The following is a 72,089-nucleotide window of genomic DNA, read 5'->3' on the forward strand; positions in this document are numbered from 1 at the left end:
ATTCAATTTCCCAGGTTCACTTACCTACGAGTAGGTGGTTTTGAGGGTCAACCATTCAAGCTACCTAGGTATGCCTTCAAAAGCAATGTACTTATAGAGGTGAGCAAGCTGCTAGCTTACATTGATAAGAGATTGGAGGCAATGGGTAAGTTTGGAGTTGTATTCCCTATTGAACTTGGATACTATAGCTGCAAATCCATATCTGACACTCTGAACTTAGAATTGGAATTCAAGAGGATGAACCTGCAGCCATATGTGGCAAGACGTAAGTTTGATAGCAGAGGTTATGCCATTGAAAATTTAAATGTGGACAACCATTTTTGTCATGAACCTCAGTTGGAGGATTACTGGGAGAATTGCAGTGATGAATATGAGGTAAGAAGAATACTATGGTCAAGGATCACTTTGCAACAAATAATCACCATGAAGCTTCCAATCAATATATCTGGAGTACAGGAGGATATAGGGGAAGATATTTTAGACCCTAAGTTTGACACAGAGGTTCAAGGAAAGCCAATTCCAGATATTGATTTGAATAAAAAGGAGGATGACAATTTTCAAGCTAGAACTTTCAATATTGTGAGAAGAACAGAGATATGGTTGAGAAATCAAAAGTTTAAGAAGGGATCACTCATATCCTCACAAGAACTAAGAGTTGATTCACATATTGTGACTCAATCTCCCATTTCTTCCACTAACGAAATTGTTAATGTTGCAGCTGTTTCAAGGCTTATTGTTGAGAAAATCCAACCTAAGAGATTAAAGAGGTCACCATCAGGTTCCACAACAGCTCGAGTAATTTGATTAAGGAGTAAGAAAAAGAGTAGAGAGCCCATTTTGAAACAGACTATTGTGGACCTAGACCCTAGTGAAGAGATAGAGGCAACAATAGATCAACAGGATTTGGATGAACCTGTGATGTAGGAAATGAACATGGGTAAAGAAGTGGAGAGAAAGCAAGACCCCATGAACACCCTGGTTATTGTCAATTCATCGGATATACATACAAATCCTCCACCTAAAGAGCCTGCGAACACACCATGATGGTTGGAAGTTGTTGTTGGAAAGAAATGAAGTGTAGTGTTGATTACAATCCCTATGGAAGACATGGTCAACAAATGTTTGGGAAAGGCATCAAAGCCAAAAATACTCAAGATGCAAACAATGATTGAAGTGGATGAAGCAACATATCACTGGACGACTAAGATAGACAAACCAATTCGAGAGAGAGATGCAAACAAAGCTACTGAAGAGGACTTTACAGTTGAAAAGATAGACCTGGGAGTTGCTTTGTGTGCTATGGATGTTCAGCATTTGGAGTCACCCACAAAAAGGATAATTTATAGAACATGAAAAGATGAGAAAGATACAAGGGAATTGAAGCAAGGTCACTCAGATGGCTGAGTATATCAATGCCATCCATAATCCAAATCCCCAATCTTTATCGCAGATACCAGTATCATTTCATCCCAAATCTCTAGCCAATCAGAAAATGTTAGACCAGGTTCAGAGGAACCAAATAGTCATGGAGATGTTCAATTAATAGTTGGATCTTATAATGCAACAAGGATTAGACTACATCATCAATCTGGTGAAGTTTTATAAGGATGATGAGATTGTGAACAAGGAATTGGAGCTAGAGAATGTGGCTTGGGAGAAAGAAAGGATCAAATGGGTGGCAATTCTTGCACAAATGAACGACATACAAAAATATGGAGTGATGAAGTTCTTAGCCGAAAAGTCAATAGAAAATCTGTATGATAATGTATTGTATGTATCAAAGAAGAATGTGAAGTGGTGTAACTCAATCATTAAACAGGGCCACGAAGAGTCCACTAAACTGCTTAGAGGATTGACAAACTTAATTGATACAATGCAGAAGGATCTCAAGTGCATTGACATCCAGCTCACGAAACATGATGCTAAGACAATTGAAGTAGCCATAGATATGACCAAAATCTTTTAGGAAAGAAGACAATTCATCCAGATTATAAAATCCTTGATCACGGATGGCTTCTCAAAGGTGGCTAGGATCAAATCAATGTTCACGGTCTATTCTGATCATTTGGAGGCACACAAGGCAAGGGTGGAACAAGTGAACATGGGCAAGGAGGTGTGGAAGAAAAGAATTCAACACATCGGACTTCCTTATTTTCAGGTCATCCTAAACTTCTTAGCGACAAAGCAGGACAGATCAGTAACTTCTTCTGCCATAGTGGAATCATGATTAATCCAAGAATGAGATGTCAACCTCACAGTGGCTGTTGTTTTAGTTTTTCTTTCCTGTTTTAGAAAACAGTTTCTTTAACCTTTGTTAAAGTAAAGTTTAAATTTGTTATGTAAAAACTATGAGCCTAGAGGCTACTTAAGCTGGAAAGCTTGTTTATGTAAGGCCCGAAAAATTGTAATTTTTTGGAGTAGCAGACAATATCCATTTTTTCTATGAATTTGTTTAAGACTAGAATGACTGATTTATCAATAAAATGTTATGATGCGTAGTCTTTGAATCTGTGTGTTTAATGATTAGCAATCTTTCTTGAGAAATCTACTATGGGTATGACATAATTTTATGATCAATTATTTCTATGTTTTTCTGAATTCATGGTTACCATTAATTGTTAGTAGATTCATTGTGGATTGAGTTGTACTGATCCCCCTTGTCCTGTGAGGAATGAGAGAGCATCGATTAGACATCAATACTATTGTGAATTTTCTAAGCTCTGAATTTATAAAGTGAACATGTGTGTGAATCAGAGTCTATGAGCTCTTATTTAATCTTCAGAATATTTTTTTTGTTTCAATTTGAAGACATTCTTTTGTGTTGATGGACGAATGCTAAAGCCTTTCCATGCTTTTCTGGTAAAAAGTGTCAACATTTCATTTGTGTATTAAATTCTTCGCAATTCATATGAGGATCTCTCTTTAATCTAGAGGATGGATTTTAATTAGTTCATCCAACTGTTGGTAATTTGTTTCCTTTCATAAAGGGGCATACAAGAGTTATATTTGTTCAAAGAGAACAAATATTACAATTTCAAGAAAGGGACAAATTTGTTTACCAACAAACATGTTGACCCGGATTGAGCTATGATACCTTATAAGGAGTGAGATGAGGCAATATTTTTAGTTTGACTTTATCCACCATTTCAACTGAGACAATGTTCTTAGTGGAACCTGAATCCACAATCACCTTACAAATTTTTCCATGTGACCTACAAGTGGTCCTAAATAAACTTTCCTTTGTGGTGGCTCTTGAGCTTAGGGTATCTTTAGCATTGTTTTTCTCATCATTAGATTTTCTCCATCTGTCACTGGCCTTGCCTTTCTGATTGGAGAAGTCACACTCTGAGTATCCTCCTCTTGCACTAACTGAGTCCTTCTTTCACCCATGTATGAGATTGATGAACTTGAGGCTTTTCTCAGGCACCTACTCATATTATGTCCAACTTGGTTGCAGTGATAACACCTACCAATGAAGACTATATTTCCTTTCCCTAAGCTTCCAAAACTACCCCTAAAATTATTTCTCCCTCTAAAGGATCCCTTATATGTTCCTCTTTGTGAGTCCCCACTTCCTTCTTGGTTTTTTTGTTCTTCATTTCTTGAATCATTTTGCCCTCTGCCAAAGGTTCCTCTACCTCTGAAGTTCTTACCACCTCCATTCTTCTGATTTTTGTCACTTCTTCTTCTAATCTTTTCCTCTTCCCTTAATGCCAAATGGAAATACTTATGAGTAGTGTCTGGTGTAAGGATGCTTATTTCATCTTGTATTTTTTGCCTAAGTCCATTCATGTATCTTGCCAATTTCTCTACTTCATTCTCATGCTTCCTAGCCCTCAAACTTAGTTTGTGTAATTCCTCAATGTATACATTGACATCTAGTTCCCTCTACTTCAAATTTTGTAGTCTCTTATGGATTTGAACTTCATAATCCTCTGGTAGGAATTGAGCTTTCATCCTTATCTTCATACGCTCCCATGAAGTTATCTTTTTCTTACCTACTTATACTCTTTCTTCTTTCATCATGTTCCACCAAACCAATGTTGATCCACTCAATCTTGATTTGGCCACATTTACTCTTTTCTCCTTTGCTACCTCCATATAATCAAAATTATTATTAAAATGCTTCTATCCAATCTAGTAATTCCTCTCCATTGAGATTTCCTCCATAGGTGGGTAACCCATCCAAATTATCCTTGGAGATATAATTGACTGCATCCAAGAATAGTTTTTAGTCTTGAGGCATTGTTGTTGCTGTCTAATGCTCCTCATTTTCCACTTCTTCATCTGTCTCATCTCCCCATTCTGTCTTAACCTTCCCCTTCTCCTTCTTAACATCTAGGCTCCCTTTATTTTCTTCCTGAGCCTTTAATCCTTCTAGCATCTCTGCCACCATCTGTCAGATGGCTTCTGGAGTCATTGCATTTAGAGGCATTGAAATTTCTTATGATTCCTCACATTCTAACATACACCAATGTTTCAAAGGGTGGCTCTGATACCACTCTGATGCAGAGAGTCTTGGAGTAGATAAAAATCACCAACTTGTCTTCCTTGTTCTCACTCCAACCTACTAACCACTCAAGCCCTTCCAAAGGTACTTGGTATAGGTTCTGATAGTTAGACCTCCAAGGCCTAATGCACCTTATCTTTCCTCCAAGGTATATCCACAAGTGCTTTACTCAACTCTTCCTATTGAGGATTCCACCTCAATCCCTATCACACCTTCCTAGTACTCCAACAATCTCTGTTAATGATCTTTATCCACCATTCTTTTTTGTGTGTTCAAAATGAATTTACATAGTGTCTTTGTTATCTTTTAAGGGTTTGATCACCTTCTAGTCCATCACCAAGCCTTTTCAACCTTCCTATGTCTTTACTGGGCTCCAAGTAGACCTAATACAATTAGCCCTCCTACTGTGGTTTTCAGGCCTTAGTTGAAAATTATCCCACTCAAGGATACAAATAAATTATAGATTTTAATACCCTTTTCAAAGTTACAAACAATATTTCCAATGTGCATCTAGGTTCGCTGTACACATAGGGGAACCAAAACTGTGTTATTTTCAAGGGTTTAGGCCTACCCGGGTGGCTTACAAATTTGGTCTTAAGAACCTTCACCAACCAACTCATCCACACAAATCAATTAAGGTTTCTTTAAGGGAATTCAAAGGTCTTTCAAACCATGCATCATTTTCCCCCCTACCAATCCATATGTGCTCTTAAATCACACATCTTCTGTTGTCCTAAACTCACCAGCTCCTAGTTGTGAGCCTAGGGCATCATTGCACAATCACCACAAAGGACTGAAAAGACACAAAACATACTCTATACATATTTATATACCCTAACCAAGCATTCCACTTGATTAAAACTAGTGCCATCAATGGATGTTCAGGTTAGAGCCGTTTCTTGCTTAAACCCTAGTTGTCAAGGGTTTTACACCTAGTCACAGAGAATGGATCTAATCTCTACAACCAATCACCACCAAACTTGTTAATCTGCCTTATTTGGAACTATATTCAACAATCTTCCATCCCTTGCAAGTAAATTCCTCTATCAAGTCCGTACTGGATCATACAATGCAACAAAAACAAAGAAACAGTCAAAAACGTTATCAAACAAGATTTTCCTTAACTCAAAAACTTGCTTTTGCATTCTAGATTTTCTAACTCGTACAATGATGATGTCTTGGGCTTTAAACTACTTGGTTCAGTTGACTGAACCAACTTCACTGCAAACATCCAAAAATGCAACTTTTGCAAATGTTGCAAAATGTTGCTTAACAACTTTTACATTTTTTGAGCCTTAAGATACAACTTTGCACTTGTGTGTACTTGAAGGCTCGAAAAGATCCTTAGTACATTCTAGGAAACCTAAAACAATGCCTTGCATCCTATGACATGATGACTCTATGACAACATCAACATTACACTTTCCTAGGATATCAACATCTGGAACATATCAAAGCTTGGACAACTCAACCATGGCTCCACTGAGTTCCAAATGGTTGGTCCAATATTACAACTTGAAAGACAACACAAAAACTTAGAACAAACCAAAATTTCTTGCTTGGAGTGATGTGTGCCCTATGTTAGGATTCCCACAGATACTGAGAGGGGGGGGGGGGGGTGAATCCGTATCTAACCAGTGTGTTAATTTTCTTAACTTAAAATATGCAGAAAATATTATAACAGTGTACTGGTATGCAAGAAATAATGTAGTAAATAGAAAGAAAAGAAACCACATAAAAATCACACCATAACACAATGATTTTAACGAAGAAACCCGGTGTGGGAAAAACCTTGGTGGGATTTGTGACCCACAATATTCACTTACTGGCCAATAAAAGAATATTACTTACAACAGGGGCCTACACATGCAGGAAGGCCAAGTGCCTAGAGCTCACTGCTCAAAATGGGAAGTCTCACTGACATACAATGTGGATTATAAAAATCCAATAACATGTATTGCTTTACAATATCATCTTCAATGCTAGATTCAGTACCGGTTTCTGCTTTGTTCTTTTCATAAACCCCTTCACCTATTTTCACATAATAGGTCTGCCTTATTATTTTTCCTTCACACCTTACTGCCTTACTTCTACTTACAAAATGTCTACAATGATCTCTTTTATATATAAGAGTCATTTTACAATGATATCAAGTCGGCTTACACATTTTTACAATAATAAAAACAAAATACAATATAACAAAAATACTGTTAGCCTCTGTGCCGGTATGCTTCCTTTTTCTGTCGGTGCCAGTATAGAATGTGATCTACTGATGTCGGTGTAATGCCTTGCCAGTGTAATGCCTTGCTGGTGCCATAGGATTGTAAGGTTGCCATCAATGACAAAACCTTCAGTCACATACAATGTCTCATTGGAGTGTCCATATGCCAACAATCTCCCCCTTTGGCATTAATGGCAACACTCATGAGAAATTTCAAAAGTGTATCCAAAAAGTGAAATCCAAAAATAATGTTACTAAAATTGTGTGCTCCCCCTGAGCATATGATTCCTATGATATTTTGAATTTTCTCATACCACTACTCCCCCTTTGGCATCAATGACAAAGGTTGTCAAGATGTCAGTAGAGTTTGTAGTTTCAACCTTGTACCTGTGCTCTCAGTATTTGAAATATGTCAGTCAAAATTGAGTTTATACTTTCCTTAAACTTCTTGCTATCTCTAATAGCTGTCACTATTCTTTGAACTATACCAGTGAGATGTTGCATGTGCTCTGCCAGTGTCTTCTTTCCCTGTACAAGTGCCTCAAATATTTTTGTCCGCATGAATGCTAGATAGTCCAATCTTGGACTCAGTTTTAACCTTAAACTCTTTGCCTTATTCTCAATCTTCTCCTTTTCTTTTCCCAACTTAAATATCTCATCCTCAAAATTTGTTATCTTCTTTTCAAAATCTGATAGGGTATCCGGTGAGTTAACAAAATCATCTGCAAGTTTATTTATCTCATCATTTGTCTTGCTTAATTGCTTATCAATATCAACTATTAGTAGATTTGTCTTACATAGGTCTCTGTACAAAATTTTGAACTCATTCAACAAATTACATATTTCTGGTAGAAGCGTGTCAAAATCTTTTGTACACTCCTTTATCTAATCCGCAAAGAGTTTTTGCTTTTCAATTTCCATTTTATCCTTCAGTTCTTTTTCCTTTGCTTGCTCAATTGTCACTGTGTTTTCAGTGATATATTTACACAAGGCATCCAGTTGTCCTAAAGAATCTTTATTGTCAGTGTTACAGTTAGGAGCAATTACCTTCAAAATTGGGATTGTGTCATCTATTGCTTTATAAGCTTGAGAGCTGCAATTAGTTAACCTCTTTATTGAATCTAGGAGTACCTCAGTTACATTAGTTGGTTTGAACCCTGATGTAGTACCAACATTCTGAGTACCACCGGTGGAAGTAACCAAGTTTGTATTGACCTCTGGTAGGTCTGTTTGTGTTTGAATTTCCTTAAGCAATAGTTTTCCTACTTCTCCAGTTGCCAGTTGCTCCATTTCCTTATTGATCTGTTCCTATGCCGGAGCTTGTTGCTCTGTTGGTTTTTCTGTTTGTTGCTCTGTCTTAGTCTGAGTCTGAGTTTCTACTTGTTGCCCTTTTTCATCAGTCGGTTTCTCTTTAGTATTATCAGTTTGCTCAGCTACCGGTGGCTCACTAGCCATTTCAGTTTTATCAGTTGTTTCTCTGTCTACCACAATGTTGATCTTTTGTGTATCAATATCCACAATATATAAAACTTCAAGATTAGGATTAACATCCTCTACATCCATACTTTCAACTACCGGTTGATCTTTTGCTATTGCCAGTGGAGTAATCAAAGGAGGTGGGGTTAATTTGTCTTTAACCTTGATACTAGGTGGTCCACCAATTTTACCTTTACCCTTGACCCTGTCCTTCTGATAAACCTTTATAGGTTTGCAGCTCATGTATTCTTCTTGTTTTTCTTTTTCCACTAGGAAAATGTCCCATGCATTTTCTATTTCCTCAGTCACCTCTTTAACTCTTCCAACCATTAAAGCAATGTGTCGGTGTGCAGTAGTGTAAAGCGGAAAATCGAACCCTAGGTGTTCTCCCCCACTCCAAGGAGAAGGGGGGTCACTAGGATTGATGGTTTTCACTTAGGAGGGGCTTTACATTCAAAAGAGGGGTTGAAACCCACAAGATCCAATCCCACACAATGCAAGATTGGATTCTAAATGAGTTTCAAGGGCTGAGACATCAAGGATACCCTCTTTTGTAAAGAATGTAGATAGAAAGATTGAACTAGGAGTGCATGTAGAAGCAAGAAAGATTCACTTATAAACGGAGATAGGAATATAGGATGAAGCTGCGGACCTAGAATTAGCAGTAAAATGTCGAGATGATGCTGTTCTCCAAATTCGGGCCAAAGTTGATAAGACGATGGTGCTCGGCGTGCACACGGTCCTCCAAAAAATCCGCGAAACGAAGGGGGATCTGTTCGTCTCTGCACAAGGATTCCAGATCTTCAATTACAGCTGCATACCTGCAACCTTGTTGTAAGAATGTTTGTATTCTTACATGCGAAGGTGTAATGTTGTTGTATGTTGTATGTTGTATGTTGTATGTGATCTCCTCTTCAATGGTTGAATCCTTGTCTTGAATGCAACACTTAGCCTTGAATGGAGACTTAGAATGATGAATTGCTTGAAGGAATGCTTGAATGCTTGAATTTTTGAATATTGCTTTCACCCTTTTTTCCATCTTCCAAAATGGGAGAGGAAATGTAGTTTATATACTTGCCAATCAGGGTTGATAGACTAATTTTTCTGACCTTAGGCCGACCTAGGAAGATTATTTTCCAATTTGCAAATTTAAAGACCCGAAGCCCCAAAAGAGACCGGGCCCAAAATAGGGCCAGGGACTAGGGTGCTGAGCACCATGATCCCACCTCCAGGGACAGTATGGTGCAAGGAGGATTAGGCCAGGGTGCTGAAAAATGCAATTTTTGATGTCATGAACAAGTTTCGGGGTCTCCATTCAGGTTCAGTGTTGCGCTGCCATCGTGAAGACCCAAATGCAGTCGAAATTGCAAGTGTCGCAATTTTAGGACGCTACAAGTAGAAAATATTATCTGGTTGGCTTCAGCAATTAAGTCATCAATTTCTTTGGGTGAATTTACAGGATATACAACAAGTAGCTTTTCTATCTTGATTTTCTTGTCAAGTTCTTTTACTGCTTGTCTTCTTGCTTCCAATCTCCTAAACAGTTCATCTAGTACTTCATCTACCACTTCCATCAGAAATTTCTTATATATGTCCATATGCAGTATAACACTGTTTTCTACTTGTTCTTTTTCATCTGCAGTTAGAGTGTCATATAATTTTCCTTCCTTTGTAATCTCATTCAATAGTATATCAAGAGGGGTCATGTCCTTATTTGTTCTTTTCTTCTTTTTGGGTGTCAATTTCTTCTTTGGTGTAGCCTTTCTTACCGGAGATCTCATAGCTTGTTGTTTTGTCTTGTCCTCCTGGGAGAGGGTGTGGTTGCCGGTGAGGGATCTCTTTTCCTTACAACTCTTTTGAAAGTTGCAGGCATGTCATTTTCTGAGGATGTGCCTACCAGTGATAGGTGAGTTTCAGGTTGCAGAGCTGCTAACTCATCCTCTGTTATACTGGTTTGTTCCATGACTTTATCCTTGATTTCTTTTGCTTGTCTGGAACCTTTTCTCACAACTGCCTCTACCTTTTTCACTCTTTTCTTTGATTCAATTTGTTTCTCTATGGTTTTAGCACTACCAAATACTTGTTCAGCTCTTTGGGAGCTTCTAGAAGTGCTTTAGCATATGTCTCAATGATATTGTCATCTACCTCATAACCCATTTCTGTGACCCAAATTGTCCTTGGGATGACTGCTTCCATCCAAATTTCATCCTTTTTAATTACAAAACAAATGCTATCCTTGTATTTGTCAACAATTTTTTATGACAACTTGATTCTTTTCTTCATTTTCGCCTTAAATGCTTGAAAATAATCATGAATATTCTGATCCTTGTTTTCTCCTATGCTGTTGAATAGTTCGGTAAGCTGGTTTCCTACCGGTATGTCATAACCAAGTTCTTTGTGACCTATACTGGGAACCTGTTTGGTTATATGTAGCATTAAACATACTAGCAGATTTCCAAATCTGAAAGTACCTTTCTTGTCCATCTTAATCTTTCCTAACTTATCAACTAACTCATCCTTCAATCACTCACATACATCAATCTTTGCATTGTCTGTGACCATGTCATAAGCACTCTTGATGCATAAACTTGACACTGAATTGAGTCAGTTTGCATGAGTTGCCTTGTACCCTAAAATCATGCTGATGAATCTAACATTGGTGTCAGTTACATCATTGACTCTTAAGGACCTTTTATCAAATGTCACACTAGTTAGCTTAATGACTAGGTCATTTGAGATCTTCTTGGTTTTATCTGGTCTTTTACCAGTTGAGGGTAACCCTGTCATTGCTTTGATAGCTTCCTTGGTGATTTTGTGAATTGCTTCTAACCAGAAAAATTCTCCATGAACTCTGCTTAAGACTATCCTTATCACATCCTTGGGGAATTCAGGAATGCTAAGGATCTCTGTAAATCCTAGGGTTTCAATGATCTTATGTTTTGGTTTCACATTTCCAGATTCATCACATATGATAGATTTAAACATTGTTTTAACTTCTTCATCTCCAAGTTCCTCAATATTGCAATGAATGTAAATTCTGGGGTCTTCAGCATAAACAACTCCTTTAGGGGTTTGAGAAAAAGCACCTAAAGTATCATCTTTCTTCGCTATGTCGGGAACTAGTTGAAATATGGGCCTAGGTCTTTTTATAACTTCAACAATAGTAGGGTTTTCTACATATTCAAGTGCAGAGGAGGATGCCATGATAAAATACCTTTTACTGCCTTTAGGATGGATGATTGCTTGAAGCGTTCTTGCTTCTTGCTCGAAATGCGTTAGCTCGGAATCTTCACGCTCTTCGTAGGTTTGAAATCTTGGTGAAATGAAATGGAGCGAAAACCACAACTTTATAGGGTCTTTTCGCCACCTACCATATTAAATGCATGCCTGTTAAGTATTCACTTAACATTGTTTGCTGGTAATAAAGAAATTTTCAACTTCTCATCTCTAACTGAGGGAATAATAGCATATGTCACATTGATTGCCAAACCCTCAAAGAAGATTTTCTTTAGTTTGATGAAGAGCTTCCTGCCGGTGGAGTAATACTCTGTTCTACTGGTGAAGCACTACTCTATCCTGTCGGTGGGGTATTGATTGGTTCTGCCGGTGGAGGAGTATTCCCAACACTTAGGTAAGATTTTCTAATCCATTGTTTTGAGAAATCTTGCTTAACCTCTTCAACCTTTTCTTTACCTTTCAATCTAGAGCTTTTGTTATCTACCAGTGATCCTTTACTTCTACAGAATTTTGCAATATGCCCAATCTTGTTACATGCATAACAAGTTATATTATTATCCTGAATAGCTTTCCCATAACTTATGTCGGTTTGTGTTCTGCATTGATTAGATAAGTGTCCAAATCTTCCACAAACATAGTATCTCACATTCATTTTGCAATTTTCAGAATTGTGACCAGCTTTGTTGCATTTTGAACTTTGACCAGTGGGTGTGTTGATATTCTGATAATTTCTAGATCTACATTGATTTTCTCTATGCCCATACTTATTACAGTTAAAGCATTTTCCATTAAATTTGTAAGCATTAGGTTGTCTTACCGGTTTGCTGTGATTTTGAGTGTTTGTAGTACTGGAGCTTTCTCCAACTTCAAAGCCAATTCCAGAAGTCACTTTTAGGTTTTTGATTCTTCAGCAAGTTACCAAGTTCCTCTGAGCTTTTCTTGAATTTATCTTTATGTTGATTTTCAATATCTAGATCTCTTTCTAGGACTTCTTTCTGTCTCATTAGTTCTTTTGAGTTATTCTAAGTGTGCATCAAATCTATCTTCAACATATCATTTTCATGGCTAAGTCTAGTGTTCTCATTTGCTGCATCACATAGTCTTTTGGTCAATTCTTCTTCATTCTTCTTCCTATCTTCAATTTCTTTACAAAATCTCATAGTCACATCCTGCATCTCATTCTTCATTGTTATGTTCTCCAATTTCAACTTGCTTATCTCATCATTAAGTGATTCCTTCTCATCATTCTCATCTTCCATCTTTTCACATAATTCTCTTCTCTTGTTTCTTGCAGTGGTAAGATTCTCTTGAAGTGCCTGAATGATGTTCTGAGCTGCCTTTAGATCATCTTCAAGTTTGATGTTTTTCAATTTTTCTGTATCATAGTTTGAGAGATCTGCTTCTAGTTGCTTCATCAAATTTTCCATCTTTACCGGTGTCAAGATCTTCCTCAAGCTCTTAGGCTTCTGAAAATAGAGGACCAGGCTCTGATACCAATTGTTAGGATTCCCATAGATACTGAGAGGGGGGGGGGGGGCGGTGAATTAGTATCTAACCGGTGTGTTAATTTTCTTAACTTCAAATATGCAGAACATATTATAACAGTGTACCGATATGCAAGAAATAATGCAGTAAATAGAAAGAAAAGAAACCACATAAAAATCACACCATAACACAATGATTTTAACAAGGAAACCCGATGTGGGAAAAACCTCAATGGGATTTGTTACCCACAATATTCACTTACTGGCCAATAAGAGAATACTACTTACAACAGGGGCCTGCACATGCAGAAAGGCCAAGTGCCTAGAGCTCACTGCTCAAAATGGGAAGTATCACTGACTTACAATGTGGATTATAAAAATCCAATAACATGTACTACTTTACAATAGCATCTTCAATGCCAGATTCAGTACTGGTTTCTTCTATGTTCTTTTCATAAACCCCTTCACCTATTTTCGCATAATAGGTTTGCCTTATTATTTTTCCTTCACACCTTACTGCCTTACTTCTACTTACAAAATGTCTACAATGATCTCTTTTATATATAAGAGTTATTTTACAATGATATCATGTCGGCTTTCACATTTTTACAATAATAAAAACAAAATACAATATAACAAAAATCCTATCGGCCTCTATGCCGGTATGCTTCCTTTTTCTGCCGGTGCCGGTATAGAATGTGATCTGCTGATGCCAGTATAATGCCTTACCGGTGTAATGCCTTATCGATGCCATAGGATTGTAAGGTTTCCATCAATGACAAAACCTTCAATCACATACAATGTCTCATTGGAGTGTCCATATGCCAACACCCTACACCAGTAGGGTAGAGAGGACTATGCTAAAGCTAATCTAATCCTAAGAATAGGAGATGGGATCACTCATGCAAAATCAAACCACAATTCATTTTGCCAGCATAGCACAACTACACGAAGGCGGTGAAATCTTCAAAGGGTGCTTGGAGGTTTTAAAATAACCAATATGGACCATCGGATTGAATACTCTTTATTGATGATCAAAGTTAAGTGTACATACATCAAAAGGCTCAGGCTAACTTTGCACGGTATACAAGAATCAACTGCACACCAAAAGTATGAGCTCAGATTCTACAATAAGTACTCCTATCAAATCCAGCTCTCCTAACAACATATAAGAAAATCTAATCTAATTGAAGAGAGAAAGACCATGCAGATTGCCAAAAAATAGAACTAGAATACACCATCAAAATCAAACAATGTATTTAGTTGGCTACTTCAACAATCTCGATGCAACAATCTAAGATAATAATCTCTCCTCCCTTTATAAATGAGTGGGGTCACCCCTTTATATATGCCTGAGGCCATGCAAATCCTAATTAGGAAATCACCCCAAAAGATTCTCCATTGAAGATGCAACAAGGTAGGAATCAACAATTAATAACCCATCACACTGATGGTATGATGAAAGAATAAGTATCTGGTAGATTATTGGGGGGGGGGGTGTGAATCAGTAAACTGAAAAACTGATACAAACTTTCCTAATCTCAATCTCAATCACACAAAGTAAACTTATCAATAAAATATATCTATCAAGATAAAATCTCATAAGAATTACCAATATCAACTAGTTTACCGTTATACCAACTTAACAGTAAACAACATTAAACTTGTAAACATATAAATGTTTTATCATATGTCAACTAACTTCATTTCTTAATGCTTCTGGTTATCATGCCTTATTAAAATAGTTAATTAGTTAATCAAATCAACCATAAGATCACAACCACAAAAACATTCACCACATGACACAAATATTTTGACGTGGAAACCCAAATGGGAAAACCCATGGTGAGATGAGGCTCACAAGATAACCATCTGAACTCTTCTGAAGTTCACGCTATTAGTAGCCAAGACTGTTAAAGCTTTTACAAAATTCATGTTAAGAATTGGTCCTGTTAAGATTCACTCGGTTAAGGGATTGACTACAAATGCCTTGTTAGAAGCAAGTACCCTATTAGGAGTAACCTCGGTAGAGGATTTGAGAATCCAAGCTAATGGATCACCTTGTTAGAGGATTTAAGAAGTAACCAAGCTTGTTAGAGCTTACCCGGTTAGGGGATTTCTGTTCTACTATAATTGTTAGCAAACAATAGGGTTTTTCTTGATTTATTTGAATAGCACTACACTTGCTTGATGAGATCCTTTTTAAGTTCCTACCCACCTTTACTCAAACTGTAGATTCATTATCTTTTTCGACAACCACACACTCAACTGATTTCTGCCAACACCTTTACAAAACAACTTCATCGACCTTATAACAAATCAATTAGGTCGGTAACACAACCAAAACCTAATTCTCTCATAGAGATTACAAACAAATCTGTTCAAGTATGATTTTTGGATTTAAATTGAAATCTATACACATTAATCAAGAAAACTCCAACTGCTCCTTGATCACCACTTAATCAGACTCAGTAACTCATCACATGGTTTACAATATATGCAATACACTTTTCTCATTCCCTAGACAAAAAAGTGTCAAAATAATTTGAACTCATCTTCATACAACGATCAGATGTGTCATCATCATTACCGCTCATCATTAGATCATAAACCAACACAACAAATTCAACAACCTTTAATTGGTTTAGGGTTAAAAAACAACAACTGGTAGGGTTTAAACTCTTATACTGGTTACCGGTTCAACTCACAAACTTACATACCTATTTACAATATCTTCCACAAATCTCTTCCTACTGGTTACAAGATAATATCAATAATAACAAAAGTATCAACAATATCATTACTGGTTAATTGACATCAATGACAACATAACATATCATTAATGCAATCTTCATGCAAATGCCAACAATCTCCGCAGGGTCGTAAACCCATGAAGTGGCACAAGGACTAGGAGAGTAAACAAAACATAGCTGATGAAAGGCAACAAACTATTCAGGAATCCTGCTCCCAAGTTTCCAAATGAAGGTAATCTCCTGGAACATTCGAGGCCTAAATTATCTCAATAAACAAGATGTTTTACAGAATCTTACTAGAGATCATAAGCTGGATATCATCCTGGTTTAGGAAACCAAAATGAGAAAGGAAAAAGTTGAAAATTTAAAATTCTTTAAACATGGAGGAGTTTGTGGTAGTAGCTCGAATGGAGCATCAAGTGGGGTGGCTATATTCTAGAACAAGAAAACTATTTTAGGAGATCAGATTGATGAAGATGGTAATATTATATCAATGAAAGTCAAAAGTATCACTGAAGGAAAGGAATGGGTGGTTCCTAACATTTACGCTCCTAATTCAAAAGCTACTAGGAGTAAATTTTGGGATAAAATCCAGCAGAAAAGAAGGTTTTTTTCTTAGGATAGCTGGTTATTGATGGGAGACTTCAACACTTCGTTGCAAGGAATCGACAAATTTGTAGGAACTCAAGCCCAACTGGATAGTAGGACTGACTTGATGGATTTCATCAATGCCAATTCCTTGATTGATACTGATCTTACTAGAGCTTATTACACTTGGTCTAATTGAAGGGATGGAGAACACCTCATTCAGGTAAGGCTTTATAGATCCCTTATCACTCATGACTGGATCCTTTCACATAGATGTTCTTTGTCTGTTATCAATAGAATTAGCTTGGATCATTATCCCATTTCTTTTGTTGCTAAGTTTGTTAAGAGTAAATAGTGTTTTCCTTTCTAGTTTGAGAAAATGTGGATATCTCACCCATATTTAGAAAAATCCATTGCCAATTGGTGGAATATTGATGTGGATGGATCATCCATGTACAAAAATGCTAAAAAACTTAGAAACATCAAAGATAACATTAAGATATGGAATAAGAAGATTTTTGGTGATATTTTTGAATAAAAAAAAAGTTGAAGGAGGAATTAGAACAGATCCAAAACTCTATTAAGAAATATGGTTATAATAAGTATCCCAAGGCTAAGGAAGATGATATTTTAGTCAAACTTCACAACATTATATCTAGGGAGGAAATCTACTCGAGACAGAGATCTAGGGCTATTTGGTTGGAAGCTGGGGATAGAAACACTAAATTCTTTCACATGACCTCCATGAAACATAAAACTGCTAATATAATATCAAGATTAATTGCTGATGACAAAATTATTCTTAAAGATGATGACATTGGGGATGAAAATGTTAGGTTCTTCTCTTACCTCCTCACTGGTAGTAGGGAGATTGACATTGATAAGCAACAGGACCTGGTTGATAACATTCTCAAGATTATTGAGCCTCACCAGAATAAGGCTCTATCTGCTATCCCTTCTACTAAGGAAATTAAAAAAAATGTATTCTCTTTTTAAGGGGATAAGGCTTCGGGACCGGATGACTTTCCCATGTTCTTCTTTCAGGAATATTGGCATATTGTGGGGAAAGATACAGTCGATGCTTTTAAAGAATTTTTTGGATCCAGAAGAATCCTTAAGGAAATCAATTCTACTTTTATTGCCCTTATTCCTAAGGTGGTTGGGGCGGACTCCATGGGAAAATTCAGGCCAATAAGTCTTTGTAACTCCTTTTCTAAGATTATCTCTAAAGTTATGACTTCCAAACTTTTGGCTGTCCTGCCATTTATCATCTTTGAGGAGCAAAAAGGATTTGTCCCTGGTAGGCAGATTTTGGATTCTATCATTCTTGCATATGAGAATATTCATTCTCTTAATGCTACTAACAAGGAAGGTTTTATGATAAAATTGGATTTGGAAAAAGCCTATGACAAAATGGAATGGCAGGTTCTTTTTAGAATTATGGAGGCCTTTGGATTTGATGAGAAGATAATTAAAGTAATTAGAGAACTGATTTCCACCCCAATTTTTTCTATACTAATTAATGGGACTCTATCTAGATTTTTTAAATCTTCTAGGGGGCTTAGGCAAGGAGATCCTATTTCTCCTATTCTCTTTACTATCTTGGTGGAGAGTATGAGTAGACTGATTCAAAAAACAAAAGTGAATAAAACCATCCAAGGTCTTCAACCTTCCTTTGCTAATGTGTCTTGTACTCATCAACAATTTGTTGATGGCACTATTTTAATGTGATATTCCTCTGTTTGGGAGGCTGCTGCCTTCAAAGGTGCTCTTAGCTCATATTCTTTGGTGACAGGTCATCAAGTTAATTGGGAGAATTCCACTATCTATTTTATGAATACCCCTATTATAAGGCAATAGAGAATTGCTAACATTATTGGGTGCAAGGTGGAAATGCTTCCCTCCACTTATTTGGGTCTCCCTTTGGGTTTGGTCCCCCCAAAGTCCTTCTAGAACTTGTTAATTGACAAACTCAACAAGAAATTAGCTAGCTGGAAAGGATCTATGTTATCTCAAGCAAGAAAGCTTCACCTTCTTCAAGCAACCCTTCAGAATCTCCTTGTCTATGCTCTTAGTCTATTTGGTATTCTGGCTAAATTTGTTGAAGCCTTAGAGAGGATTCATAAAATATTTCTTTGGTCAAGCGTTGAAGAAAAAAAAAGGATTTCCTTGGTCGCGTGGGAAAAAGTGTGTAAGCCTAAGTGCAAGGGGGTTTTAGGTATTAAAGCTCTTAAAACTTTTAACAAAGCTCTTCTTTCTAAATAGATATGGAGGGCTTATGGTATTAAGAAAGATTGGAATCGGGTGTGGTTTGATAAATATATTCATGACCAACCTCTTTATTCTCTTCTCTACTCTGAAGACATCCATGATGTGTCTTTCATATGGAATAGTATAACCAAATCCATAAAAGTTTCCAAAGTTGGAGTTGGATGGGTCCTTGGTAAAGGTGACAAAATCAGATTCTGGGAGGATGTTTGGATTAAAAATAAACCTCTCTTTAATCAGGACTGTAGTCAATTCATTGATGAATGCAAAAGAAGGTATGGGCCTATGGTTTGTAATTACTAGAAGGCGAATAAATGGGTGAGGCTTGATGCTATTTATGCTGGGTTTTCGCAGCTTCAGCAAGATCTACTGTCCTTTTCTGTTAATAAAGATTTTGATGATGTTTTTCTTTGGAAGAGTAATCTTAGGGGTAACTTCACTATTGCTTTTGCCTATAAAATTTTGTTTACTCAGATCAACAACCCAATATGGACTAAGATCTGGAGTAGAGTTCTTATTCTTAAATTCAACATGTTTTTTTGGCTTGCAGTTCACAACAGGATTCTTACTATTGATAACTTGGCTCGTAGAGGTTTCATGCTTCCTAATAGGAGTGAGCTATGTCAGAAAGAGGAAGAATCAGTGGATCATTTGTTTATCCATTTCTCCCTTACCTGGGAAATCTGGAGTAAATTTTGGGTGCAATGGAAAGTTGAATGGGTTATGCATAACAATCTCAAAGAAGTTATTTGGCAATGGATCTTTCCAACCAAACATCCTCTCATCAAGACTCTCTGGTCCTTGATCCTCCCTATGACCTGTTGGTATATCTGGAAGGAGAGAAATAAAATTTTTTTTAGGGAGGCTAAGTGTGTTAGGATTCCCACAGATACTGAGAGGGGAGGGGGGGGGGGGGGTGAATCAGTATCTTACCGGTTGTTTGATTTCTTAACTTAAAACATGTAAAGCATATTAATACTGCATACCGGTGAACCAGAAATAATGCAATAAACAAATATAGTAGTAATAACATGAACAACACACCATAACACAATATTTTAATGAGGAAACCCAGTGTGGGAAAAACCTCAGTGGGATTTGTGACCCATAATATTCTCTTATTGGCCAATAAGAGAATATTACTTACAACAGGGGCCTGCACATGCAGGAAAGACAAGTGCCTAGAGCTCACTGCTCAAATGGATGTCTCACTGACTTACAAAATGGATTATATAAATCCAATGTCTTGTACTGCTTCAGAATAGCATCTATAATGGCAGATCCAGTACCATTTTATAGCTCTGCTTCATACATAAACCCTTAACCTATAATTCGCATAATAGGTCTGCCTTATTTCGCCTAATTACATTTTTCATGCTTACATCCATATCCTCTCTATCTCTCAAAATGTTGTACAATGATCTCTCTTATATAAGAGTCATTTTACAATAATTATAAAAATAAATTACAAACAAAATTCCTGTCGGCTTCTATGCCGGTATGCTTCCTTTTTCTGCCAGTGCCGGTGTCTGTCTTTGCCGGTGAAGAATTTGTCTTTGCTGGTGCCGGTGAATTCCCTTGTTGGTGTCATAGGATTGTAAGGTTTCCATCAATGAAAAAACCTTCAATCACTTACAATGTCTCATTGGAGTGCATTTGCCAACAATCTCCCCCTTTGGCATTGATGGCAACACTCATGAGAAAAATAAGTGTTATCAAAAAAATATTGTCCAAAAATGTGCTTGCTCCCCTTGAGTTGATGAGTCCATTTTACCATTACTCTCCATTCTGAAGATTTCTCACACTACTCCCCCTTTGGCATCGATGACAAAGGTTGTCGAAGTGTCAAAATGGTGTGGTCTCATGCTTCAGCCTTGTAACTGGTTGATCAAAATCTGAAAAAGGTCCGCCAAAACCAGATTCATACTCTCAAGAAATTTTTTACTATCATTTATTGCGGCCTCTGTCCTTTGAACTATACCAGTTAGATGTTGCAGTTGTTCTGCCAGTGTTTTCTATCCTTGAATCAGAGCATTAGATATTTCTTTCCTTAGAGTAGCAAGATAGTCCAATTTTGGACTTAGTTTCCATCTTAAATATTTAGCCTTACTTTTTATTCTTTCTTTCTCTCTTTCTAATTTCAATAGTTCTTCCTCAAAACCTATTATCTTTTGCTCAAAGACTGATAATGAATCAGATGAATTGATAAAGTTGTCAACTAGCTTATTAATTTCTTCCTGTATCTTGCTCATTTTCCTATCTATGTCAGTTGTCAACACGTTAGTCTTACAGGTGTCTTTGTACAAAGTTTTGAACTTCTTGACTATGTTGCATAGTTCCGGTAGAAGTGTGTCGAACTACCTTGTACACTTCTTTATTTGTTCCTCAAAGAGTTTTTCTTTTTCTTTTTCTAACCTCTCTGTTAATTCTTCTTCCTTTATCAATTCTTGTTCTAGAGTCTGTTGCTCTGTTTGATTATCTGTTTGTGTTTCAGTCTGTTGCCCTGAGTTATCAATTACCGGTGGCTCACTAGCCATATCTGTCTTACCGGTTGTGTCCTTATCTACCACAATGTTGACTTTTTGAGTATCAACACCAACTGTGTATAGTACCTTTGAATTAGGATTTGTATCCTCTTGTGATATACCCATACTCTCATCTGCCAGTTGATCTTCAGTTGTTGCTACGAGTGGAGTATCTTGAGGCAGTGGGGGTAGATTATCAGTTATCTTTAAGCTTGGAGGTTCAACAACCTTGCCTTTTCTTTTACCTTTGTCCTTTTGATAAAATTTGATTGGCTTGGGTTTACTACACTCTTCCTATTTTTCCTTCTCAACAAGGAATATATCCCATGCATTTTCAGTTTCCTCTGCAACCTCGTTCACTCTACCAGCCATAAGTGCTATATGCTAGTGAGCAGTTGAAAATACTGACTAGTTGGCTTCAGAGATCATATCATCTATTTCCTTAGGTGAGTTAGCTGGATAAACAACAAGTAGTTTTTCTACTTTTATTTTCTTGTCAAGCTCTATAACTGTTTCTCTTCTCTCTTCAAGTCTTCTAAACAGTTCAGCTGGTATTTCATCTACAATTTGTAATAAAAATTTCTTGTAAATATCCAAGTTTAGGATTACACTATTTTCAATCTTTTCTTTATCATCAGTTGACAATGAATCATAAAGTTTATTGATGTTATTCAGCCATCCATCCCCTGTAATTTCATCAAGTAACTTATCAATTGGAGCAATATCCTGTTGAATCCTTTTCTTAGGTGTTGTCTTTTTCTTCTTGGGAGTCAATTTTTTGGCCAGGGGCCTCACTGCCTGTTGTTTCTGTCTGGTTCTTCTAGGTGTAGCTACCGGTGAAAGTTTTCTTTTCCTTTCAACTCTTTTAAATGCTGTTGGCATATCACTCTCAGAAGAAGTTGCTACAGGTGAAAGGTGAGATTCTGGCTGTAGAGCTTTTAACTCACCTTCAGTGATGCCAGTTTTGTTGAGTACATCTTCTTTTATAGCTTCCACTTGCCTAGATCCTTTTCTTATTGTAGCTTCCACTTTCTTTACCCTTTTCTTTGATTGAATTTGTCCTTCAATAGTTTCTACACTACCAAATGCTTTTTCTTCAAGTTCCTTAGGGGCTTCCAGAAGGGCTTTTGCATAAGTTTCAATTATGTGATCATCAGTTTCATAACCCATCTCAGTAACCCAAATTGTTCTTGGGATAATTGCCTCCATCTAGATCTTGTCCTTCTTGATGACAAAACATATCTCATCTTTGTATTTATTTACAATTTTCTGTGACAGACTAACTCTAGTGTTCATCTAGGCCTTTAATGCTAGAAAGTACTCTTTGATATTCTTCTATTTGTTTTCACCCATATTGTTCAGTAAGTCAGATAACTATTTTCCTACCGGTATGTCAAAACCAAATTTCTTGTTACCAATATCGGGCACTTGTTCTATTATATGTAGCATTAAACATACAAGTAAATTGCCAAATCCAAATGTTCCTTTCTTATCCTTCTTGATCTTTCCCAAATTGTCAATAAGTTCATCTTTTAACCACTCACACACATCAATTTTTACATTATCATTAACCATATCATGAGCACTTTTTATGCATAAACTGGAGACTGAATTAAGTTTGTTAGCATGTGTTGTTTTGTAACCAAGAATCATGCTAATGAATCTCACATTTGCATCCTTAACATCATTTACTCTCAAGGATGTCTTGTCAAATGTTGCACCTGTTAGTTTTGTTACCAGGTCAGTTGAGACCTTCTTTGTCAGGTCTATTACAAGTGGAGGGTAACCCTGTTATAGCTCTCACAGCTTCTTTGGTAATTTTATGGACCGAATCTAGCCAGAAATATTCACCATGTACCCTGCTTAATACTATCCTTACCACTTCCTTGGGAAAATCTGGAATGCTAAGGATTTCAGTGAATCCTAGGGTTTTAACAATTTTATGTTCAGGTTTTACTTTATCGGAGTCATCACATATAATAGTTTTGTACATTTTTTTGATTTCCTCATCTCCTAATTCATCTATATGACAGTGAATGTATAACCTAGGGTCTTCTACAAAAACAACTCCTTTTGAAATTTGTGAAAAAGCACCAACATTATCATCCTTTTTAGCTATTTCAAGAACTAACTAAAATACGGGCCTAGGGTGCTTGATTACCTCCACTACAATAGGGTTTGCTATGAATTCAGGTACAGAAGAGGATGCCATGATTATAAATACCTTTTTCTGCCTTTGGAAAGATTGATTGCTGAATTACTTTGCTTCTTTGCTCAAAATGCCTTTGCTCTGGGATTTTCGCACTCTCGATGATTTGAATTCATGGTGAAATGAAAATGGAGCCAAAAAACTGATTTATAATACTAATTATGTCAACTACCCCATTTAATGCATGCCAGTTAAGTAGTCACTTAACTTATCTGTCGATATAGAAGTAATTCCGACTTCTATCCATCAACCGAGGGAATAATAGCATGTTTTGCATAGGATTTTCCTTCAGTTTGATGAGCAATCTCCTGTCGGTGGAGTGATACTCTGTTCTACCGGTGGAGGAGTATTCCTTCCAACATTTAGTTCTGATTTCCTAATCCATTATTTTGAGAATTCTTGTTTTACCTCTTCAACCTTTTCTTTACATTTCAAACTAGGATCTTTGTTGTCTACAGGTGATGTCTTACTTCTAAAAGTTTTTGCAATATGTCCAATCTTATTATAGGCATAACAAGTCACATTGTTCCTCTGAATTGCTTTCCCATAGCCTATGTTGGTATGTGTCCTGCATTGATTAGGTAGATGACCAAATCTTCCACATACATAACATTTCACATTCATTCTACAATTCTCTGAGTTATGACCAATTTTGTTGCATTTATAACATTGACCAGTGGGTGGATTGGTGTTCTGATAATTCCTGGATCTACATTGATTTGCTCTATGACCATACTGTTAGGTCCCGGGGACAACTGAGATGGGGGGGGGGGGTGAATTAGTTGTCTAAAACTTTAAACCAAAAACAACTAAATCAATTACTGCTTTAAAACCGGTGAGACAGTCTCTTATACCGGTGGATAGATTTAACAAATAAATGCAATATCGGTAAAGATTAATGCATGAAATCAAAACATAAAATCATCCACAACACATGACACCAATATTTGTATGTGGAAACCCTGTAAAGGGAAAAACCACGGTGGGAAACCTTACCCACAATCAGATGATACTACTGCATATAGTAAGTGTACATAAATGGGGTCTGCACATGCAGAAAGGCCAAGTGCCTAGAGCTCACTACTCAAACACAAATGGGAGTCACACTGACTACAGTAGGATGGTTAAATCCAATAAGAATGTACTACTTAAAATAGCATCTTCATATGCTGGATTCAGTACCGGTGTAATGCTAATATGCCTTCACAAAAACCTAGCTTCACCTTCAAATGATGTCTTTGTATATAGCTCTGCTTAATCTTGCATATCCCTTCACAATATACCTTCTTCGCATTCCACACATGATCTTATAATTAAGATCTTATATTTATACCATACCTAAGACCAATTTTAGTAGGTCAGCTCTACAAGAGATTACAATAAAAACATTTTACAAATAATATAATATTTGATGTAAAAACCGATTGAACATGTCGGCTTAATGCATTTACAACATTAATTAATCATCTCCATAGCATGCCATGCTGATCTGGAAAAGATAAGCCTGTCAGTGTAACCCTGGATAACCCTGGACCTATTTGCTAGTAAAAGCAAATATGCAAATATGAGTATACCAATGATCAAATCTCCAAGATAAGATGTCCACATGATGTCTTCGACATTATCAAGTGTCTTTCATGTCATTCCAAGTGCCGGTGGCCATTATATCCTACCGGTGTACCATATACCAGTAACTTGTGGAATAATTACTTGCTTGCCAGTGAATGTTTGCTGGATCTCCAAAGTGCTTTTAGTAGGTGTTGACATCAATGACAAAACCATACCAAAATACCAACAATCTCCCCCTTTGGCATTGATGGCAACACAAGATGGAAAAACCATCAAAGTGCCAAAACAGAAATGCCAAGTACCAAAAACCAACAATCTCTAAACAAATCATAACTAGAAATTAAAATCTCTCCCCCTGGGAGCAACATAACATGTAATTTCCAAAGTTTTCACATACCAATCTTTCCTCAAAAGATAATGTGTTTTTCCATAGATATCTCTCCCCCTTTGACATCAAATGCCAAAGTTACAACATACCAATTGTTACATACAAAATACCAACCTATTTTACTATACCAACTACTCCCCTTGAGAAGTAGCTTCCTTATCAAAGCTGGAGTAAGAATATATCTTTGTTAATTCTTTCAGTTGATGACAGACATCAACTCTCTAAGTGTCTACCAGTGGGGGTATGACCCCAAGCTATTCTCTAAGATACTCAAAAGTCTCCTTAGGCAAAGGTTTAGTGAAAATATCTGCAAGCTATTCTTTAGTATTCACATAAACCAGTTGTATTTCTTTTGCTTCAACTTTTTCCCTTAGATAATTCAATTTAATAGAAACATGTTTTGTTTTAGAATGTAATATTAGATTCTTAGATATATCAATTGCTGCAGTGTTGTCACAATAGATAGTTATAGGTTCCTTGCATTTTACCTTTAAATCTTTTAACATTTGTTTAAGCCAAAGTACCTATGTACAGTTAGTTGCTACTGCAACATATTCTGATTCTGCTGTTGATAAAGATGTACAACTCTGTTTCTTACTCAACCAAGAAACTAATCTGTTTCCAGGATAAAATGCTCCTCCGATGGTTCTTTTTCTATCATCAATGTCTCTTGGCCAATTTGCATCTATGTATGCACATAGATCAAAATTTTCATCTCCAGGATACCATAATCTAAGATTTAGGGTGCCTTGTAAGTACCGGAAAGTCCTTTTTACTAGTGATTCATGATTTTCTCTAGGATTACTCTGAAATCTTGAAACAATACATACTGCATTCATAATATCAGGTCTGGTTTGTGTCAAATATAGTAAACCTCCTATCATAGATTTGTACCTAGTTGGATTCACAAGTGTAGATTCATCCCTTTATGATAATTTGTCATTTGTTGTCATAGGTGTGCTTACCGGTTTAGAGTTCTCCATCCAAATTTCTTAAGCAACTCTTTTAAGTATTTTGATTGACTCAAAAGTATACCTTTTTCAGTTTGTGATATCTGCAATCCAAAAAAGAATCTTACTTCACCAATCATAGACATTTCAAATTCTTGCTGCATTTTGATAAAAAAGTCTTTACACAATCCATCTCCTCCTCCAAATACTATATCATCAACAAAAACTTTGATAGCCAAGATGTCATCATTAGTCACTTTATAGTATAAGTTACTATCAGCATTACCTTTAGAAAAACTAATCTTCAAAAGATACTTATCCAATCTTGCATACCAGGCTCTTGGAGCTTGCTTCAATCCATATAAAGCTTTCTTTAACTTGCAAACCATATCTTTTTCATCTGTCAAAGAAAATCCATTAGGTTGTTCAATGTAAACTTCCTGCTCAAGATCTCCATTCAAAAATGCACATTTGATATCCATCTGATATACTTTGTAGTTCTTATGTGCTGCAAAAGCCAAAAATAATTTAACTGCCTCAATTCTAGCTACTGGTGCAAAGGTTTCATTATAGTCAATTCCTTCTTTCTGATAATATCCCTTACACACTAGTCTTTCTTTATTTCTGATAACTTTACTATCTTCATTAAGTTTGTTTCTGAATACCCATTTAGTTCCAATTACATTTTTATCTTTAGGCCAGGGAACTGATGTCCAAGTATTGTTTTTCTCAATTTGTTCTAATTCTTCTTCCATAGCTTTAGTCTAATACTTATCTTCACATGCCTCATTAATTGATGATGGTTCAATTTGAGAAATAAGACATACCTCTTCATTTTCCAATCTTCCTCTAGTCATAACTCCTTTATGTTTGTTTCCAATTATCTGATCTTTAGAATGATTCAGTCTTACATACCGAGGTGTCTTTGTTTGTTGTTGTTCTTCAGTCATAGTGAAATTTTCAGATGATATCGGTGTAACTGGATCTTCATTTTGCATTGGTGGATTCAATGTAGGTCATTTATTATAATTTCTATTGCTGGTTCAGAATCTATGTACCTTGAAGTTCCTCTGAATTGTTCATCAATCTTTACATTTGTACTCTCAACAATTTTCTACAATCTCTTGTTAAAACATCTATATGCTTTACTCTTAGATGAATAACCTAAAAATATTCCTTCATCACTTCTAGGATCAAATTTTCCAATGTACTCATCTCTTCTAATGTAACATTTACTTCCAAATATTCTGAAATACTTAAGAGTGGGAGTAATACGAAACCATAGTTCATGAGGGGTCTTACCGGTTTCACCTTTGATGTGAACTTTGTTAAATGTATAAACCGCTATGCTTACTGCTTCTCTCCAATATACATGTGGCAAGTTTGCTTCAGATAACATACTTCTAGTTGCATCCAAGATAGTTCTGTTTTTCCTTTCAACAGCTCCATTTTGCTGTGGTGTCCGAGGTGCTGATAGCTGTCTTCTAATTCCATTCACTTGACAGAATGCATTAAACTCCTTAGATGTAAATTCTCCTCCTTGATCTGACCTTAAACATTTTATTTTCTTACCGGTTTCATTTTCAACCATTCCTTTGAATAGTTTGAACTTTCCAAGTGCTTCTGATTTTTCTCTAAGAAAAGTAACCCAACACATTCTAGATTAGTCATCAATGATTAGCATGAAATATCTATCACCTTGTAGGCTTTTAGTTCTAGCTAGACCACATAAATTAGTGTGAATTAAATCAAGAACATTATTTTATTTTTTAGGAATACTTTTGAAACTAGCTCTAGCTTGTTTTCCAAATTGACATTCCTTACAAATTGTGTTCTGAGGTTTGACAATTTTAGGTAAATCTCTAACTGCCTTAGTAGTACTGATCTTTACCATGCAATCAAATTTTACATGACAGAGTCTCTTATGCCATAACCAACTTTCATCTATATGTGCAATCAAGCATGCCTTTTCACCGTTATTCAAATAAAAGATATTACCCCTAGTCTGGTTACCGGTTGCAATTTCTAAACTAGTTCTATTCATGATTTTGCATTTTCCATTCTTAAATTTTAACTGAAATCCTTTCTCAACTAATTGACCAACACTCAAAAGATTATGCTTTAAAGCTTCAACATAGTAGACATTGTCAGTGTTCTGCTTTCCATCAAGAGATATTGAACCCTTACCTCTGATTTTAATTTCTGCTTATGATCTATTTAGAGATTGTTGGGTTTTGGTACTTGGCATTTCTGTTTTGGCACTTTGATGGTTTTTCCATCTTGTGTTTCCATCAATGACAAAACCATACCAAAATACCAACACATACTTATTACAGTTAAAGCATTTTCCATTAAAAATATAAGCTTTAGGTTTTCTTACCGGTTTGTTGTGATCATGTGTGTTTGCAGTACCAGAGCTTTCTCCAATTTCAAATCCAAGGCCATTGGTATCACCATTTGATTTCAGATTCTTTATCATCTCATCTAGTTCCTCTGAGCTTTTCTTGAATTTTTCTTTGTGTTGGATTGCAACAGCTAGTTCTCTTTCCAAAATTTCTTTCTATCTCATGAGTTCTCTTGAGTCATTTTGTGTGTGTAAGAAATCTATCTTTAACATATCATTTTCATGACTTAGTCTTGTGTTTTCATTTGTAGCATCATTCAATCTTCTAACCAGATCATCTTCATTCTTCTTCCTATCTTCATTTTCTTTAAAGAATCTCATAGTCATATCCTGCATCTCATTCTTCACTGTAGTATTCTCTTGTCTAAGCTTGTTTACCAGATCATTAAGAGCCTCTTTCTCATCATCATCTTTTTGCATCTTTTCACAAAGTTCTCTTCTCTTATTTCTAGCTCTGGTGTAGTTTTCTTGAAGTCCTTGAATGATATCCTGAGCAGCCCTTAGATCATCTTCAAGATTGATGTTTTTTAATTTTTCTGCATGATAGTCTGAAAGAGCAGTTTTTAATTGTTCCATCAAGCTTCCTATGATTACCGGTGTCAAGAACTTCCTCAAGCTATTAGGCTTTTGAAAATAGAGGGCCAAGCTCTGATACCAATTGTTAGGATTCCCAGAAATATTGAGAGGGGGGGAGGGGTGAATCAGTATCTTACCGGTTGTTTGATTTCTTAACTTAAAACATGTAAAGCATATTAATACTGCATATTGGTGAACCAAAAATAATGCAATAAACAAATATAGCAGTAATAACATGAACAACACACCATACCACAGTAGTTTAATGAGGAAACCAAGTGTGGGAAAAACCTCAATGGGATTTGTGACCCACTATATTCACTTACTGGCCAATAAGAGAATATTACTTACAATAGGGGCTTGCACATGCAAGAAGGCCAAGTGCCTAGAGCTCACAGCTCGAATGGAAGTCTCATTGACTTACAAAATGGATTATATAAATCCAATGTCTTGTACTACTTCAGAATAGCATCTATAATGCCAGATCTAGTACCATTTTATAGCTCTGCTTCATACATAAACCCTTAACCTATAATTTGCATAATAGGTCTACCTTATTTCGCCTAATTACATTTTTCATGCTTACATCCATATCCTCTCTATCTCTCAAAATGTTCTACAATGATCTCCCTTATATAAGAGTCATTTTACAATTCGCCTAAGTCGGCTTACAATGATTTTACAATAATTACAAAAATAAATTACAAACAAAATTCATGTCGGCTTCTATGCCGATATGCTTCCTTTTTCTACTGGTGCCGGTGTTTGTTTTTGCAGGTGAAGAATCCATCTTTGCTGGTGCCGGTGAATTGCCTTGCTAGTGTCAAAGGATTGTAAGGTTGCCATCAATGACAAAACCTTCAATCACTTACAATGTCTCATTGGAGTGCATTTGCTAACAAAGTGCACGTCTCAGGTTGTTTTTGAAAAAAATTGTAGGGCTATAAAAGAAAACATAAATATTGCTCATAGAAACAACAAGCAATGGATTTTTTCTAACATGAATGACACTGAGAAAGGTATTCTTACTAATTGGAATTTGATTTACAAGGTTTTCAAATCTGACATTAAGATTCAGAGAGAAAATATTATTTGGAGATTTCCTTGTTATGAATGGGTCAAGGTGAATTTTGATGGGGCTGCCAAAGGCAATCCTGGGAAGTCAGAAGGGGGAGGAGTGATCGGAAATACTCATGGTTTTTGTATTTGTGCTATTGCATCTCCCTTTGGAGTTCAAAACAATCATGTTGTTGAAGCTCATGCCATGTTAAAATGCCTCCAGCTTTCTCAGGGTTTTAAATTTAATAAAATATGGCTGGAAGGGGACTCCCTCAATATTATTCAAGCTATCAAAGGTAATAGCTATCCCTCTTGGAACATATTCAATATTATTGAAAGTGCTAAAAAGTTATTAAATGACTATGATAGTGTTTTCATCTCCCATACTCTAAGGGAAGGTAATAAGGTTTTTGACCTTTTAGCTAATGAGGGGGTTTACTTAGAGGAGGATGCTAAATATGTCAGAGAGGCCTATTGTAAGAAGGATGTCTAGGCGTAATTATTATTTGATTGTGTCAATGGTTCAAGTTAATTTTATCATCACTTCTTTGGGTCCGGATATCAAAGACAGAGATTGGGGTTATGTGAAGTGTCAGATGATGATTTTTTTAGGCATCGTTATTATGATCATTGGTGTGACGGGGCTAATCATAATAAGTGTTGGCTTATCGTGACCATTATAACTTCAAATTCAAGGAAAGTACCCAATTTTTTGAACCCAACATTTTGTTCAAGAGCCTGCACTTAAGTCTTGGTCTTCAGTTTGTGAGTAATTTGTGCACTGTTGAAAACCTTGACCTGCATTTTAACATGGGAGGTAGCCTTAATTGGAATGATCCCTCTGGTTGTGATAATTGGAAAAGTGAGTAGAAAGTTTGGAGGAGGCTCCATAGATATGGTTTCACAGACTACATGGAAAAATTGCATGGCAGCAAAAAGTCGGTGTCTCAAGGCTTTGCTAAGGGATGGAACAACAACAAAGTCACTCTATTTGGGGAGACTTGGAAGATCGATGAGGATTTGGTGGCAGAAGTAACAGGATTAAAGAAGGAAGGCACCAAGTTTTACAGAGATCGAAAGTTTGCAGTAGAAGCTATTAAAAATTTCTCTAAAACTGATGATGAGAAGGTTCGGCTCACCAAGAAAGTCAATGTTTCTTACTACCTCTCTCATCAGGTAAAGTCCTTATGGCAGAAGATGTTAAGGGTTTTGATGGAATTTCTAACTGTTGATGGTAGATTTACGAAGGTTTATAACTATCATTTTGCTATTCTTAACAATTTCCGCCATGGGGTTAAGATCTCTTTGCCTTTCTATTTAGCTTCTTCCTTGAATGAGAGCTTGGCTGACCATGCCAAAAAACCCAAATCCTATCCCATAGCTCATCAAGGTCTCATTTTGTTCATTTATGAACACTTGAAGAAGAAAGATAGGGTTAGTAAGGATGATCATTTGGTGGCAAATGCACATATTTCAGATAGTCATGATGGTTTTGAGTCTAACAAAGATTCGTCTAATGTTCCTCTCCATTAAAAAGGGAGGGTTGATGATGTTGATAAAGAGGACACGGATGTGGAAGCTGGTATGGAGGAGGAACAGGGGAAGGTGGATGATTATGAAGTGAAGAGTGTGAAGAAAGAGGATGTAGGAGAAGAGGAGGAGGTGAAGAGAAAAGTTTATGTTGAAAATCCCGATTCAAACCCTATTGTCTCAGATAGCAAGAATGTTGCCCAGAATACCATGGAGGAAGCTAACCCTAAATATACAAGCTCTGAGCAGAGTAGGGAAATGGCAGACTCCATTTTGAACGCTGCCAGAAATAACACTTTGGAATTTTTCAATTTCCAGAAATGGGTAATTGAAAATGTTACCAGTATTCAGAATAAATAGAGAGATTTGGAGTATAAGATTTAGGATTTGATTAAGGATACCAATACTGGGAAAAAGGATGTGGAGGTGGAAACTAGTGAGGCAGAGGATGAAATTGAAATGCAGGATTGGTCAAAAAAAGATATGATTAATGGAGACTTGAAGAATCTGGAAGATGTGATCATAATTGTCAAAGATAAGGACGGGGTTGAAAATGAAATTATCATCAATCAGGTTGCTAAAACTAAGAAGGCATTGAAGAATTTTATGAATCACAGTCTTGAGGTTTTGAGGGTTTGTCTAAAAATATGAACGCCCCGGTGGATTGTCTAGAGAGGAACCAACAAAACAAAGAAATGGTGGTCATTGATGATATGCCGATCTCCAGCTCTGCTCCCCAAACATCTAGATGAAGAACTAGGTAGACGACCTGTGATTTGGAGATAAAGACTTAAGACATTCATTTGAAGCAAGAGAAGAAAGACCTAAGAGAAGTTGCAAAGGCTATGATGATTCTAGTTAGGGACATGGAAGAGTCCATAAAAGTTTTTATTTGATATGTAATATTGATCTTTGTTTGCTAGTCTCTCGCTGGCTCTGTGCTGTCCCTTTCCCCAGTCGTTGTTTTTTCTACTGGCCTTTTGCACCTTTTCTATCTTTGTTCTATTCTCTCTAGTTTATTTCATGCTTATATTTTCATAATGTAAGTGGGTTTCGTGTCCCTTAAAACCTGATTTTCCTTAATAAAAAACAATCTCCCCCTTTAGCATTTATGGAAATACAAATATCAATTCCTATTGATCATTGTTGTGATTGTGAATAGGAATCCTGGTTTATATTACCAAGTATTCACAATGCTCTCCATGTCTTCATCTTGTTACTAGTTCTCCTACTCATAATCACATAATACTTCTCCCCCTTTGACAACAATTCCAAATTGAAATTAAATCATGTAATTGCAAATTTCATTGTACAACAACAATAATCTGCAACATAATGGTCCCCTTGTGGAATAACTTCCACTACTACGCCAATCCTTCTGTAAAATTCTGCAAATGGTTCAAGGAATGATGCAATCAACATCATGCTCAACTTACCTCATGAAGGGGTACAAAACCTAGTTGACTTCTAAGATACTCAAATGTAGTCTTAGGTAGAGGTTCGGTAAAAATATCTCCAAGCTGCTCCTTGGTAGAAACATGCTCTAAGATAAAATATTTTCTCTACACTTTTTCCCTCAAGAAATGACACTTGAATTAATTGTTCTTGGTTTGTGCGTGAAAAACATGATTCTTAGAAATATTTATGGCACTTGTGTTATCACATAAAATCTTTATCAGTTTTGAAATCTTCATCTTAAAAGCTTCCAATATGTGCCTCATCCAAATAGCCTGTGTGCAATTCATATAAGCTGCAACATACTCATCTTCCGTAGTAGATTGTGAAGTACAACTTTGCTTCTTTCTACTCCATGAAACAAGTCTTCCTCCAAGAAAGAATGCTCCACTGATTGTGCTTTTCTGGTCATCAACATTTCTTGCCCAATGAGCATCTATGTACACCTTCAAATCAAAGTTTCATCCATATGGATAACATAATCCATAGTCAATAGTACCTTTCAGATATCTAAAGATTCTCTTGGTTGCTATCAGATGTGTTTCCTTAGGATTTGTCTAGAATCTAGCAACTATGCCAATCGCATGGGCTATATCTGGTCTACTGTGAACAACATAGTGTAATTTGCCAATCATTGACTTGTATTCCTTCTCATCAATAGACTTAGATTCATCTTCCTTAGACAACTTACAACCTATAACCATTGGTGTCCCAATGGGTTTACAATCACTCATGCCAAATGTCTTCAAGACCTCTTTCACATACTTAGATTGTGTAATGAAAATACCATTCTTCATTTGCTGTATCTGCAAGCCTATCAAAATTTTTATTTCCCATACTAAAGACATTTCAAACTGTTTTTTCATTTTAGTTGCAAAATTATTGCTCACGACTTAACAATTGCTCTATGTATAATTCTTCTTCCAATATTCTATTAAAAAATACATACTTAACATCCATCTGGTATACCTTGAACGTCTTATGAGCTTCAAATGCAAGTAAAGTTCTAACACCTTCTAGTCTTGCTACTAGTGCAAAATTTTTGCCATAAAGATCCGTATGAATGAAATCTAACTAATGCTTTGCTGAGAAGGATTTTCTCTTGAAAGTTGAAGAATTCATCTTGCCTCACTGGAATTCTTTGCAAAGATCATTAACCGGTTTGTCTAACTGAGGCAAACCTCTCATTGTCTTGGACTTACTCACTTTACCAATGTTATCAAAGTTTATATGACAAAATATCCTATGACAAAGCCAACTATCATCTATTTTTGCAATCAAATAGTTGTTAACTTTAGGATTAAGGTGAAATAGGTTACCTTTAGTTTGTTTTCCGGTTGTAATCAATTCACCTTTGTTGTCAAATATTTTGTGCATATCATTTTTGAACTCCAGTGGGTATCCTCTATCATTAAGTTGTGCCACACTCAAAAGATTGTGCTTTATACCTTCAACCCAGTAGACATCATCAGCACTGCTCTTCGCATTAAGAGAAATAACTCCCTTACCTTTAACCATGTAGGGTGAGTCATTGCCAAATCTTGCAACACCACCATCAAATTCCTTCAAGGAAAGAATTTTTCTCTGATCACCGGTCATATGATGTGAACAACCACTATCAATGATCCAATAATCAGAGTTATCCATCCAAGACACTAATGCCTTATGGTCTTATATCTCTTCCTTAATAGCTACAAACACAATATCTTTACTAGAATCACCATCAAATTCTTCATTAGTGATACCACTACCAACAACAATAAGACAATCTCTCTTGCCTTTACCCTTATACTTCTTGAATTTATCTTTCTTATGTTTATTTTCACCATTAGGATAGTTAGCAGCTATGTGGCCAATCTTGTTGCATACAAAACGTAGCTTACCTTTGTATTTGTCAGTGCCTCTAGGTAGCCGCTTTGCCAACAATGCTTCAAGCTCCACTAAACTATCTTCATCATCAACATTTCTGCTAGATTTGGATTCATAACCATGAATAGTATCTCTACTTTTTCTCACAGATGGGTTAAAGACAGAAGCTCTGAATGTAGACTCTGATTTTTGTACACTACTATCATAACCATTTAATTCAAAAGAAGTAAGTTTGCCAATGATGGATTCAAGAGTTACCTTAGTTTTGTCTATGGACTTCAGCTCTTGAATAGCTGCAACTCGGATAGCGTAGACCAATAGCAGGGTTCTTAATACCTTACTAATCACTGTGGCATCTTCCACTTTCCCTCCTGCACTCTTAATTTCACCGACTATCTCTTTTATCCTTTGACCATACTACTGGATATTCTCACCTCCAGTCATTCACATGTCATCAAACTTTCCTCTTAGACTCTCCTCTTTAGCAATCTTAACATGTTCATCACCACTATAAATCTCTTCAATTTTTTACCATACCTCATGTGCAGTTTCTAGAGCATGAACATCTACATATTCAGCATCAGACATGTAACTGATAATGGCCTCTAATGCTTGATGATTTTTTTGTTGTTCTTTCTTCGGATCATTAGTCAAAATCCCAGTGGGTGCAACATATTTAGTATTGACATGTTCCTAATATTGACTTCGCAAACTCTTGATGTAAATTTTCATTCTTTCGCTCCATATCCTATATTTCCCTTTCTTAAACTTTGGACCTTCCTTCTTCTTCATGATCTACAAGATCTTTTCTTCATGTTGTGAGGCGATCTTAGAGGACCTGAGAATCTCTAATACCAATTGATGGTATGATGAAAGAATAAGTATCTGGTAGATTACTGAGAGGGGGGGGGGGTGAATCAGTAAATTGAAAAATTGATACAAACTTTCCCAATCTCAATCTCAATCACACAAAGTAAACTTATCAATAAAATATCTCTGTCAAGATAAAATCTCATAATAAAAATGAAAATCAATCAGTTGAGTGTTATACCAACTTAATAGTAAACAACATTAAACTTGTAAACATCTAAATACTTTATCATATGTCAACTGACTTCATTTTTCAATGCTTCTGGTTATCATGCCTTATCAGAATAGTTCTGTAGTTAATCAAATCAACCATAAGATCATAACCATAAAAACATTCACCACATGACACAAATATTTTGACATGGAAACCGGAATGGGAGAAACCATGGTGAGATGAGACTAACAAGATAACCATATGAACTCTTCTGAAGTACCCTATTAGTAGCCAAGCCTGTTAAAACTTTTATAAAAGTCCTGTTAAGAATTGATCCTGTTAAGAATCACCCTATTAAGGGATTGACTAAAAATGCCTTGTTAGAAGCAAGTACCCTATTAGGAATAACCTCGGTAGAGGATTTGAGAATCCAAGCTAATGGATCACCTTGTTAGAGGATTTAAGAAGTAACTAGGCTTGTTAGAGCTTACTCGGTTAGGGGATTTCAGTTCTACTGCAATTGTTAGAAAACAAAAGTGTTTTGCTTGATCTGTCTGAATAGCTCTACACTTGCTAGATCAGATACTTTTTAAGTTCCTATATGCCTTTACTCAAACTACATATTCATTATCCGGTTCGGCAACCACACACTCAACTGATTTCTACCAACACCTTTACAAAATAATTTCATTGACCTTATAACAAATCAATTAGGTCAGTAACACAACAAAAACCTAATTCTCTCATAGAGATTACAAATAAATCAGTTCAAGTATGATAGTTGGATTTACATAGTAATTTGTACACATTAATCAAGAAAACTTGAACCGCTCCTTGATCACCCCTTCATCAAACTCAGTAACTCATCACATGATTTACATTAGATGCAATACACTTTGCTCATTCCCTAGACAAAAATGCACCAAAACAATTTGAACTTATCTTCATACAATGATCACACGTGTCATCATCATTATTACTCATCATTAGATCATAAACCAACATAGCCAATTCAACAACCTTTAATCGGTTTAGGGTTCAACAAAAAATAACTGGTAGGGTTTAAACTCTTATACCGGTTACCGGTTCAACTCACAAACTTACATATCAGTTTACAATATCTTCCATAAAGCTCTTCCTACTGGTTACAAGACAATATCAACAATAACAACAATATCACCAATATCATTACCGGTTAATTGACATCAATGACAACATAACATATCATTAATGCAATCTTCATGCAAATGACAATACAAGCCCATATACAATTAATTCAAAAGCCTAAAATAGAGCCCACTAATGCATTAAATGTGCCCCATGATGCTGATTATGCCCCAAAATATAATAAACACCTCCATGCAAGGAATAAATGCCCATCATTCTTTATGGGACGATGACATGCATGGATAATATGTCATAAAACCATAAATGAGGAGGTTGTATGGAAGAAGATTCCTCATCCGATGTTGACGTGCATTGACTAGACCCACACTTAGTCAAAATACCCCTAGCAGTAAATATGCCACCACTATTCAACTAAAATATTCTCGTCTAAGAATGGATGACCACTATCTCGTTCATTTATGGCATATGCAATGAATTTGTTGATGACGGCTTCCAGCTCTTCGATGGAGACACTTGGCACATTTTCAATGTCAAATTCCATTAAGGAAATTTCTTCCTCACTCTTGGAAAAGAAATTCTGCCACTCCATCATGATTTCTAGTGTCTTCTTTATTATACTGGAAAATGAAGAAACATTTACAAAATATTCCTTAGGGAATGAACCTACAAAGTAGAACTTGTGCAACTGATATTTTAGGGAGTTCATTGTTATTCCACCATCATTGAGTTTACTTATGAAAAATACCTCAATTGCATCGATGATTTGCTCTTGCACCCCTTTGATGGAATCTATTAAAGTAAAGGATTCTACACTGAATTTATCGAAGGCGTTCTTTCTGGAGCAAACAATGTAGAACCATCGGGGAAAGTCATAAGCTTCATTCTCCTGAATTACGTTCCCATCAACCAGAATTCACCTTGGAATCTTTGTTAGATCCCTAAGCCACATAATGGTTAAGTCCTGGTATATGTACACATCCTCCCATAATCCTTTTGTTTCCTGTAATTTTCTCAGGAGGGCCATGAACTTTGAATGAAGGTGAGCTAGGTCCTCAATGAAATTTCCCGCTTCAGTGTAAACATTGTCTATTTTTTAGGGATTCCCCTAAAAATTAAGGATCCAAGTTCATTGAATCGAGAAATTAACCACAATTATGAATCTATAAAAAAATTTCATATTCCGATAAGATTTGGTGTCAAAAAATAGAATATTCAAAAATATTCCCCAAGGGAATTTTACTTTTGATTCCTCCTTGACCCTTTTGCTTTCATTCCTTAGACAAATTTAATATTTTCAATCTTGAACGTGGATTTTCACTGTAGGGAAAATTTCATCAATTTTGAGAATCTTCCATGACTGCTTGATTTTGGTGCCCAGCTGGAGAGTAGGGTGGAATTTTGACCTGGTGGATGATATTCATTCATTTCATACTCTCCATGAACATCCTTGTTTGGTGCCCTCACCTAGTACTTGGGTGTTATTCCTTCATGGAGGATAAATCCATGGTTGTTTGGCTTATCCATGACTTGTCTGCTCTGGCGCCCTTCCACGTCTTTGGGCAAAATTTTTACTTGAGGAAGGAATTCATCATCTAGTGCTTTGTCCACAAGAAGACCATTTTAGCACACTCCTATGTTCCTAGGTAACATTTTGCACTTGGTGGGGAATTTCTTCACTTCCATGGATTCCTTTCATCCTCCAATTCAACGCACTTTCCCTCTCTTGGGCACTATTTCACCCTAAGGAAGGAATTCACAACCTTTCCTTCCTTCCATGACCACTCCATTCTGGTGCCCATCCTTGGTCTGGGGCTCAAATTTGCCTAAGGGAAGGAATTCTCAACTTCTTCAATTCTCCTTGCACACTTTTATTTAGCACCCTCCATCTTCCTAGGGCAGGTTTTTGACTTGAGGAAGAAATTCTTTCATTTTGCATTCATCCATGCCTTCATGGATATGGCACCCTTTATTCCCTTTGGGCACTATCTGGACTTGGGTGTGGAATTTCATTGTTTTGTGCTTTTCCATGACACTTCTCCTTGAGCACCCTTTCAACTCCTAGGGCGGATTTTTGCCTTAGCTAAGGATTCATAGACTGTAGAGTGAATTCTATGATGCATCAACTTTGGCACCTTCATGGGTAGCAGGGCGACATTCCTCACTGGTGGAGGATTGAATGAATTTGTCAATCCTCTACGGGACCTCCATTTTGGCACCTATCTCTAGCCTGGGGAAAATTTTTGACTTGGTGGAGAATTCAGTGAATTTTGTGAATCCTCCATGCCTTCATTTTTCTAGACTTAGAGAATTTTTTGAGCTTTCTACTCCAGGAGTGGGCCTCCAACACTCAACCATCTTGTAGCTTTCCTTGTTTGCTTTCTAACTTTCTAGAATTAGAAATAGTTGTAAATGTCTAATCTTTGTCACCTTGCTCAAATGGTCCTGTTAGAACAAACTTTCCAAAAATAGAAACCCTTAAAGTGTTAGTGTTAGACCCCTAGATAGGATATAGGGATGACTTACTTTCAATAGAAACTTACTAAAAATAGTAAGTTTGATTTCTGGAAAAATGATGGCATTCCAGGACTCAATAAAATCCCTAAAAAATAGGAACTTTCTAAAACTAGAAAGTTGCTTCGTTTTGACTCAAATTTTACTAGGAGGTTCCTTGAAGGGTCTTGATTCTAGTTGTATGATCAGATTTTCCAAAAACCTAACAAAAGCCCCTAAAATCTAGGATAGCAGGCAAAAACCCTAAAAAAAGGACAAAACAAGCCCTAGACTTAACCAAACCCGCTCAAACGAAAAGAAGACTAAATCCAAATGACCCATGAACACCTGCAAAGAGGAGAAACTAATAATATTGCCATCAAAACTCACAAAAAAGCAAGACCAAATGACCAAAAGGGCCTAAAGGTTAGGGGGTCCCTATCTGGGATCGGGTGATCTGTGATTAGGTCACAACACGTGGTAAATCCTTCGAGCCACTATAGAAATATGCTGAGATCAAAAGTTGTAGCCTTGGATGTAGTTGTTCCTACAGTGTAACTTGCTGAAAGGACATATGGGCCCCACCACAAGTTACAAGGCTCTTAAGTGAGTCACTATAGAATGAACTTACGTCCAAAGACATCGAACATTACTAGACACCTTTTATTCTAGAAGCCCACCTGTTCTATTGATTGAGGATATTTGTGAAAAGTTTAGTGCAAGAGCATAGATGGTTTTACTACCAAGATACTCACCATACATATTTCCTTGAGTAGAAATAGGGCTTTTTGAAAATCTACTTGTAGCTTGATAAAAGTGGTGACTCCCCCATCATAGGGATCATCTATCTATAATGCTCATGCAAGACTTATTATATCACATCCTTACCTGCCATGGTGGGATTCATAAGGTATGTAGTACCAAAGTCGAAGAAATATCAAGATGTGGGCTGAAAATATCGCAACTGGCCATGACCTTAGGGATAAAAAGTGTTTGAGTTGTCTTCATCTTGTTTCAGACCAGTAACAATTTGGGTCATTTTCAGGCTTTGGGAACATAAAATACATTTGTAAAGGGTCAAAAAGTTCATGATTGGGTTTATTTAGATCCACACCTATTGTGCCTTTTATTGAAAAAGAGAAAGATTATTGTGCTTGTGTGCTTGCTGTGTTTTCTTGTCAAATGAATTCAGAACAATTTTAAACCAAGTATGCATCCAATGAATCTACATCAAACATTGATAAACAAAACAACATCAACAAGTAAAACAAGTATCAGTTTGTATGGCCATCACTCATATCTTGAGAAAACAAAATCTTCATCAAAAAACCACATTGAAGAAAAGACAACTTGGTTCAAAAGCTCTTATCAAAAGAAGGAAGTTTTTCTATATCAATAGACAACTATTTCTCTCACATAGGGTATTCTTACGTCATATGCACTTGTACCTACAAGGAAAATCCAATGAATTTGACAAAGAACCTTTGAGCAATAGAGATTGTACTCAATATAGAGCTTTTGATTACCACAAAAACAAAGGGGGCAAGATCAATCCTGCTTTCTTTCCTCAAATTTGTATCACATACAACAAAGCTCGATGGGAACCACCAACCCCTGAGAGAGAGGAAGAGGAAGAAACCCCCATCATAACATAAATTTTTTATTGAGGTACATATTCTATCCATTTTTACTTCCACACATTCAAACATCACCATTCAAAACTCTCAAACACAAAGAGGTCTTGTCCTGAGTTCTTTTAGATATTTCTTATATCACACCAACAAATCACTTTTAGGGTGTCTCTACATCTAGGATCAATCATCCTCAGAGGCATTTCTACATAGGTTAAAACTAGTTTATGAGTGCATCCTCTCATCACTAGGTAGCTTGGTTTGTAACACATATCAAAGCTTGCTATACCTCATCATATCAAAATTGTTGAAAAACACAAGAGCAATTCACAAATAACTCTATTAACATCCAACCTTCAGTGTTAGAGATCTATCTTCCAACAAACATTTCACAAAAGTTGTCTTCCATCAAACACTTCATCACCACCTCACAATCACTTTCACAAACATTAAAAATATGGCTCAAAAAAGATCAACAAGAAACTGACAACCAGAGATTGAAGAGGAGGAAGAAAACGTCAACGATTTTCATGAGGTCATTGGAGGAGGCACTAATGATGAAGATCCAAGCCCTCTAACTCTAGAAGATATAGAAAGAGCACAACATAATCCCAAATTCAATAGACTCTTTGACGAAATCCTTAGAAACAATGTAGATGCTCATTTCTTAAGACTTACTCAAGAGGGTGCCAAACTACCCTCCAACTTTGATACAACACAGATACGCCAAATGTCTGAGAAATATAGCCATCATGATGGTGGAGGAGGTAGAGACTACTTCCGCTATGACCTTAATCATCAAGGGAATCCTCCACCTCCTCCGCCTTCAGGAATAGACATGTTGAGGTAACAAGTAGAAAATCTCTCTCAACAACTGAATAGTGGTGTGAAGACTACTTTGTTTTCACTTAATGACATTTGTCCCTATCCTTTTGATAGGAACATGCTTATGCCACCTTTTCCACGAGGGTTTGAAACACCAAAATTTGAAAAGTATAGAGGCAAAGGCAATCCTAGAGATCATGTGCAATAATTTCACTCTATTTGTTTAGATGTGGCCTATGAGGACACATATCTAATGCGCCTTTTTCCTCAAAGTTTAGGAGACACAACCACATAATGGTTTTCATGACTACCAGTTGGCATTAGAACATTTGAGGAACTAATCCAAAAATTCATCACTTATTATGCACACAACATAGAACGTGATGTCACCATGGTAGATTTATGCAACACCAAAAAAAAACCAAGAGATTTTTTCTCAACTTTCCTACAATGGTGGAGGAAACTGTCTAGCAGATGATCCCTTCATCTACCCAAGAAAGAATTAGTGGAAATTTTCATTTCCAACTTAAATGATTAAATGGAATTTCATTTAGACATGAAGGGTATAGAATCCTTTGAAGAGATGATCACTCAAGGACTAAAATGTGAAAAAGCCCTCATCAAAAGGGACTTATCAAAATTTTCAATGAACCCAAAGATGGTCTGTTGGTCTCAATTTCTGATTGCTTTGTTTTTTCTCTAAGATCTCAAGCCTCTGTTCAATAAAGGAGAGATCAATGAGAATGGAAACACAAGACAACAATTAACAAGGTCTACAAAAAAACCTCCTACACTTCAAGCTTAACAAATCTTAGGTGGGTATACCCTTTTGTAATTACTTTCTCACAATTTTAATAGGTGATTTACAAAAAACCAATGCAAATTTATGCAAACTTTATCACTTTAGTGCAACCGTACATAAATGAAAGATTTATTTTCATTGTAATGGATCACCAAGAATGACAAGAACATTAGCAAGTCATACTAGTGCCTTGGCCTCAGTGTCATAGAAAATCAAATGAAAATTTGACAATAGAATTCACACACGCATCATCACTTTGATTTACTAAATCAATATATGCCTGACATATATAAAATTTCAACCTATGCTAGACCCAGTCATCAAATTCATGTAAATTTACTTATTATCAATGAAAAGGAATTAAGTATATTCAATTCTCCTCCTTGAGGAAAAAACTTAAGACATTCCCATAATTTTCCTTGCAAATCATCTAACTAAACAATTATCATTTAATCAAAATGATAACCAACATACATACACAAAGACAACATAGATCTAGGCTCAAAAAATGTTCTTATTATATATTAAGATTCTCTTATCAAATTTTTACATAGACACAAAATGATCCCCAAAATGCCAAAACAAAAGCCTGTATATATTTTTCAAGATATTCAATACAAAATTCTTGCGATCCATTTCTAGGTAGTCCTGGTATCCATTTATAGAAAATAGGATGCGACAAGCTTCAGACTTCCCTGGAAAAATATTTCTATCCTAACCATAATTCCCCCAAAAAAGTTACATCAATTATAAAATATTACAGAAGTAGGAACACAACTGATTCTAGAAACTACTCCTCCACAACAGGTTAGTTATCGAGCTAGAAAATGGCTAACTAACTTCTCAATATCTACAAATCAGGTTGTCTGTGAACTGCCACATGTCAGGACATTGGTGGGACCTTCTCGTGCTTCTATCTCTTTCAAAATATATTTGCTTTCCCATATTTTGAATGTATCATCATCAGGCTAGGAGAAGCTAATGATTTTTTGCTTCAGTTTGTTCAAACTCTTCCATGTTTCTCTCAACTATTTAGCTTCCTTCTCCAAAAAGCCAAAATGTGATTTTATTTTCTCAATTCCCTCAATAATCTGGACAAATAAAGAAGTATCATCCATATTTATAATGTTATTAATTCTCTGAGATGAATTATGACCCAACTCCTCAATCCATTCTTCTTTATTTTTATTTTATTGGCGCTCAAAAAACCTCCAGGAAATAATTCAAATTTCTCACTTGCATACTCCTTTTGGTACAAGTTTTCCCTCCTTTCTATGTTAACTCTTTTTGCTGCAAACCTAGACAACTCATTTGCTAATTCATAAGTAGGTTTGATAATGACATCAACACCTACTTCTTCCTAGGACAAAGAATATATAGTCTTTAAATCCACCTCTCTGGCAGTCCATTTATCCAAAATTGGCTCCAAAGTAGCCTTTTCTTATTTCAAATAATCTAAAAGAGTCATTACCCTTCTCATATTTATATGCACAATTGCTGACCCAATAGTATTGACAAATTTCAAACCAGTACCCCTGATCTTTTCCTCATACTTATTTGCAAAAATTGATTGAGCTTGCTTCAATCTCTCAATCTCATCTTGAATGTTCTCAGCTGATTGGAAACCAATAGTCATGGGAGTAGGAGGGAATTCAATAATTGGGCTGGAAGGAGGGGGCCTAGTAGGAGAAGAAGCAATCATCAGTTGGGAAGACTCACCTTTTTGATGTTGTCCTTCCAATTTACTTTTCAGCTCTGCAATTGTGCTATCTTTAGAAGCTATCTCAAGCTTTGCTTCATTATAAGCCTTAAGGACTACCTCTAATTTTACCTAGAGATCAAATTTCTCATTGTCCTCCTTTTCAGCCACTGCCATTCTGAATTTATCAAACTCTAAGGTCATGCTAGCAGCTTCAACTATCCATGTATCTCTAACTCTCTTTACAATCATGCCATTACAAAAGATTGCATGGTCATTACTTCTCTTTTAAGTGACCACATTACAAAGCCTGCATGGTCATTACTGTAAGTTATTCCTTCTAAAGGTTTAGTCTCCTTCTTTACTGCATCAAAAACTATTACATTGGCTATGTCCCATTCTGGGAGAATTAGCACTGTAGCATTTGCAATCAATTTTCTCCCTTCCTTAGGGGTAATTGCTTCAAACTCTCTTTAGCATTTCCTGCTTTATTTCTTCTTCAACAATAGATGTATTCTTATGGGGTTGTTCAACTTTCCTCTTTTCACATATTTTCTTAAACTGCCCCATATGCTTTCTCCAAATAAATTGCAGAAAGGCTCCTATCTTTACAAAACTGTTATCAGCCAAATATTCATCACTGGCCTACTTAATGATAGGATCCAATTCTCTGCCTACAAACTCTTCAATAGTCAGGTCCATTTTGGCACCTTTTGGCTCTTCTGGAATCCCTTCTTTCAATTCTCCATATGTACATGCAATCTCCCCTAAGCTTCCTAGTTGCATTTATTTCTCAGCAACTACCTGCTCATCACCTATAAACAATGAGGATTGAGAAGGAGAATACAAAGATTCACTTGATTGTGCCTCTTTTTCCAACCTCTACCTGTTTGGGGAGGCTTGGGACTCAAGACCATCCTCCATTGGCCTCTTTCCTTTTGATGTAGAAGGTTCATCCCTCCTAGGCATCACCACATTGTACCCTGATTTCTTATACATTACATACTCTCCAGGGGGAATGACCTTGGCAAAAATGAGCTTAGTCAAGACAAGCTTGGCTTTCTTAGGATCTTCCTCTATTATAACATCATTTTTCTCATTTAGAGTTTGCATTACATCTTCAAAGTATTCTATCAAAAACTTAATCTTCTCCTCAAATGGGTGAAATTTTTTCAATGGATCATAATTCTTGTCAAAATGTTGGACAAAATCAAGGGTCTTCTTGTATACCAACCATTTTTCCTTTTTTACTTCCTGCTCAGCCACATTAAATTCATTTCTTATTAGATCTTCGGGGAAGTGAAATTGATGAACTTTTCCCCCACACCTGACTTTCTTCCTAAGCATGCCATTGAATAAGTCTTCAGGATCAACAAACCTAGCAACTGATGTTGACAATCTGTATGGCTGGAGGAACTTCTCAAAATATAGCCAACCCCCTTTGTTGATTACATATTGATGTGCCATGGTGACTATTGGAAAGATTGTCCCTCTTCCTTTATTCGTCAGTTCTGCTTCTTGTAGACCCCCAATCTGCCTCATAATCTCAGCAATACCAATCTTCAAGGGGACCTGATAGGGGAGCAAAAATGCGGTACCCCTGAAACCATATACTCTAAAAAGAGTGGAAACATGATATGCGATTGTCACCCCAATTGTGCACAATCTTGATGCTCTCTGCAAACTCCTTAGGTCTAATAAATTCAAGGAGAACCTTTGGGATCCTAGGGTTCTCCTGACATAGAAGAATTGTAAGCTTAGATGCAAAACGTCTATCAAACTTCAGATAGTTGGCGTCTTCACTGTCCCAAGACATATCTGCACTCCATAACTGAAGTGGCATGTCTCCACCATCCTTTTCTCTTATCAGTTCTATATCTTTTGCAAAATATTACACACCTTTAAACAAAAACATATGCATCAACATGGAGTACCACCCAAAAGGTCTATCCACTTTAGCATTATTTATCCCAATTAAACCCTCATGAATGACATCTCCAAGATAGGGTACAAAATCATATGCTACTGCTATGGAAGGCTTCAAATTTTTTGCCATCATAGGCATATAATGAGTGGGCATGGTGTTCTCTGCATCTTCTCCAAAAAAATGACATAGAGACCAATATATACCCTTAGCCCTTAAAGTGAAGAAATTCATAGGGAAAGGCTCCATTGTGCTAGGGCCTATCAATGTCAATCCTCCTATCTTTGCAAAAAACTCCATTAATGGCCCACTCCTAAGATCATTATGTTAGGATTAATGATAATCCCAAAGATACTGAGAGAGGGGGGGTGAATAAGTATCTAACCGGTTAGCAGAATATTTAATTTTATTAAGTATTTTGCATTCCAAAATAGTGTACCGGTAAATAAGAAGTAATGCAGTAAATAGGAACAATAAAGACAACATAGAAAACACACCATAACACAAGATGTTTAACGAAGAAAACTGGTGTGGGAAAAACTTTGATGGGATTTGTGACCCACAATATTCACTCATTGGCCAATGAATAAATATTACTTACAATGAAGGGCCTGCACATGCAAGAAGGCCAACTGCCTAGAGCTCACTGCTCAATTTACAAGATAGAAGTCTCACTGACTTACAAAATGGATTATGAAAATCCAATAAAATGTACTGCTTCAAATCAACATCAACTATGCCAGGTTTAGTACCGGTTTAAGCTCATACTATAACCAAAAACCTTTGTTGTCGCTTATATCACCTTATACATAATTCACAACTACTATCTTACTTATGTTGGCAAATGCACTCTAATGAGACATTGTAGGTGATTGAAGGTTTTTTCATTGATGACAACCTTACAATCCTATGTCACTAGCAAGGCAATCCATTGGCACTAGCAAGATCTGAATTTACACCAGCACACAGACCACGGGCACCGACAGTGAAAGGAAGCATACCGACACAGAAGCCGACATAAATTTTGTTTGTAATTTATTTTGTAGAACATTGTAAAATGAATCATATATATAAGAGATCATTGTAGAACATTTTGAGTGAGATAAGGTAAGCATGGAGGAATGTATTTAGGCAAAATAAGGCAAACCTATTATGCGAATTATAGGTTAAGGGTTTTTGTATGAAGCAGAGCTATAAACCGGTACTGGATCTAGCATTGTAGATGCTATTTTGAAGCAGTACAAGACATTGGATTTATATAATCCACTTTGTAAGTCAGTGAGACTTCCATTTGAGTAGTGAGCTCTAGGCACTTGGCCTTCCTGCATGTGCAGGCCCCTATTATAAGTAATATTCTCTTATTGGCCAGTAAGTGACTATTGTGGGTCACAAATTCCACCGAGGTTTTTCCCACACCGGGTTTCCTCGTTAAACTACATTTTTATGGTGTGTTGTTCATGTTGTTATTGTTATCTTTGTTTATTGCATTATTTCTAGTTCACTGGTATGCAGTATTGATATGCTTTACATGTTTTAAGTTAAGAAAATCATCTAATTGACAAGATATTGATTCACCCCCCCTCTCAGTATCTTTGGGAATCCTAACAATTGGTATCAGAGCCTAGTCCTCTATTTTCAGAAGCCTAACAACTTGAGGAAGATCTTGACACCGGTAAATATGGGAAGCTTAATGGAACAATTGGAAACTGCTCTTTCAGACTATGATGCAAAAAAATTGAAAAATATCAAACTTGAAGATGATCTGAAGGCTACTCAGGATATCATTCAAGCACTTCAAGAAAATTACACCAGAGCTAGAAATAAGAGAAGAGAACTCTGTGAAAAGATGCAAAAAGATGATGATGAGAAAGAAGCTCTTAATGATCTGATAAACAAACCGAGACAAGAAAATAGTACAATGAAGAATGAGATGCAAGATAGGACTATGAGATTTTGTAAAGTAAATGAAGATAGGAAGAAGAATGAAGATGATCTGGTCAGAAGACTGAATGATGCTGCAAATGAAAACACAAGACTTAGTCATGAAAATGATATGTTGAAGACAGATTTGATGCACACACAAAATGACTCAAATGAACTCATGAGACAGAAAGGTATCTTGGAAGGAGAACTAGCTGCTGCAATCCAACACAAAGAAAAATTCAAGAAAAGATCAGAAGGACTTGGTAACATGCTGAAGAATCAGAAACCTAATGGTGATACTAATGGACTTAGCTTTGAAGTTGGAGAAAGCTCCAGTACTACAAACACACATGATCACAACAAACCGGTAAGATAACCTAATACTTATAAATTTAATGGCAAATGATTTAACTGTAATAAGTATGGTCATAGAGAAAATCAGTGTAGATCTAGAAATTATCAGAACACCAATCCACCCACCGGTCAATGTTCTAAATGCAACAAAGTTGGTCATAACTCATAAAACTATAGAATGAATGTAAAATGTTATGTTTGTGGAAGATTTGGACATCTATCTAATCAATGCAGGACACATACCAGCATAGGTTATGGGAAAACAATTCAAAAAAATAATGTGACATGTTATGCTTGTAATAAAACTATACATATTGCAAAATTTTGTAGAAGCAAGTCCTCACCGGTAAATAACAAAGGTCCTAGTTTGAAAGGTAAAGAAAACGTTGAAGAAGTTAAGCAGGAATTTTCAAAGCAATGGACCAGAAAATGAGAACTGAATGTTGATAGGAATACACCTCCACCATTAAAATAGAGTAACACTCCATTGGCAAGAGACTTTTCATCAAATTGAAGGAAATTTCTTTCAGGGTTTGGCAAATTAAATATGAAGCATGCTATTATTCCCTCGGTTGATGGTAAGAAGTTGAAACTACTTCTATACCAATAGATAAGTTAAGTGATAACTTAACCGGCAAGCATTAAATGTGGTGGTTGACAAAATTAACATTATAAATAAGTGTTTTGGCTCCATTTTCATTTCACTGAGCATTCAAACATTCGAAGAGTGTGAAAATTTCGAGCAAAGACATTTTGAGCAAAGAAATTCAGCAAGCAATCATTCCTAAGGCAGATAAAGGTATTTATAATCATGGCTTCTTCATTTGTTCCTAAATTCATAGCAAACCCTACTGTAGTCAAAGTAATCAAATGCTCTAGACCTGTATTTCAATTAGTTCCCGAGATTGCCAAGAAGGATGATAATGTTGGTGCATTTTCTCAAATTCCTAAAGGAGTAGTTCTTGCTGAAGACCCTAGGATGTACATTCATTGTCACATAGAAGAATTAGGTGATGAGGAAATCAAGAACATGTATAAGAATGTAATTTGTGATGATTCCGGCAAGGTGAAACCTGAACACAAAATAATTGAAACCCTAGGATTCACTAAAATACTTAGTATTCTGAATTTCCTTAAGGATGTTATACGGATAGTTCTAAGTAGGGTACACAGTGCATTCTTCTGGTTGGATTCGATTCACAAAATCACTAAAGAGGTAGTAAAATCTATGAAAGGGTTACCCTCCACTGGTAACAGACCTGATAAGACAAAGGTGGTCTCAAATGACATAGTAATCAATCTAATTGGTGCAACATCTGATAAGTGATCTTTAAGAGTAAATGATGTGACCGACATCAATGTTAGATTCATTAGCGTGATTTTAGGCTACAAAACAACACATGCAAACAAGATTAAATTTAGTCTCTAGCTTATGCATAAAGAGTGCTTATGATATGATCAATGATAATGCAAAAATAGATGTATGTGAATGGTTGAAAGATGAGCTTATTGACAATCTTGGAATGATTAAGAAAGACAAAAAAGGGACATTTAGATTTGGAAACCTACTTGTTTGTTTAATGCTACACATAACAAAACAAGTGTCCGGTATCAAGAACAAAAATCTTGGTTTTGATATACCAGTAGGCAAATAATTGTCTGACTTACTGAACAACATGGGTGAAAATAGAGAAAAGAATATAAATGAGTACTTTTAGTCACTGAAGGCCTAGATGAATTCTAGAGTCAGATTATCACAAGCAATTGTTAATAAATATAAGGATTAAATATGCTTTGTTATTAAAAAGGATGAGCTTTGGATGGAGGTAGTTATCCCAAGAACAATTTGGGTTACTGAAATGGGTTATGAAACTGATGACCGCATCATTGAAACATATGCAAAAGCCCTTCTAGAAGCACCCAAGGAACCTGAAGAAAAGGTATTTGGCAGTGCAAAGACTATTGAAAATCAAATTCAATCTAAGAAAAGGGTAAAGAAAGTAGAAGCAATAGTAAGAAGAGGATCTAGACAAGCTACAACTATCAAAGAAGATGTACTTAAACAAACTGGTATCACAGAAGATGAGTTAAAAGCACTACAACTAGAAACTCACCTTTCACCGGTAGCAACTTCTTCAGAAAATGATATGCCAGGTGCATTTAAAATAGTTTTGAGGAAAAGACAACCTTCCTCGGTATCTACACCTTCTCTTAGAAGAACAAGACATAAACAACAGTCAGTCAGGCCAACCAGCCAGTATTCTCAACTGCACACCGGCATGTAGCACATATGGTTGGTAGAGTGAATGAGGTAGTTGAGGAAGCTGCTAATGCATGGGACATATTCCTTGTTGAGAAAGAAAAGAAGAAAGAATATAGAAATCCTAAACCTATAAAAGTTTACAAGAAAGACAAGGATAAAGGAAAAGGCAAGGTTGGTGGACCACCTAGCATAAAAATAACAGATAATCTACTCACACCACCTCTAGATACTCCACCGGTAGTTACTACTGATAATCAACTGGCTAGTGAGAGTATGGACATACCACAAGAGGACACACATCCTAATTATGAGGTATTATACACAATGAACATTGATACTCATAAGGTTACTATTGTGGTAGATAAGGACACAATTGGAAAGATGGATATGGCTAGTGAGGCACCAGTAACAAATGGTACAAGGCAATAGATGATATCATTCCAATTTTGAAAAAGATAGCCCCTAAATGTAATGTAGATAATAAGGATTCTTTGAGTCAACTTGACACCTTGTATAAGTATATTACTGACAACAATGTGACAGTTGAACAAATAAAGGAGGAAGAATTCAAGGAGAGATTAGAGAAGGAAAAACACAAATTCTTTGAGGAAGAAATAAAGAAGTGCATGAGGCAATTTGACACACTTCTAGTGGAACTATGTAGTACTTTAAAGGAATTCAAATTGTTGTACAAAGATTCATGCAAAACTAACTTTTTAACAATTGATATTGATAAGAAGATCAATAAGATACAGGAAGAAATAAATCAACTAGCTGACAATTTCATTAACTCACCTAATTCATTATCAATTTTTGAGTAGAAGATAATAGGTTTTGAGGAAGAACTATTAAAGTTGGAAAGAGAAAAAGAAAGAATAAAAAGTAAGGCCAAAGATCTTAAATGGAGACTAAGTCCAAAATCGGACTACCTCGCCTCCTTAAGGAAAGAAATATCGGATGCTTTGATTCAAGGACAGAAAACATCGATAGAGAAAATGCAACACCTCACTGGTACAGCTTAGAGGATAAAGGCCACAATAAAAGATAGTAAAAAGTTTCTTGAGAGTCTGAATCTAGTTTTGGCAGATCTTTTTCAGATTGTAACCAATTGGTTACAAGGGTGAAGCAGGACACTCTACTCTACTGACACTTTGACAACCTTTGTCATTGATGCCAAAGGGGGAGTAGTGTAATGAGAAAAGTTAACTACACAGGAGAGAAAATGATTATGATCAGACAAAGAGTAATGGTAAATGAAGACTCATCAACTCAAGGGGAGAAAGCACATTTTTGGACATTATTTTTTTGATGACACTTATTTTTCTCATGAGTGTTGCCATCAATGCCAAAGGGGGAGATTGTTGGCAAATGCACTCCAATGAGACATTGTAGGTGATTGAAGTTTTTGTCATTGATGGCAACCTTACAATCCTATGTCACCGACAAGGCAATCCACCGACACTAGCAAGATCAGACTTTACACCGACACATAGACCACCGGCACCAATAGTGAAAGGAAGCATACCGACACAAAAGCCGACATAAATTTTGTTTGTAATTTATTTTAAAATCATTGTAAGCCGACTTAGGTGAATTGTAAAATGACTCATATATATAAGAGATCATTGTAGAACATTTTGAGAGAGATAAGGTAAGCATGGAGGAATGTATTTAGGTGAAATAAGGTAGACCTATTATGTGAATTATAGGTTGAGGGTTTTTGTATGAAGCAGAGTTATAAACCGGTACTAGATCTGGCATTGTAGATGCTATTTTGAAGCAATACAAGACATTGGATTTATATAATCCACTTTGTAAGTCAGTGGGACTTCCATTTGAGCAGTGATCTCTAGGCACTTGGCCTTCTTGCATGTGTAGACCCCTATTGTAAGTAATATTCTCTTATTGGCCAGTAAGGGAATATTGTGGGTCACAAATCCCACTGAGGTTTTTCCCACACTGGGTTTCCTCATTAAACTACTGTGTTATGGTGTATTGTTCATGTTGTTATTGTTATCTCTATTTATTGCATTATTTCTACTTCACTGGTATGCAATATTGATATTCTTTACATGTTTTAAGTTAAGAAAATCACCTAACCGACAAGATACTGATTCACCCCCCCCTCTCAGTATCTTTGGGAATCCTAAAAACTTCACACAATGACCCATAAGATCTGATACATATATATGAGTCTTTTACAATATGCCATGTTGGCTTTACAAAAGATAATTACATTATATACAATAAATAAAAGTTTATTCCCTGTCAGTTGGAGTGTCGGTATGCAGTGTAGCCATTGCTGGTGAAGTGTCTATCGGTGTATGTAGATGTCTATGTCGGTGTCGATGCCTGCCGATGGCTTTACCAAATGAATTCCAGGTGGTTTCCAGATGGTTGCTAGTAGGTTGCCATGAATGACAACGCCAACATTTCTTATTAGAGTGTAGAATTGCAACAATCTCCCCCTTTGGCATTGATGGCAACACTCATGAGAAAAATCCAAAAACTATTCCAAAAAGTGAAGTCCAAAAATTTGCCAAAAATATGTGCTCCCCTTGAGTAGATGATCTCTTGTGAAGGATCATTTTTCTCTGTCTACTACTCCCCCTTTGACATCAATGACAAAGATTGTCAAAAAAATGTTAAATGAGTGCAAAATTTCACCTTAAGGTTTGTAACCGGTTGGTTACAATCTGAAATATGTCTGCCAAAACCAAGTTGAAACTCTGCATGAATTTTTTTCTATCATTCATGGTTGCCTTAGGTCGTTGTATCATGCCAGTGAGATGATGCATATGCTCCTCTGGTGATCTTTCTCCTTGAATTAATGCCTTAGATATCTCATTTCTCAGAGAGATAAGATTATCCAATTTAGGACTAAGTTTATACTTAAGCTCTCTGGCATTTTCCTTGATCCTTTCTTTTTCCTTCTCAAATTTCTCTAACTTTTCCTCAAAACCTGTTATTTCTTGCTCAACAACTAATATAGGTTGGGATGAATCAATAATGTTATCAGCTATATCATCTACCTCCTTATTTACTCTGCTTATTTCCTTTTCAATGTTGCATGTCAACAGATGTAGTTTGCATGTTTCTCTGTACAGTTCCTTATATTCCAAAATTGTTGTATTCAATGCTAGTAAAAGTGTGTTAATATGTTTAGTGCACTTCTTTATTGTATCCTCAAAAAAAAATTCTTTTTCTTTTTCCATTTTCTCTTTGAATGTATCCTCATTCACCTTATCAACTGTTATTACATTTCTAGTAATAAATTTAGATAATGTGTCCAACTGACCTAAAGAATCCTTTACATGATCTATATTACATTTTGGTGCAATAATCTTAAGAATAGGTATTGTATCATCAATTTCTTTATAAGCCAATGCATTACAGTCAGTTATCTTCTTAATAGAGTCCAGGAGTACCTCTGTCACATTGGTAGGCCAGAATTCACTTAAAGAAGTACCAGATGTCTTCCCAACTACCTTGATTACTTCAGTGCTTCTAACATTGGTTACCAATTTTCTTGTATCAACCTTTGATGGATCAGTTCGAGGTTGTGTTTCAACTTGTAATGGTTTGGTTTTCTCAGCGATTACTGATTTCTCTATCTTATTGTGTACCTATGCCTTTGTCAGTTTCTCTGTGGGTTTCTCTGCATTCTCAGCTACCGGTATCTTTGTCTCAGTACGTTTTTTCAATGCCAGCATCTATACTACCATTATTATTTCCATTGTCTAAAGGTTGCTCTGTTTGTAGTGTATGCTCTATTTGTATCAACATTCTCTATCGGTTTCTCAACAATGTTTCCAGTGTCAACAATATCATTCTTTACCTCTGTGTTATCCTTGTCCACAACAATGTTCACTTCCTGAGTATCAACATTCATGGTGAATAGAATTTATGATTCAGGGTTAGTGTCATCTTGCATTCTACCTACACTATCAGTAGTCGGTGTATCATCAGTATGTACCAGTGCAATATCCAAGGGTGGTGGTAAGTGGTTAGTTATTTTGATGTTTGGTATTCCACCAACTTTACCTTTCCCTTTGTCCTTATCCTTCTGATAAACCTTAAATTTTTTCTTTGACCTATTCAATTCCTCTTGTTTTTCTTTTTCTACAAAAAAGATATCCCATTTATTAGTTGTTTTCTCTGCAATTTCATTAACTCTACCAGCCATCAAGCTTACTTGTTGGTGACCACTAGCAAAAACTGATTTGTTAGCCTCACAAATTAGGTCATCGATTTCTTCTTTAGAGTTAACTAGATGTACAACTAGAAGTTTTTCAACTTTAAGTTTCTTGTCCAACTCCATTACTGCAATCCTTTTTGCATCTAACCTTCTATATAGATCATTTGGTAAGTCATCTACCACTTCAATTAACACTTTCTTGTATATGTCCAAATGTAGAATAATACTATTTTCAATACTTTCCTTTTCTGAATCTGTGAATGTGTTATATAGTTTTCTCACATTTGCCAAGTTATCATCATCAGTTATTTAATTTAGTAAATTATCCAAAGGTGGTATAACCTATTTCTGTTTCTTCTTGGGTGTAAGTTTCTTTGCTGGTTGTCTTACGGCTAGTTATTTCTTTCTCAAGGTTCTTGTTCTCTTGGGTGGAGGAGAGGGTACTGGTGAGGGTTTTCTCTTCCTATCAACTCTCTTGAATTCCGTAGGTATCTCACTGTCAGATGATGTGCCAACCAGTGAAATGTGTGCCTCATGTTGCAATCCTTCCAGTTCACTTTCCTTTATACCAGTAAGGTTCATAATATTTTCTTTTATTTCCTTTACCTATTTAGAAGCATCTCTTATATACTTTTCTCTTCTCTTCCTTTGTTTCATTGTTTGTACACCACTTTCAATTGTTTGAGCACTACCAAAAACTTCTTTTGATGGTTCTCTAGGTGTGTCTAATAAAGATTTTTCATAAGTTTCAACAATGTTGATATCTACCTCATAATGCATGTTTGTTACCCATACAATTCTAGGCAATACAACTTCCATCCATGATTCATCTTTCTTGATTATAAAATAAATTTCCTTATGATCATATTTATCTACTACACTCTATGGTAGTCTCTCTCTGGTTTTCAATTTGGTTTGGAAAGCTTTGAAATATTCAATTATGTTGTTTTCCTTAAAGCAGTACCCATGACGGTAAAAGCTTCTTGCAACTGTTTGCCTACCAGTATGTCATATCCAACATCTTCCTATCCAATACCGGGGATTTCCAAAAATGGAATGTCCCTTTCTTATCCCCTTTTATCTTCTTCGGGTTATCAACTAGTTCATCCTTCAACCATTCACACACATCTGTTTTTGCATTATTGTTTACCATTTCATAAGCACTATTAATGCAAAGACTAGAAACCGAATTAAGTATGTTTGCATCTGTAGTCTTATAGCCTAAAATCATACTTATGAATCTCACATTGATGTCCTTGATGTCATTTACTCTCTGAGATCTTCTATCAGATGTTTCTCCAGTTAAGGTCATGGCTTTGTTATTAGGATCCTTCTTAGTTTTGTCAGGTCTGCTGCTAGTTGAGGGTAAACCCGTCACTGCCCTAATTGCTTGTCAGGTAAATTTGTAGACTGAATCTAACCAAAGAAACTATCCATGTGCCCTACTTAGGACAATTCTCACAACTTCCTCTAGAAATTTAGGGATGTTCAAGATTTCCACAAAACCTAAAGTCTCAATAACCTTGTGCTTGGGTTTGACATTGCTATTTTCATCAAAAATTATGGTTTTAAACATCTTCAACACTTCTTCAGAACCTAATTCTTCAATATTACAGTGAATATATATCCTAGGGTCTTCAGCATAAGCTACACCTTTAGGAATATTTGAAAATGTGCCTATGGAATCATCTTGCTTAGCTATCTCAGGAATGATTTTCAATATGGGCCTAGGGCGTTTTATATTTTCCACAACAGTAGGGTTTGCAATAAATTCGGGAGAAGAAGAGGAAGCCATTTGAAAAATACCTTAAGCTGCCTGATAAAGTTTGAATGCTTGAAAGTAATCGCTTCACTTCTTTGCCTTGAATTCCTTCGCTCCAATTTTGTGCTCTCTGCTAATTTGAATGCTCAGTGAATCATAAATGAAGGAAAACTGATGATTTATAATGAATTTATTTCAACAACTGCATTAAATGCTCACTGGTTAAGTGAAAGCTTAACACATCTACCGATAAATAAGAAATATATCTTCTCACCATCAACCGAGGGTAATATGCATGATGCTCAACTTGCTACAATATCCCCAAAGGGTTACTTCTCAGTTGGATGAAGAATTTCCTTCCGATGGAGTAATACTCTGTTCTACCTGTGAAGAAATAGTCTCATCAACATTGTGATCTATCTTTCTAATCCATTGTTTTGAAATTTTTTGCTTTACCTCATCAACCTTTTCTTTGCCTTTCAAACTTGGTCCTTTATTATTTGTCAGTGAAGTCTTGCTTCTACAAAACTTTGCAATATGTCCAATTTTGTTACAAGAATAACAAGTCACATTATTCTTCGGAATAGCCTTTCCATATCCTTTGCCAGTTTGTGTTCTGCATTGATTAGATAAGAGCCCAAATCTTTGACAAACATAACATCTTACATTCATTCTGCAGTTTTCTAAATTATGACCAACTTTGTTGTGTTTGGAACATTGATCGGTGGGTGCATTAATGTTCTGATTGTTTCTAGATCTACACTGATTTTCTCTATGATCATACTTGTTACAGTTAAAGAATTTTCCATTAGATTTGTAAGCATTAGGTTGTCTTACCGGTTTACTACGTTCATGATTATTTGCAATACCAAAACTTTCACCAACTTCAAATCCAAGTCCATTATTATCTCCATTAGGTTTCTGACTTTTTAGCATATCATCAAGTTCTTCTGAACTTTTCTTGAATTTCTCTTTGTGTTGATTTGCAGTAGCCAACTCATTTTCTAGAACTCCCATTTGTCTGATAAGTTCAGTTTTATCATGTTGCATGTAAATCAAATATGTTTTTAACATATCATTTTCATGACTGAGTCTTAAATTTTCATTTCCTGCATCATTGAGTCTTCTAGTCAAGTCATCTTCATTCTTCTTCCTATCTTCAATGTCTTTACAAATTCTCATAGTCATCTCTTGCATTTCATTCCTCATAGTAAGGTTTTCTTCTCTCATCTTGTTCACAATTTCATTAAGAGTTTCCTTTTCATCATTATCATTCTACATCTTCTTATGAAGTTCTCTTCTTTTATTTCTAGCAATAGTAAGATTCTTCTGAAGTCCTTGAATGAATTCCTGCACTGCAGTCCTTAGATCATCTTCAAGTTTGATATTCTTCAACTTCTCTGAATCAAAGTTTACAATAGCTCCTTCCAATTTCTTTCTTAAGTTCTCCATCTGTATTGGTGTCAGAATCTTCCTCAAGCTATTAGGATTTTGAAAATAGAGGACCAGGCTCTGATACCAATTGTTAGGATTAATGATAGTCCCAAAGATACTGAGAGGGGGAGGGGTAAACTAGTATCTAACTGGTTAGCAAAATATTTAACCTTATTAAGTATTTTACATTCCAAATTAGTGTACCAGTATATAATTAATACAGTAAACAGGAACAATAAAGACAACATAGAAAACACACCAAACACAAGATGTTTAACAAGGAAACCCAGTGTGGGAAAAACCCTGGTGGGATTTGTAACCCACAATATTCACTCACTAGCCAATGAATAAATTTTACTTACAATGAGGGGCCTACACATGTAGGAAGGCCAACTTCCTAGAGCTCACTGCTCAATTTACAAGATAGAAGTCTTACTGACTTACAAAATGGATTATGAAAATCCAATACGATGTACTGCTTCAAATCAGCATTAGCTATGCCAGGTTCAGTACCAGCTTAAGCTCATACTATAACCAAAAACCTTTGTTGTCACTTATATCACCTTATACATAATTCACAACTACTATCATACTTCACACAATGACCTATAACATCTCATACGTATATATGAGTCTTTTACATTATGCCATGTCAGTTTTACAAAAGATAATTACATTAAATACAATAAACAAAAGTTTATTCCCTGTCGGCTAGAGTGCCAGTATGCATTGTAGCCACTGTCGGTGAAGTATCTGCCTGATGAATAATGATGAATAGTAAATACCCAATAGATACTGAGAGGGGGGGGGGTGAATCACAATGGACAAAAACTTCTTCAATAACTTAAACTGCAAAGACTGCACTAACTAGTAAACAAGATCATTGATCTAAATCAAGGCACTACCGGTAGAACACAGTATGACTATAATAGACATAAACCAATAACACTTAGATCTTCACAAAATCTAATATCTCATTTCCACTTCACCCATATGCTTGAACAAGTAATACATCATAAATATAATGACCATTGGACATCTTGCATTACCACTTAACAGAAAACACTAAAACATCACATGAAAAAGCATCACACATAACACATTCATTTTTCATGTGGAAACCCAACTGGGAAAAACCATGGTGGGGATAAATACCCACAAGGTGTTCTTGAACTCTTCTGAAGTCTGCTCTGTTAGGAGCCTAGTTTGGTTAAAGACTTTACAACAGGTTCTGCTAGGAACCGATCCTGCTAGGGATCACCCGGTTAAGGGATGGCTAAATACCCGGTTAAAGGTTAAAATCCTGTTAAAGGTTACCTTGAAAGAAAATTTTAATAACTCAATGATTTTGAGTCACCCTGTTAAAGGATTTACAAAAATCCTATTAAAGCTACCCGGTAAAGGGATTTTCCAACTGCTGAAATGGTTAGAAGTCAATAGGCAATACACTGATTTGATAACAACACTCAATGCTAAGGCAGATCCACTTTAGTTCCTTTACATTTGCAATCACTCTTTGCAGGTATCTACTCACTTCTCTGGTCTAGAAAGAATCACCTCACATATAATCATTTGCCAACAACTTTACAATAACAAACATCATCGACCTTATAGACAACAATTAGGTCGGTAGCATAAACCCTAAACCCCTAAGCATCTAGGTTATCAATATAGTCAGACCAATCCTGACCATTAAGCACATTGCATCGAGTAAAGAAATCTTGAACAAATCTCAAGATGTTCTTCATTGTCCGTTCTTCACCACTTATGGAAGTTGATAACCTATCACGCGCTCTCCACCGTTTACAGAGATTTTGCACATTCCTAAGGTGGATAGAATCAATCTTCTTCATGCAAGATCCTCAAGAAGATTCTTCATGTGCACAAGGCTGACATGGCAACATGATCTCATCATCATTTCAATGCTTACTCATCACAGGATGTTGTCGATCGAATCACACAGACTTGGAATGTATCAACCGGAAACCCTGAAGCTGATACTACCAACCAGTAATCATAACAAATGAAACCCTGATACAAACTTTGTGTATACCAGTTCACATTCCAACATACCACTTCACTTTCTACATATACTGGTTCATACCATTATACCGGTTCACTTTCTAGTTCTCTTACTTCAATATACTAGTTCATACTTCATCATATTGACATCACTAACAACATACAATACCATCATGTCATCATACTCTGCACTTATGCCAACAATCTCCCCCTTTGGCATTGATGGAAATATACAAAGATATCTCTACATCTTCACATCTTCTCCCCAATCTCTTCCATATTATATGTCTTCAATACTGCATATATCTTCTCCCCCTTTGACAACAATGCCAAAGTGGAGGCATAAACATCCATGCTCTACTATGCTGCTCCCCCTAAGGAGTAGCATCCTTCAACACATCAATCCTATAAAGATTTGACAATGCAATACCTGAATGATGTGGAGAACATACCTTTAGTTCACCTTGAAGAGGCAACACCCCTAATTCGCCTCTTAAATAGGTAAATGTAGCCTTCGGTAGAGGCTTGGTGAATATGTCTGCTAACTGCACTTTATTGGAAACATGTTCCAATACAACCTCTTTGTTCTGAACTTTCTCCCTCAAGAAATGATACTTGAGCTTGAAGTGCTTGGTTCTAGCATGCAATACTAGATTCTTGGAAATATTAATTGCACTTGTGTTATCACAAAATATACTCATTGGTTCATATATAGGGACTTTGAAACCACTTAATACATGCTTCATCCAAATTGTCTGAGTGCAGTTCATAAATGCTGCTACATATTCTGCTTCTGCTGTGGACTGCGAGATACAACTCTACTTCTTTCTCATCCATAAGACTAGTCTACCACCAAGAAGGAATGCACCACCAGTTGTGCTCTTCCGGTCATCCACATTACCAGCCCAATCGGCATCGGTAAACACTTTGAGATTGAAATAATTACTATATGGATACAACAATCCATAATCTATAGTTCCCTTTAGATAACTAAGAATCCGCTTGACTGCTACCAAGTGAGATTCTCTTGGACTTTTCTGGAAATGTGCAGCAATTCCCACTACATGTGCAATGTTGGGTCTATTGTGTACTAAATAGTGCAACTTACCAATCATTGACCGGTAATCTTTCTCATTCACCAACATTGAGTCATCTTCTTTTGATAATTTACAACCAATCATCATCGGTGTACCAACCAGGTTGCTTTCTTCCATGCCAAAGGTTTTCAACAACTCTTTGACATACTTGGACCGAGTGATAAAGATACCATCTTTCATTTGTTGAATCTGTAGTCCAATGAAGCACTTAATCTCTCTGATTAGTGACATCTCTAATTCCTTCTTCATTTCATCTGCAAATGCTTGGCTCATCTTGTCATCTCCTCCAAAAATTATGTAATCAACAAACACTTCATAGATCAGAATCTGATCTCCTTTTGTCTTTAGATAGATATTGCTATCTTCAATTTTTCTTTCAAATCCAATCTTCACAAGATGGGAGTGTAAACATTCATACCATGTTCTAGGTGCTTTCTTCAATCCATACAAGGCTTTATGTAGCCTACACACCATATCATTGTCTTTTGATAGGGAAAACCCATCTAGTTTCTCTATCTATAGTTCCTCTTCAAGTATTCCATTCAGGAATGCAGATTTCACATCCATCTGATACACTTTTAATCCCTTTAAGGCAGCATATGCAAGTAGCATTCGAACTCCTTCTAATCTAGCTACTGGAGAAAAGGTTTCTCCATAGTCTTCTCCTTCTTCTTGAGCATATCCCATACATACCAATCTTTCTTTATTTCTAACCACTGTGCCATCTTCATTCAGCTCGTTTTTAAAAACCCATTTGGTACCAATAACATTTTTGTGCTCAAGTTTGGGTACCAAAGACCATGTACCATTCTTTTCTATCTGGTCAAGTTCCTCTTCCATAGCCTTAATCCAAGCTTCATCTTTGTGTGCCTCTTTAAATGTTTTGGGCTCAAATAAAGAAATGATGCAAGAATTCTCTTTGATCTTTCTTCTTGTTAGTATTCCTGCATCCTTATTGTTAACTCAATGATGAAAGAATAATACCAAACCGGTATTGAGAGGGGCGGTGAATTAGTACAGGCAAAATTTAAGTCCAAAACTGGTTTGACAACAAATACTCAAAATGATTGGCAAACAATGACATCGGTTAGAACAGAGTGCAACCGGTAAAACCCATAACAACTTAAGACAATCATAAACCGGTTAATTACTTAGCTTTTCAACTTAGATCAATACTATGGTACCATTACACCCTCATGCATGAATCATCAGATCTTCACAATAGCTAGTTCAACATGTTTTATTGACAGGCATGAAACACAGAACCATCATATGCTTAACAGGCAATAATAAAGCATCACAAGATAAAAGAATCACACATGACACATATTTTTTTCACGTGGAAACCCAACTGGGAAAAACCATGGTGGGGATGAATACCCACAAGCTGCTTTTTGAACTCTTTAGAAGTCCACTCTGTTAAGAGCCTTGTTCGGTTAAAGACAGTACAAAAAGGTTCTGCTAGGAACCGATCCTATTAGGGATCACCCAGTTAGGGGATGGCTACAATAGCCAGTTAAGGGTTAAACCCGGTTAGGGTTACCTTGTTAGAGGATTTCTAGAACTCAATAGCTAAAGGATCTCTAGAGCTCTATAGCTTCCCAGAACTCAATATCTTCGAGTTACCCTGTTAAAGGATTTGTATCAAGTCGGTTAAGGCCACCCTGTTAAGGGATTTCACAACTATTGAAGTGGTTAAAGATCAACAGGAATTACAATGATCTGATAACAACACTCAATGCTAATGCAGATCCGCTTTGGCTCCTCTTCACCTTCTACACATTCACTTTGTAGGTATCTCTTCTCTCCTTTGGTCTGGCAAGAATCATGTATCACTTCCCTTGGATACACACATAAAACTTTTTGCCAACAACTCCTGAAAGAAGCACAACATCGACCTTATAGGAAATAGATAGGTCGGTAGCATAAACCCTAAACCCTAAACCTTTTAGGTTAAGTGATTCAAATGGTTTGATCTTGACTATTGATCATATTGCATTAGATGCAATTAGTCTTGACACGATCTCAAGACAATCTCCATCATTCATTACCACCGATTACATGGCAGCTGATAACCCATCACCCGTTATCAATGTTTAACAAACTTCACACATTCTCAAGGTAGATAGGGATAATCTCCTTCATGCGCACAAGGCTGACATGACAACATGAGCAGTTCTTGGATACACTACTAACTCATCACACAAAGTCATCGATTAGGTCACGTAGGCTTTGAGGTTCATCAACCGGAAACCTTGAGACTGCCAACCGGTAGTCACACAAAGGTTCCATGAACTGGTTCCAATACCAACATGCCGGTTCACCTTCAACAAACATACCGCTTCACTTTCACATAACCAATTCTCATATCATCATGCCAGTTTACTTTGAACATGCATGCCGCTTCACTTTGGCAGATATACCAATTCACACATGCCAGTTCTCTATTCTTCACATATTGACATCAATGACAACATACAATGTCATTATGTCCTCATACCGGTCCACATAATGCCAACAATCTCCCCCTTTGGCATTGATGGTAATATACAAAGATATCTTTCTTCTTCACATCTTCTCCCCTAATTTTTGCAGATATCTTCTCTACTTCACTTCTTCTCCCCCTTTGACAACAATGCCAAAGTGGAGGCACAAGCAACCCTATTCCATTATGCTGCTCCCCTTGAGGAGTAGCATCCTTCAACACATAGATCAACAAAAAATTTGACTATGCAATACCTGACTGATGTGGAGCAAATACTTTTAGTTTACCTCCTGAAGGGGCAGTACCCCCAATTCACCTCTTAAATGCACAAATGTAGTCTTTGGGAGAGGTTTGGTGAATATGTCTGCCAACAGCTCCTTACTGGAAACATGCTCCAGTGCAATCTCTTTATTCTGATCCTTTTCCCTCAAGAAATGATACTTAAGCTCAAAGTGCTTGGTTCTAGAATGTAAAACCGGATTCTTTGAAATATTGATAGCACTTGTGTTATCATAGAATATACTTACTGGTTCAGATACAAGGATTTTGAAGCCATCTAAAACATGCTTCATCCAGATTGTCTGAGTGCAGTTCATGAAAGCTGCAACATACTCCGCTTCCGCTACAGACTGAGAGATACAACTCTGTTTCTTACTCATCCATGAGAACAGTCTACCACCGAGAAAGAATGCACCACCGGTTGTGCTTTTCTGATCATCCACATTACCTGCCCAATCAACATCTGTGAATACTTGTAGGTTGAAATCATTGTTGTATGGATACCATAATCCATAGTCAACTGTTCCCTTCAGATACCTAAGAATCTGCTTGACTGCAACCAAGTAGGATTCTCTTGGACTTTTCTGGAGCCTTGCAGTAATGCCAACTGCATGTGCAATATCCAGTCTGTTATGCACTACATAATGCAATTTACCAATCATTGATCGGTATTCCTTCTCATCAACCAGTGCGGAATCATCATCTTTTGATAATTTGCAACCGGTCACCATTGGTGTACCAACCGGTTCGCTACCTTCCATGTCAAAGGTCTTCAACACCTCTTTGACATATTTGGACTGAGTGATAAAGATTCCATCTTTCATTTGCTAGATCTGCATTCCAATGAAGAACTTAATCTCCCCTATGAGTGACATCTCAAACTCTTTCTTCATCTCATCAGCAAACTCATGGCTCATCTTTTCATCTCCACCAAAGATAATGTCATCAACAAAAACCTCACAAATCAGGATCTGATCTCCTTTAGACTTCAAGTAGATATTGCTATCCTCACTAGTTCTCTCAAATCCAATCTTCACAAGATGGGAATGCACACATTCATACCATGCTCTAGGTGCCTGCTTTAGACCATATAAGGCTTTATGTAACCTACAAACCATGTCACTGTCTTCAGATAGGGCAAACCCATTTGGTTGCTCTATACACACCTCCTCTTCAAGTACACCATTTAGGAATGTAGATTTTACATCCATTTGATATACCTTGAATCCTTTAAAAGCTGCATATGCAAGAAGCATACGAACTCCTTCCAATTTGGCCACAGGAGCAAAGGTTTCTCCATAGTCTTCTCCTTCTTCTTGGGCATATCCTTTTCACACCAATCTGGTTTTGTTTCTAATCACTGTGCCATCCTCATTTAGCTTGTTTTTGAAAACCCATTTGGTACCAATGACATTTTTATGCTCTGGTCTGGGTACCAAGGACCATGTACCATTTTTCTCTATCTGGTCAAGTTCCTCTTCCATTGCCTTGATCCAGTCTTCATCTTTATGTGCCTCTTTGAATGATTTAGGCTCAAGTTCAGAGATCATACATGAGTTTTCTCTGATCTTCCTTCTTGTAAGGATTCCTGCATCCTTGTCTCCTATGATCTGCTTAGGATCATGGTTCAACTTGACATACCGAGGAATGGTCTTAACAGATTCCTCTTTCTTTTCTCCTTCATCTTCTTCTCCATCAGTATCAACATCTACATCTACTGGTGTAGGAGCATACTTACTGGTACTTGGTTGACTGGCAACCAGTTCCCAGAAGGTTGCAACCGATTCACTTACAACTTGTTCATTGCCGGTTTCCTCCGTTTTCTCAGAGGTTTCATCAACTCTCACATTGATGCTTTCCATAATTCTCTGAGTTCTATTGTTGAAATACTTTAGAGCTTTACTCTTGGGGGAATATCCTAGGAATATTCCCTCATCACATTTAGCTTCAAACTTGCCTTGATGCTCACTCCTCTTGATGTAACATTTGCTACCAAATACCCTGAAGTAGCTAACCACAGGTGTCTTACCGGTCCAATATTCATAAGGAGTTTAATCCTTACCTTACTTGATGAGTACTCGGTTCATAGTGTAGACTGCAGTGCTCACTGCTTCTCTCAAAAAGGTGTGAGCTACCTTTCTTTGAATCAACATGGTTCTAGCTGCTTTGACCATAGTCTGGTTATTCCTTTCTGCTAGGCCATTCTGCTGTGGAGTCCAGGGGGCAAACAGTTGCCTCTTGATTCCAAATTCTTCACAATACTTGTTGAATTCACCAGAAGTGAATTCCCCTCCTTGATCAGTTCTGAGGCACTTGATCCTTTAACCACTTTCCTTCTCCACTAATGCTCTGAAAGATTTGAACTTTACAAAGGCTTTAGACTTGTCTTTCAAGAATGTGACCCACATCATTCTTGAGCAGTCATCAGTGAGAATCATGAAGTACCTATCACCCTGCACACTTCTAGTTTTCATAGGACCACACAAATCAGTATGCACAATATCAAGCAAGTTGTCAGTAGTGAAAGATTTACCTTTAAAGGTTGAGGAAGACATTTTCCCCAATTGACACTCTCTGCACAAGGTATTATCTAGTTTGCTTAGCACCGGCAACCCTCTGACTGCCTTGATCTTACTAGCCTTCACAATGTTATCAAAGTTTACATGGCAGAGTCTCCTATGCCATATCCAGCTATCATCAAATTTAGCCATAAGACATGTACTTATATTTGCATTCAACTGAAATAGGTTACCTTTGGTCTGCATGCCAGTGGCCACCAATTCTTCATCCTTTTCTTTGATTTTGCACATTCCATTCTTGAATTCTAGAGTAAGTCTGCTATCATTTAGCTGGGCAACACTCAAAAGGTTGTGTCTGAGACCATCGACCCAATACACATTTTCAGCACTACTCTTTCCATTCAAAGAGATGGACCCTCTTCCTTTAACCATGCATGGTGCATCATTACCAAAATGAACCACACCACCATCATATTCTTCCAAGGATAAAAACTTGCTCCGGTCACCAGTCATATGGTGAGAACAACCACTATCAATAATCCACTCATTGACATTATCAAAGCGGGAGATAGGAGCCTTCTTGTCTGACACATCTTCCTTTACAACAACAAACACAATGTCTTCATTCTCTTCATCTTTTGATTCCTCATCTGTGACACCTTCATCAACTGCAACAAAATAGTTTCTCCAGTTTCCTCCTTTGGATTTTTTGAACCTTTCTGGTTTGTCCTTGTTGTCACTATTAGGATAGTTCATAGCAATATGTCCTATTCGGTTACAAGAAAAACATTTCAAAGAGAGCTTACCTCTGTATTTACTGGTTCCTTTTGGAAATATCCTGGCAACAAGAGCTTCAAATTCCATCAGAAACTCCTTGTCATTCATCACTCTACTCTGTCTTGGTTCACCACTAGTGCTTGCTTCTTTTCCTTTCTTGGATGGTATAGTAGAAGCTCTAAAGGCTGATTCAGTCTTCTGAACATTGCCATCAAAACTATTTAACTCATAGGCTATCAACTTTGCAATGATGGAGTCCAAGGATACCTTGGACTTGTCTATTGATCTCAGTTCCTGAATAGCAAAAACCCTTATTGCATAGACCGGCAATAATGATCTCAGGACTTTGCTTACCATAGTGGAGTCTTCCATTTTACCACCTACACTCTTGATATCTCAGACAATAGTTTTGATTCTAATACCATACTATTGAATGGTTTCACCTTCAACCATCTGCATGTCTTTAAACTTCCCTCTAAGGCTCTCTTGCTTAGCTTGTTTAACATGCTCATCACCTCCATAGATATTTTCAAGAGCATCCCATACCTCTTTGGGATTTTCCTTATCTTGGACATAAATGAACTCAATGTTAGATAAACTACTGATTAGGGCTTCCATGACTTTCCCATTCTCCTGTATCTCTCTCTTTTGGTCATCGATGAGAGTACCGGTAGGGGCAACATAGGGATTCTCAACATAGCTCCAGTGTTGAGTAGCCATGCTTCTGATATATATCTTCATTTTGTCTTTCCATATACTAAAATTTTCCTTGTTAAACTTTGGACCTTCCCTCTTCATCATTACATTAAGATCTTTTCCCTCAAGCGGTTAAGCTTACAACATAGAGGACCTGGAGGACGCTCTGATACCAATTATTAACTCAATGATGAAAGAATAATACCAAACCAGTACTAAGAGGGGGGGTGAATCAGTACAGGCAAAATTTAAGTCCAAAACCGGTTTGACAACAAATACTCAAAATGATTGGCAAACAATGACACCGGTTAGAACAGAGTGCAACCAGTAAAACCCAGAACAACTTAAGATAATCATAAACCGGTTAATTACTTAGCTTTTCAACTTAGATTAATACTATGGTACCATTACACCCTCATGCATGAATAGGTAATCTATCATCAGATCTTCACAAAAGCTAGTTCAACATGTTTTATTGACAGGCATGAAACACAGAACCATCATATGCTTAACAAGCAATAATAAAGCATCACGAGATAAAAGCATCACACATGATACACATATTTTTTTTCACATGGAAACCCAACTAGGAAAAACCATGGTGGGGATGAATATCCACAAGCTGCTTTTTGAACTATTTAGAAGTTCGCTTTGTTAGGAGCCTTGTCCGGTTAAAGATAGTACAAAAAGGTTCTACTAGGAATCGATCCTGTTAGGGATCACCCGGTTAGGGGATGGCTACAATACTTGGTTAAGGGTTAAACCCGGTTAGGGTTACCTTGTTAGAGGATTTCTAGAACTCAATAGCTAAAGGATCTCCAGAGCTCTATAGCTTCCCAGAACTCAATATCTTCGAGTTACCCTGTTAAAAGATTTTTATCAAGCCGGTTAAGGCCACCCTGTTAAGGGATTTCACAACTGTTGAAGTGGTTAAAGATCAACATGAATTACAATGATCTGATAACAACACTCAATGCTAATGCAGATCCGCTTTGGCTCCTCTTCACCTTCTGCACATTCACTTTGTAGGTATCTCTTCTCTCCTTTGGTCTGGCAAGAATCACATATCACTTCCCTTGGATACACACATACAATTTTTTGCCAACAACTCCTGAAAGAAGCACAACATCAACCTTATAGGAAACAGACAGGTCGCTAGCATAAACCCTAAACCCTAAACCCTAAACCTTTTAGGTTAAGTGATTCAAACAGTTCGATCCTGACCGTTGATCATATTGCATTAGATGCAATCAGTCTTGACACGATCTCAAGACAATCTCCATCGTTCATTACCACTGATTACATGGCGGCTGATAACCCATCACGCGTTATCAACATTTAACAAACTTTGCACATTCCCAAGGTAGATAGGGATAATCTCCTTCATGCAATATCCTTCATGCGCACAAGGCTAACATGGAAACATGAGCAGTTCTTGGATACACTGCTAACTCATCACACAAAGTCACCGATTAGGTCACGCAGGCTTTGAGGTTCATCAACCAGAAACCTTGAGACTACCAACCGATAGTCACACAAAGGTTCCATGAACCGGTTCCAATACCAACATGCCGGTTCACCTTCAACAAACATACCGATTCACTTTCACATAACCAATTCTCATATCATCATGCCGGTTTACTTTGAACATGCATGCTACTTCACTTTGGCACATATACCAGTTCACACATGTTAGTTCTCTATTCTTCACATATTGACATCAATGACAATATGCAATGTCATTATGTCCTTATACCAGTCCACATAGTGCCAAAACTTATCCCCTATGATCTTCTTTGGATCATGATGCAGCTTTACATACCTAGGAATGATCTTAACTGATTCCTCTTGCTTTTCCTCTTCATCCTCATCTTCATCTACATCAGCATCTACCAGTGTAGGAGCACTATTACTTGTACTTGGTTGTTTTACAACCGATTCCCAAAAGGTTACATATGGTTCATTTATTGCTCGCTCGCTGCTAGTTCCTTAGGTTTCTCAAAGGTTTCATCAAATTTAACATTGATAATTTAAACAATTCTCTGAGTCCTATTGTTAAAACTATTGAGAGCTTTGCCCTTGGTGGAATACCCTAGGAATATTCCCTCATCACATTTTGCATCAAACTTGCTCTGGTGTTCACTTCTCTTGATATAACACTTGCTACCAAACACTCTAAAGTAGCTAACTACAAGAGTCTTACTTGTCCAATACTCATAAGGATTTTTATCCTTACCTTTATTGATGAGTACCCGGTTCATAGTGTAAAGTGCAGTGCTCACCGCTTCTCTCCAAAAAGTGTGAGCAACCTTCACTTGAATCAACATCGTTCTGACAACTTCAACTACAGTCTGATTGTTCCTTTCTTCTAGGCGATTCTGCTATGGAGTCTGGGGGGTAGACAGTTGCCTCTTGATGTCATTCACTTCACAATACTTATTTAATTCTCTAGAGGTGAACTCACCTCCTTGGTCAGTTCTAAGGCATTTAATCCTCTTACTGCTTTCCTTTTCAACTAGTGCTCTGAAGGCTTTAAACTTTCCAAAAGATTCAAACTTGTCTTTAAAGAATGTGACCCGCATCATTCTTGAGCAATCATCAGTAAGAATCATAAAGTACCTATCTCCCTAAACACTCCTATTTTTCATTGGACCACACAAATCAGTATGCACAAGATCAAGTAGTTTATCTGTTGTGAAGGATTTACCTTTGAAGGTTGAGGAAGATATTTTCCCCAGTTGACATTCTCTGCACAAAGGATTCTCTGGTTTGTTCAGCACAAGAAACCCTCTAACTACCTTGATCTTACTAGCCTTGACAATATTATAAAAATTTACATGGCAGAGTCTCCTATTCCATATCCAACTGTCATCAAACTTAGCCATTAAACATTGACTAATATTTTTATTTAACTAAAATAGGTTACCTTTGGTCTGCATACTGGTGGCCATCAGTTCACCACTCATTCCTTTTATTTTGCACACTCCATCTTTAAATTCTAGAGTGATTCCTTTGTCATTTAGCCAAGAAACACTCAAAAGGTTATGCCTTAGACCTTCTACCCAATACACATTATCAGCATTGCTTTTTCCATTTAGAGAGATGGACCTTTTGCGTTTTACCATACAAGGTGCATCATTACCAAATCGGACTACACCTCCATCGTACTCTTCCAGAGATAGAAACTTTGTCTGATCAGCAGTCATGTGGTGAGAACATCCACTATCAATAATCCACTAATTATAATTATCAAAGTGGGAGACAAGAGCCTTCTTGTCTGACACATCTTTCTTAATGGCTACAAACACTATGTCTTCGCTTTCTTCATCTTCTGATTCATCATCAGTGACACCTTCATTGACTGCAAAAAGACAGTTTCTCATGTTTCCTCCTTTGAACTTCTCTGGTTTGTCCTTATTATCACTATTAGGACAATTGACAGCAATGTGTCCTATTATATTCCAAGAAAAAAATTTCAAAGGGATCTTACCTCTATATTTTCCAGTTCCCTTAGGAAGTCTCTTGGCAAGAAGAGCTTCAAATTCTACCAGGATCTCCTCATCATCCATATCTCTGCTTTGTCTAGGTTCATAGCTGGTTCCAACATCTTTTCCCTTTCTAGATGGTGCAGTAGATGCTCTAAGGGCTGATTCAGTCTTCTAAACACTGCCATCATAACTATTTAG

This window comes from Cryptomeria japonica, chromosome 4 (assembly GCF_030272615.1).
Source record: "Cryptomeria japonica chromosome 4, Sugi_1.0, whole genome shotgun sequence".
Classification (NCBI taxonomy): domain Eukaryota; kingdom Viridiplantae; phylum Streptophyta; class Pinopsida; order Cupressales; family Cupressaceae; genus Cryptomeria; species Cryptomeria japonica.